The 72089-nt window shown below is 38.1% G+C and overlaps 1 protein-coding gene and 2 pseudogenes across 3 annotated transcripts; 1 reads left to right on the top strand and 2 right to left on the bottom strand.

Moving 5' to 3' along the window:
* Positions 1 to 866: 866 nt before the first annotated feature.
* On the top strand, positions 867 to 38789 carry MINPP1 (multiple inositol-polyphosphate phosphatase 1). Of its 3 annotated transcripts, none has more exons than XM_036026953.1 (5): positions 870 to 1563; positions 4419 to 4616; positions 12524 to 12621; positions 18944 to 19077; positions 29276 to 29615. In XM_036026953.1, exons 1-5 carry the CDS (start codon positions 927 to 929, stop codon positions 29352 to 29354), a joined length of 1146 nt encoding a protein of 381 aa, XP_035882846.1. In that variant the 5' UTR covers positions 870 to 926; the 3' UTR covers positions 29355 to 29615. The 3 variants fall into 3 exon arrangements, with proteins under 3 accessions (XP_035882847.1, XP_035882846.1, XP_028367953.1); XM_028512152.2 differs by lacking the exon at positions 29276 to 29615 and adding an exon at positions 35564 to 38789 and having other exon boundaries at positions 877 to 1563; XM_036026954.1 differs by lacking the exons at positions 12524 to 12621; positions 18944 to 19077; positions 29276 to 29615 and adding an exon at positions 35564 to 35667 and having other exon boundaries at positions 867 to 1563.
* Positions 5270 to 11570, bottom strand: LOC114496201 (annotated as a pseudogene).
* Positions 38790 to 68216: 29427 nt separating the features above from the next.
* On the bottom strand, positions 68217 to 69298 carry LOC114497083 (annotated as a pseudogene).
* Between the last annotated feature and the right edge of the window lie 2791 nt (positions 69299 to 72089).

Raw genomic sequence — 72089 nt, forward strand, 5'->3', positions numbered from 1 at the left:
GCTGAGCAATAACTTATGAAAAACCTAGCTCCTCATCTGAGTATGTTATTATGTAAGCGTCGAGTTTGGACTTGGAGTGGTGGTAAATAGCATGTTCGCTTCACATAGCAGATGAACTGATATTTAAAAACGAAGTAAATCTGTTGGGCCATGACTCAATGCGTCCAAGCTATCAGGATTACTTTGTCTTACTCTGTAAGCCTTTCAGTATCAACTCACACAATACTTGCGAGGTGCAGTCTCACTGAAGTCAGCTTTGCTAGTCTGGATCCAGAGACTACCAAATGCTCAGAAATTAAATTTCTTGAAGAACTGAACCTCTTTCCAGGTTCTTCTCTGCCTTACATACTGTTTATTTTCTAACACCAATGGGCGATACACCTTGGACTTTAGAAAGCGTGCTGGGACGGGGACCAGGGATCTGCATTTTCAACCACCTCACTTGGATTTGATCCAGATGGTTCAGAGACCAAATTTTGGAAAACAAAGTAAAACGTGTAAGGGTGGTGATACAAGGGTTAGCTGTTAAAAGGTGTCCCGTTTTGGCGGCGTTGGAGGGTAAGGCTTAGTCCAGGCTTATTCACACCTTAGAAAATTAAAAAAGCGGAGGAGTCGTTTCGCAGTCCCTGAAGCGCCTACCAGGAGGAAACTCGCCCACGCTCCGGGCCAGCCCGCGCAGGCTCTACCTAAACTACAGGTCTCTAAGGCTTCCCCGGGTTTTCGGCCGGCTTCGTCTAAAACCCAGGTTTACGCGGCGCCTTAGGGCTTCCAGTCTGCACCCACGGCCGTCCGCCAACCGCAGAGCCCTCCCCAGTGCGAATCCCGGGGCAGGGGCCGGAAGCGACCTCCGCGCCCGCCCCCTGCCTGCCGGAGCCGGAAATTGGCGAGTCCAGCCCAAACAACGCCTCCGCCGGCCGCTCGACACCATGCCCTGCGGCGCCTGCAACTCCCTCAGGCTTTCCTCAGCACCTGCGGGGGTCCTGGCTTTGGCTCTGCTCTCGTCACTCTCGCGTTGCTCCCTCCTGGAGCCCAAGGACCCCGCGGTGTCGGTGCTCAGCCCCTACTTTGGCACCAAAAGTCGCTACGAGGATGCCAACCCTGGGCTGCTGCCGGACCCCGAAGCGCCGCGGCGGGACCCGGAGCTGCTGGAGGAGACCTGCACTCCGGTGCAGCTGGTCGCCCTCATCCGCCACGGCACCCGCTACCCGACGGCCAAACAGATCCGCAAGCTCCGGCAGCTACACACGCTGCTGCAGGCCCGCGGGCCCGGGGAGAAAGGGGCCGATGCCACCGGCGGTCGAAATCTCGGCGCCGCGCTGGCCAACTGGCCGCTGTGGTACAAGGACTGGATGGACGGGCAGCTGGTGGAGAAGGGGCGGGAGGACATGCGACAGCTGGCGCTGCGCCTGGCCTCCCTCTTCCCGGCCCTTTTCAGCCGCGAGAACCTAGACCGCCTGCAGCTCGTCACCAGCTCTAAGCACCGCTGCGTGGAGAGCGGCGCCGCCTTCCTGAAGGGGCTGTGGCAGCACTATCACCCCGGGGTGCCGCCACCCGACGTCGCAGGTGACCACCGGCCGGGACCCTGCCTCCATCCTCTTCCCACCCCCATCCAAATCCACCCCCTCCCATCCCGGACTTCCCCTCACCACCTTCTGTCCCCATCCCCGGTCTCTCTAACCGCCATCCAATGGTATGGTCTGGACTTGACTATCTCCTTTCTCCTCATACGTACACTTGTTTGCTTATTCCTCAGGTATGAATTTAGCACCTTAAACGTACGTGACGTTGTAGTAGACGTTGGGATATTCAGTAGGAAAAGAGACACCCAAGGGCCGTTTTGGATTATCCATGCCCAGACTGACTTGCCCCCTCTAAGCAACAAACCCTTCCTGTCTGCCCTCCCTGGTTGCCAGTTCTACGGTGGGGCACACCTTTAGTCTAGGACTTTCTTCCTCAGGCTTTGCGTCTGATAACTATTTGGATTTTTAGTTTTGTAATTTTTTTGCTTCTCAGTTTTCTGATGTTGATTGTAGACTTACCTCCTATTCTAGGAAGCTACTCTCAAATTTTCTTTACTTCTCTGCTTTTTTCTCTGTTTTTTCCTTATGTACGCATATACTGTATGAGTGACCCACATTGTAGTTGTGGTTTATGGTAACACGCAGTACTTCACTCATTTACTCCATTACTTATTCTTTTGCAGAATTTGAGACATCACCTAGTGGGGCCTTTTAATTTAAAGGTGGGGCAGCTGAGGCCACAAATATGCCTTGTTAACTAGAGTAAGACCCAGAGCCTAAAGTCTCCTGTTTCCTGGGAACAGTGTTTTATTTTCCCCTTTAGAAAATGTTCAGTAGACACAGTTAAGACTAATAACAAACACTTAATACCTGCTTTGTGCCAGGCATGCTTTACATTTATTTCACTAAATCCTTACAGCAGCTCTCTGATTGTGTTTTCTCTCTATGTAACAGCTCAGGAGGTTGAGAAACACTAAATAATTTGTATAAATGTATATAGCTAGGTGTATGGACCTAGGAAATCGGATTAGTCTCAACCATTACATTATATAGTTTCTGTTTGTCTGTAACTTAAGGATAAGAATAAAAAAACAACATTTTTGTGCCATAGAGATGATCAAGTGTTAATACTTTCTTGATCAGTTTAAAGATCAGAGTTGAAATGAGACATCATTTAGTTTCAAAGCCCAAGTGAAAAATGAAGTAGACTGGCTTATCATTTCTCCAATAACATCCTTTCTTAAGCAGGTCAGCCATCTCCAAGGGTTCTTCCATGGATTGTGTGCCATGTTATTACTATGTGGGCAATTCAGTTGGCTGGCTTGTGCTTTTTAGTTACAGCTAGGCTTTTTCTGTTAATATGAGTGAAAATTGTCCACAAACCTGTTAAGTAAATGTTGAAAGTAGAATGTACTTTAGCACAGTATATACAGGGTGAGGCAAAAATGGTTTACAGTTGTTTGTATGGAAAATAATACAATTAATAAAAAATAATATAAGAATAAACTGTGTTTTGCATACTCACAACTGTAAACCTCTTTTGTCCAACCCTGTGTAGTATATACCAAAAAGAGGCCATTGGACGTTCTAGGTGGCATTGTGGGTATTGGCATTGGCCTCAAACTACCAAGCCAGGGATCAGAATAGTTCAAAATAAGCCCACCCCTCACCATTTTCATTCTCAGATTAAACCCCTTTGTTTAACTACTTCATTATTTATTATCTACAGATAGTTGTTTTGACTGTTGGCGTATATCTGGGATTTTGAGGGAGGACAAAAAAATTAGATTTTGTATTCTTACAGAAACAGAACAATGCTTTTGTTTCTGTTTAAAGAGCAGCAGTAGTTAGATCATAGCAAGGATGAAATATCCAGATCCACTTGGGAAATTGTATTTTGAGGCTACAAAAAAAATGACAGAGCACTTACTTTCCTAGTTAAGATACTTCCTTAACAACTGTAGTCCAGTCTGCAATTAAAGTGGTGAAATGGATGCTGACAGACATAAATTTCCCTACACACACATCTAAAGCAAAACAATATAACTAGATTAAATTTTCTAATTTTATATACAGAAATAATGTAGTTGGTGTTCTTTTCGTAAGTTATTGGAGAAATGATGATTGAAATCTGTATGTTTTGAATATGACTAGAAAAACTTAAAAGATACCTCAATAGTTCAAGCTTGAATGTGAATGCTCTTTCAATACATATTTGTTGCCAAAGTGGGGAAAATAATACAACTTATTAAATTCTTTGTGAGCTTCAGTTAGAAAACAAACCAAATCAGAAGCACATAGCACAATGAAAACAAAAGCATTTTTGTATTTTGTGCTGTTGTCAGTAGTTTTTGTCCCAAGCAGGATGTTTTGTAAAGTAAACAGGGTTGAGAAAGTTAATTGAGGAAATAAAATACTCTATTTAGATTTTACCTTAGAAGAGAAAAACAGATCCTATCTCTTATCTCTTATCTTGTATTTGTAAATTTTCCTAATTTTTAGTTTTTCAAGTTTTCTGTGCCTAACATAAACAGTATTTACATAACACAGTTTGTACTTTTTATGACTTTTATGTTTAATTATTTTTGCTTTCTTTAAGAAAACATTCATTTCAATTACCTTTAATTTTATTGTGTAATATTGCTGTAACACATTTTTATCTTGGATACTTTGTTTCATTAGTTTTTTCTAGCATATACTCTCATGAATTACTATTACAGATGGGGAATAGTTTTGCCCTATGTCTTTGTTGAATAATGTGTGCTTGAATAATAGGTTTCCCTACATACACATGCTAAAAGGAACATTAGTGCTCCTTTTAGCACTTGAAACAAAATTTTCAATAATTTGAAGTTGTCACTTAAGTTATATATATATGTATATTTTTTCCCTTATCAGACATGGAATGTGGACCTCCAAGAATTAATGATAAACTAATGAGATTCTTTGATCATTGTGAGAAGTTTTTAACTGAAGTAGAAAGGAATGATACAGCTCTTTATCATGTAGAAGCCTTCAAAACTGGACCAGAAATGCAGAACATTTTAAGAAAAGTTGCAGCTATTTTGCAAGTGCCAGTCAGCAATTTAAATGCAGGTAATGTGCCTGTTATCTTTCATTTGAATTCTGAAATAGCTTAAATGGTTTTTGAATTCTGAAAATGAAAAAATATGGAAGCATAAAGTTATTCCTTTTAAAGGCCCACAATTGATTTTACATTAAGAAAATAATATGTTCTAGCTCAAGAAAATTGTGCACCTCATGCTTACTGGTTTTTAGATTCAAATTCTTTGATTTTTATGTAAATTAATGTATAAGATTTTTCCTGTATCATAGAGTTATTTTGAGGACAGAGGTATGTAAAGCTTCAACTCGCAGCATTATTTATAAAACCAAAATTATCTTTTCTGTGTTACCTCTTCAAAGTGACACACATGGAAAGTTAGATAAATTTAGCTTTTGAAGCAGTTCAGAAGTACATGTTAATGTTTTGAAACATTATCTGTTTTGAAACATTAACATGTTTTGAAAGAGATAAGTTTTAAAATGTGAAAGGCAAAGTAGTGTGGGTTTTTTTATTTTCTTTTTTGAAGCTTTAAACCTAGAGATGCTGAGAAAATGAGTGGTTGTGTCTGTCATAAGGTATTACAGTGGAGATGGACTGGTTGCAATTTATTATGCAACCTAGGATACTTTTGAGGGTAAAAGGAACATTATTAATAATTATGCTGAGAAAGCAGGATGTATGGTCACCTAGAAATGGGAAGTTAAGAAAAAATAATAAAATTATTTTCTAGAAATTTAGAATGCATTGAGCAAGTATTGACAAATATGCATAGAAAGATTGTGGACTTCATTATGTTGTGAATAAATTTCCAAAAGACTAGAAGTAGGAGATGTTGTGGGGAAGGAGGTAGAAATGTAGACTGGAATCTATCATTCATAGAGCCTGAATGCTTTAAAGGATCAAAAAAGTGAATATACCTAGACTAGACCAGCATTTAAAATTGAATTTTTTCTTTCTCTAAACTGGTTGTATACTGGGGTTACCTGGCAAGCTTTAAAAATTATTTATTTTGTTGGGAAACAATTCAAGTCTATAAATAATAATAAAAGCTAATACAGTGAATGTATACCAACATATGTCCACAATTTAGTTGTATCAAATTTTAACATTATGCTTCAGTTAGTTGCTTTGAATATATTGAGGTCTTTTGGTCCCCCTGCAGGATCTCATTCATCTCCTTTTCTCCCCAGAGGTAACCATTGTCATGAATTGAGCATTTAAATTATTCTGTGCCAGTTTTTATATTTATACTTAATTTCTGTACATAAATGGGATATAGTTTTGCAGATGGTATCAGTGATACCAGTCTAAGATGTTGTTTGAATTCAAATTTGTGTTGTTTGATATAATGTGTATAATTCTAGTACTATAGTATAAATTTATGTACAGAATTTGATAATTATACCAGTATCTAGTCATTATTCCTTTAGTGGGCATTTAGATTGTTGAAGGGTTTTTTTTTTTAAACTATTTTCAGTCTCTAAATGAATAAGGATTTTCTGTGTTTTAATGATGAACTAATCGAGAGCAACTTCTTTTTGGAGGTAATATAACTCTAGTGATTAAAATGATGGGTTCTGAAATTGGACTATTGGTATTTAAATTTTTACTCTGTAATACTATTGACTAACTCTGTGATCTTTGGCTAATTCCTTAGTATCTCTTTGCCAAAGTTTCTTTGTAAAATGGGTATAAGAATTATAAATGCCTTAAGCATTATTGCAAGGGTTATATAAGATTGATTTTTTAATATATTTTATTGATTATGCTATTATAGTTGTCCCATTTTTTCCCCCTTTGCTCCCCTCCACCCAACACCCCCCATTCTCTCCAGCAATACCACTCCCTTAATTTATGTCCATGGGATGAGCATATAAGTTCTTTGGGTACTCCATTTCTTAGACCGTTCTTAACTTCTCCCTGTCTATTTTGTACCTACCATTTATGCTTATTCCCTGTACCCTTTTCTCCTCCTTCCCTGTCCCTCTGATAACCGTCCAAGTGACCTCTGTATCTATGATTCTCTCTGTTTTACTTGTTTGCTTAGTTTATTTTTTAGGTTCATTTGTTGATAGTTGTGAATTTATAGCCATTTTAATGTTCATAGTTTTGATCTTCTTTTTCTAAAGTGAGTGCCTTTAACATTTCATATACTAATGGCTTGGTGATGACGAACTCCATTAGCTTTACCTTGTCTGGGAAACACTTCATCTGCCCTTCAATTGTAAATGATAGCTTTGCTGGATAGAGTAAACTAGGTTGTTCTTGCTTTTCATCCCTTTGAACACGTCTTGCCAGTCTATTCTTGCCTGCATTTTGCAAATCAGTTGACAGTCTTATGGGAACTGCTTTGTAGGTAACTTTTCTCTTGCTGCTTTTAAGATTCTCTCTTTATCTTTAACCTTTGACATTTTAATTACGATGTGTCTTGGTATGGTCCATCTTTGTGTCCATCTTATTTGGGACTATGTGCTTTCTAGACTTGTACATCTATTTCTTTTACCAAATTAGGGAAGTTTTCTTTCATTGTTTTTCAAATAAGCCTTCAATTTCTTGCTCTTTCTCTTCTCTTTCTGGCATTCCTATGATTTGGATATTGGTACATTTAAAGGTGTTCCAGAGCCTCCTTAGCCTAACCTTATTTTTTTTTAATTCTTTTTTCTTCTTGCTGTTCTGATTGAATGTTTTTTTCTCCTTTATGTACCAAATCATTGATTTGATTCTCAGCTTCATTCACCCTACTGTTGGCTCCCTGTAAATTTTTCTTTATTTCACTTAATGCAACCTTAATTTCTGCCTGGGTCTTTTTTATGCTGTTGAAGTACCCAGTGAGTTCCTTGAGCATCCTAATAACCAGTGTTTTGAACTGTGCATCTGATAGGTTGCTTATTTCCATTTTGTTTAGTTCTTTTTCTGGAGTTCTATTCTGTTCTTTTATTTGGGCCATGTTTCTTTGTCTTCTCATTTTGGTAGCCTCCCTGTGTTTGTTTCTGTGTATTAGGTAGAGCTGCTTTGACTTCCTGTCTCAGTAGCATGGCCTGTTGTAGAAAAGTGCACCTATAAATTAGATGGGATGGAGCTTTAGGTAATTGCCAGAATAGGGCAACCTGTGTCACTACTGTGTGGCTGTGTATGGATGGCTCTTTGTGGTGGAGGGCTCAGAGAGGGGACAGTGCTGCCTCTGGAGTTTTATCTGGGAGGAAGCTGTCTCCTGGCACTTGTCCTGATGCCAGTAACTTCAATTTCTTCCTGTATGCCACTGGTGCCCTTTCAGCTGCTGCCCCAGTGCTGCAGCCCAGAGAGAATGAGTCTGGGTAAGTCCCAAGTCTGTTGCAGGCCCTTTAAGAGGCGACTACTGAAAATCCCATAGTTTCTGTTGCCACCCCAATGCCCAATGGTTTTTATAGCCAGAAGTTATGGGGACTTATCATCCTGGGACTGGGACCCTGGGCTGGGTGGTCTGGCATGGGGCTGGGATCCCTCGCTCCCAAGGTTTTTTATCCACTCTGATTTTTATCCACCACACTTGGGTATGGGACCACCCGTTATGTATCTCCACATCTCTGCCTCTCATCCCCACGTGGATGAATGTGGCTTCTTTAGTTCCTTGATTGTCAGACTTTCATACAGCTCAATTTTCTGATACTTCTGGGTGTTACTTGTTTTGTAGTCTAATTGTAATTTTTTCTGTGGTTGTGTAAGGAAGTGAGCCATGTTTACCTACAACTCCATCTTGACTGGAAGTTGAGATTAATTTTTGCAGAGCATTAGCACAGTACCTGGCACACAGTAACTGCTCAAAAATATTTTAGCTATTTAAATACTTTTTTTACATAGAGAAGTGATGCTGTGTTTTCTGTAAACTTATCAATATATGTTTCATTCTTTTAAATTCTATTTTACTTCATAGGTATATGATTTAGTTTCAAGGTCAATGCTAATTAAAAACTTAAATATGTAACTCATTATCAAATTTTACTGGTGGGAGGGGCAGCAAGTCCAGATTCTTTTTATAGGAAGTCATTTTCCTACTGAGGTTTCCTTAGTTTCTGACTCTCTCAGATGACACTACAGTGAACATTCTTAATAGTCTGCTTTCTGCACTTAAGAGTTTATAAATTAAATAACTATGGGTGGAATTGTTGGGTTAAGGAACATGAATATTTTACATCTTGACATAAACTTCCAAATTGTCCTTTGAATGTGTAGAAGAATTTATATCAATAATAAATGAGAATGTTCGTTTTCCCTTATTTCATTCAATAGTAGATATTAGTTATTTTGACTTTTGCCAATTTGATTAATGACAAATGCTGTCTAGCTTTAATTTGCATTTCTTTGATTACTTGTGAAGGTGAACATCTTTTCATGTTTATTAGCTATTTTCATTCCTTTTGAAAAATGTCTCCTTGTACTTGTCCATTTTCTATTGGATTATTTTTATGATTTTCTTATTGATCATCGGTACCCTTTATGTATTATGGATATATTAATTACAATATATATTCTTTAATTTTGCTTGATGGAGGATAAATCCTTTGCCTATTGTATTTTCTAACATTTTCTCTTAATTTGTTGCTTATCTTTTTTCCAGAAAAAAAGATCTCTTTTTTTAAATTTAAGTAACCATAGATGGGAAATGAGAGGGGGGCCCCAAGCTGGGACAAATAGTGGCTACCTCCTCCCCTGCAGAACAGGGGGAAAATGTGGCCCTACATTCTCAGCTGTCAACACAGGCACTCCTGATCATTTTGCTACTGCATCCTAGGGGCAGGGCCCCACTTTCCCTGGGGCTGGGATCCTTGCCTCCCAGTCTTCTTTGCCCTAGCCCCTTCCCAAGAGCATCTTGGAGGGGAGTGTGGGCAGCACAGAAGGCAGTTAGGATGAACATTTGGCCCTGCTAGCAGCATCAGTGACAGATGTCTAAGAATGAGACATTGAACAAAAAACAACACAACTGTCCAGAGGTAATTTGTGAACATTGGAAAAATGGAACCAGAACCTTGGTGGGTAGAGAGTTGTAATGGGGGAGCATGGCTAGCTCCTTCTTAGTAATGCCTCATGTGAGGCCTGAAATGGAAGCAGACTCACACCCCTCTGCTTTTCTTCCTCTACCACAAGGAGGGCTATCCAACCTAGTGCAGGGACTAGGCAAGGCAGGGAAGAAAGTAAAGTGGGTGTGAGCCGCTCCTGGCAAGACACAGGTTAGTCAGGGCATCTTGAGTCAGAGAGAGCTTGGATCCCTTAAAGTTCAGGGGAGCCCTCCCAGGCCCCCTAAAAGGAAGCCAGAGGTAAAGTGGGAAAGAAAGGTCCCACCCCCAAACCAGGAGCACTGTCAGCAATGTCCCCACCACCAACGGAGAGGGAATGCAGCAGCAGGTACAGGGTACGGCTAAGTGGAAAGTAAGCTTTGACCAAGGAGGGCAAGTGAGTACATGTGGGTGGGTGAAATGGGTTGCTGGGAACCCATACCAAAGGAAAAGTGTTCCCAGCTTGGGCCACTGGGGCTCTGCAGTGGCTGGTGTGCTGTGTAGTGTGATGGTGCTGGCAGGTACGGGGCGAGGGTATGGGTGGGGATGGGGTGGGGATGGCAATGGCAATGGTGATGGTGACTGTGGGCCTGGTGAGCAGGGGCAGTGGGAGCAAAAATGTCCTATCCCAGAAGGAAACTGCTCCTCCATATAGTCACTGCTCTTTTCTGAGGATTTCTTTAAGATGCCCTCTTCCTTCTTCTCCAGTTTTTTGGGTCTGCCCTTTTATTTCCTCCCTGGAGTCGTGGTTTTCCAGGTCTTGGCAGTGCCCTTGTTTTTGCTCCCCTTTGGTCAGTCCCAATGTCTCTTAGGTTTTGGCACTTTGCTGGGCTCCTTCAGAGGCTGCTTGTGAGGCCTGCCTTGGCATCTCTTCTCAGTGCCATCCTTTTTCTGCTTGGAGGCCAAGTGTTGGCTTAACTTGGAGGTTGACTTACTCATCTCTCTAGGGAGCAGATGGAGGAATGATGGCTGGAGTGGGCAAGCTTGTCTGGCCACTGACCTGCAATACGTGCTCAGACTGCTGGGAGCTATAGTGTTGGGCGCTGAGGACCTGCCTGGCTCCACCACAGCTGGTAGCAAATGCAGATACCTTAGTAGAGCTGCGCCAGTATGAGCAATAGTCCAAGAGCCTGGAGTCCCAATTGGAGAAGCACAAGGCCCCACTCAGGGGCCTTGTAAAAAAGCAGTGGCTTATCTTTTATGTCTGTCTGTGGTGCATTTGATTATTCAAAAGTTTATATCTTTTATATAGCCATGTTTGTCTTTTCATTATGGCTTCGAAGTGTTGTATTTTGCCTAGGAATTATCTCTTACCCCAAGATTATTATGTTTTCCTATGTCTTCCTTTACTTATTTTATGTTTTGATGTTTAAATCTCTAATTCATTTGAAATATTTTTGAGGTTCAAAAACTGACCAGATGTCAGAATAGTCGTAATAGATGCATCAGAGCCATAACTCATCATAAAAGATTATTTGTCTAAATTCCCTCTTTGCAGGTGGGAAAATTGAGACCCAGAAAACCTAGAATGACTTATCTGAGGTAATTAGTGGCGGATTCAGGTCTCATAGCCTCAGTTGTCAAGAGTTTTTGGTGAATTTTTTTTTCCAGTCATCTCCCATCCAGTTAAACAGTATACCATGTGCACTAACTTTCATAGTTTCATAACTAGAATTTTGAGTGTGAGAAGCCATGACCTTTGATCATCAAATATACATGGTACTTAAAAGCCACTATATTATATTGGATATTAGGGTTATAAACCCTTTCATTTGTATAAGCAACTTTTTAAATGGCTTTTATGTATATTCCCAATTAATATTCTTTTTGTACTACATACTGCATCAGAGAAGTTCTGTAAACTCAAAACTAGTGCAAACAGCATGCAAGATCAATTTTTTTTGCCCCATTTTTCTTAGAAAGGAAAGGCAGTGGAGTTAAAGAAAAGGTAAAGCACTGGTGTCAAACCCTTGCAGTTGACTTCTTTTTTCTCTATGTAGCATTAACTATCACCCACTTGTCCTTGACTGAAGAGTACTATGTTTATTTGGTGCTAACAGAGGTTACCTTTTGAAGCATAAGTATTCATTGCCTTATCACTTCTCTTCAAAAACTATGTATACCTATAAGTAATGTAATCAGCTGTTGAGCAGTGTAAAAGTCCCGGGTAACTTAGTCTGAAATCCACTGACTGATTGGGCAGCCAAGGTTGAAAAACAGATGTTGTTATCAACCTCTCTCCTTCTTCAGTGTGAGATTTTTTTGTTTGTTTCTCTCCTTGATCCTTTGTTTCACCTTCCTTCTGACCCCTCACTTAATCTGACCCTTCTTCCCTTTCTAACTTCTGCACTCTTCTACGCTTTTATAACCTCTGTACTTCCTTCTTTTTAATAGTTATGATACGAATTACTGTGTCTCCAAAAGAACTGTTCAATAAATGTCATTTGTCATTCCTAATTTTCAAGTTGGGGACTAAAAGCTTTTATAACTTTTATCTCCCCTCCTCCAACCCTCTAAAATAAATGAAATCAAATTATGTTTTATATACAGTAGTAAGTACTTGGGTTAAACTTTTTGTTGGGTTTGGTAGGCGAACATGCTCTTAACAAATACTATTTTTAAAAACAAAAAAATTGCTGTTTCATAGAGAAAATTTTTTAGTATCATTGGGATGAAATTGATATCTCATCATGGTTTCTCCAGAAGGTACTAGTTTCCCCCCTTTGGATTGTACAGAATAAGTCTTAATTCTTTGATAGCCAGGAAGAAACTGAATAATAGTCTCCTCTCCGAACTGAATTTATCCAGTTTCTTCAGCTGCACTGTACATGGCATTTTACAGCTATTTAGCCTTTGGAAAATTGTAGAAATAATAACCCACAAATTTTCCCTTTTTTCCCTCCCAGATTTAATTCAGGTAGCTTTTTTCACTTGTTCATTTGACCTGGCAATTAAAGGTGTTAAATCTCCTTGGTGTGATGTTTTTGACACAGATGATGCAAAGGTAAGTATTAATTTTGCCGTTTCTTTGCCTTTTTTGCATGATTTTTTAATGTTGTCGCTTGAAGTAGCTTCTCAAAAAATAAGCAGAATAGGGAACATTAACTGTCTTTGACTAACTCATAATTTTTTTTACTCAAAGGGAGACTGCTTTTTCATGTAGGGCCCACCTACTTCTAATTAGTTTGGGTTCATAAAATTCTGGAAAAATTTCTTCCATTGTGATTTGCTTTCTAGGTCTACTCAGTTAAAGAGCTGTTTAACCCAACGTCAGACTTTACTACTGGAAAGGATTATACAGCTAATACAATTTAAATTCTCCTTTTTGTAGGATGTGAAGGCTCAGAGAGCATGAATGTTTTTTCAAATACCTTTTTCTTTCATAACCGTTTTCATGATAAATTGAGTTCTGTTCCACCCTGATGATGCCGGTAATTCATCCATACTTTGTCTACCTAATTCATATTTTTTCCCTTCATTCATATGCCTTCTTTGTAGACTTTTAGACTCTAGAAAGAGAAGGGCAGATAGGCCTCTCGTAATTTTGAGAGAGGCAAATTCTGGTCAGTTCTGGGATGTTGGAAGCTAGAAACATGAGATAGGAGAGGGCTAATTTTTAAGTATTGAGAATTGCAGCATTGGATAGAATTCTGGTGGATGAAAGTAGGATATGTTTTGTATGTATGGATCACTCAGGAATATGGACTTTTGAAACCTTAGTCATACCTTGCGCATATATATATATATATATATATATATATATATAACCTTCAGTATGCCATAAGATGTAAATAAACTTCAAAATTTAACTTTTAAAGTTAAGTGGCTCTATCCATGTGCTACCTTACCTCTGAAAACTTGACAAATTCTGTGTCTGATTTTTCAGTCACAATTAGATTGGGGTTTAAATATTTTTTTTAAAATTTTCAATTAAGTTGACATACAATATTATATTAGTTTCAGTTGTACAACCTAGTGATTAGATATTTCTATAACTTACAAAGTGATCACCTTGTTAAATCTAGTCCCCATCTGGCACCATACATAGTTACTACAATATTATTGACTATATCCCTTATGCTATGCTTTATATCCTCATGACTGCTTTGTAGCTACCAATTTGTGCTGCTTAATCCCTTCACTTTTATCAGCCAGCCCAGCAGGGGGCAGGCTCAGCAAAGAAATATGGCTTCTGCCAGTACTTCTATCTGGGAGAGAGCCATCCCTTCAGCCCTCACCCTGAAGCCAGACAATTCACATCCTCCTGTATGTCCCTTGTACCTTTCTAGCTGCTGTTTTATTGCCGGAGTAAGTCTGTGGGACAGTCTTTAAGAAGAACACGTGGAACTTCAGTAGCCCTCTATCTCTCTCAGGCACAATCCCTGCTGGTTTTCACAGCCAGTAGTTATTGTGACCTCTTTTCCTGGCACTGAAATGCTGGGCTAGGGAGCCTGATGTGAGCTTGGGACTCCTTGTTCCTCAGGGGAACTGCTATAGCCTAGATTCCTTTATGATTTTCACCTGTAACATGTGGGCATGGTGTATGTATGAGACAGGCTGATTCCAAGTCTCCACCCTTCTTACCAGTCTCATCGTGGCTTCTTCTGCGTACCTTTAGTTGTAGGACTTCTGTTCATCTAGACTTCAGGCAGTTGTTGTCAGTGACAGTTGTTCTGTAGCTTCATTGTCATTTTGATGGGGTCATGGGAAGATATAAGTACTGCATTTACTTACTTCTCCATCTTGACCAGAAACTGGGGTTTAAACATTTTTGACAAGAATACTATAGCCCTGGTCAGGTAGCTCAGTTAGTTAGAACATCGTCTCACTATACCAAGGTTGAGGGTTCGATTCTCAGTCAGGGCACATACAAGTATCAACCAATGAATGCATAAGTAAGTGGAACAACAAATCAGTGCTTCTCTTCCCCCCCCCCGCCCCCATCTTCCCCCTCCTTCTCTTCCACTCCGTTTCTCCCTCTCTTCCTCTCCCCCTTCCCCTATCTCAAATCAGTAAATAAAATTAAAAAGAAATAAAGGATACTATATAAGTGATGTATCTTCCTCAGTGCATCATACCTCAGTACATCACATCAGAAGGAATGTCAGTTTGTCACATCATTCATGATAATGTTTGATTATTTGATTAGAGTGATGACTGCTAGATTTCTGCAGTGTGGAAGTACCTCTTTTCCTCTGTAAATAAAGAACTTATTTAATTGATCTTGACTTGGAAATTCGAAATACATATATATTAAATTAATTGAATACAAGTTTCCTTTTCTATATAAACAGCAAATAAGTTAGATTCTTCATTTAAAAATATAAGGTTCTTTTTGATTTACATATTGCTGAAGTATTTACAGATGAAATAAAATGATATCTGGGATTTGCTTTCAAATTAATCCAATGGTGGTGGTAGGTATATAACTGAAACAGGATTGGTCAAATGACAATTATTGTTGAAATTGGATGGTGAGTACACAGGGGTTCATTATACTACTGCCCTCTATTTTTTATGTTTGAAGTTCTTTATCAAAATTTTTTTAAGTAAAAGTGAATAGACATGAAATTCTGAGAATTATGGAGATTACTAGCTATCCAAGACCTTATGAAATGCTGGATTATGTGTGCCTTCATTCAGCAAATATTGCTTTAGTGCTTGCTCTATGCTGGATACTTGGTTGAACTGAAGATACTACCGTAAGCTAGACATCATCCTCAAAGAATGCCACAAGGCGTGAAAGACTCAAATGAACCATTGCCAGACAATGGGATGGCTATAATAGAACTATATGTGATATAGTAATATACAAAGGAGGCTGTTGATTTAATGATAGGTAAATACAAAAGAAATGATTCATGAACTACTTTTCTGTAAGATAGTTTTTTTGCAACTTTGTATATATCTCTTACTGTAATGAGTATACCTAGATTTCATGTCTTTTCTGGAGTCAGTTTTGGTATTTAACATTTTCTAATAAAAGTCATTCATGTCATCTACATTTTCAGAAGTATTTGTAGAATTTGGTAAATTTATCTCATGTTTAAAAAAATATTTTCCTTTTGTTTCTGAGATCATTTCCCCATTATTACTTACTTGCATATTTGTGCTTTCACAGTTTCATTAGTTTAATTTTAAACATTATATAATATATAATTTATATTTACAATATACCCAATATGTATTTTTCTGTATCTAGTTTTTGTTCAGCATTATGTTTTTAGGATTTATCTAGGATGCTGTTGTGTGTAACTTCACAGTCATCTGCTTAATAATGGGAATGTATTTCCGAGAAATGTGCCATTAGGTGATTATGGTGTTGTATAAACATCATAGAGTACACTTACACAAACCTAGATGGTATGACCAACTACACCCATAGGCTGTTTGGTGTAAACTGTTGCTCTTGGGCTATAAATCGATATAGCCTATTCTTGAACTTTTAGACAACACCAGATTAAATCAAACATAAGAGAAAATGATGCAGAGACCTTTAAACATGAGATGTACAAGGTTACTGCCAGCATAACACAGCATACTGTTTTACAGCAAACTTTCTTATAAGTGCACTTTAAAATAAAATGTATATTAAATATACAGACCAGTAGAATAGTCATTTATTATTATTGTCAGGTATTATGTGCTGTACATAATTGAATGTGCTATACATTTATATGACTAGCAGCACAGTAAGTTTGTTTACACTAGCATCACCTTAAACACATGAGTAATGCATTGCACTGTGATGTTACAATGACTACAATGTCACTAGGCAATAGAAATTTTTCATTATAACCTTAGGGGACCACTGATGCATATGTAGTCTGTTGTTAAATGTTATGCAATGCATAACTGTAATTCATTTTCATTGCTGTGTAGTATTCTATTGTATGAATTACCCGTTATTAAACTGTTTTCTTGTTTATAGACATGTAGGTCTTAAGTTTAGGGCTATTTTGTTCCCTTTTCTGGTGGTTTATGTGAGGAGGACATGACTGGTATCAGTTATTTCATTATGGCAGATGATATACATCTTTTTAATATACTGCTAAATTTTATTTGCTTATGCTTGATTTCAAATTCATTAAGTCATGTTTGTAGTGAGGTTGGTTTATGGCAGTGGCTATCATTTGTGAGTGATACTACTGACCTGGCCCTATTTTTCTCTCTCTGTGGAGATTAGAAATGTAAGGGGGAATTTTTGTTTGTAACAATGACTAGGAATCACTGTTGGCATTTTGTGGCTGAGAGTATGGGATGCCAGCTGTCCTGCAATGCAGTGATCTGAATTTTCTCCTCTCACCCCTTTTTCTTTGTACTTTCTTTGTCCAGTTTTGATAATAGGATCCTATTAGCCTCCTAAAATGAATTAAGTTCTCCATCTTTTTCTGTGTTCTAGAATAATTTAAATATTAGGAACTAACTTCCTTGAAGGTTTGGTAGAACTCATGGTTAAAACCAACTATGTTTAGCATCTTTGAGGTAGACCTTTGACTCTATTTTGTATAGTCAGTTTGGGTAACTTACATTTTTCTAGAAAAACCACCCATTTCATTTATATACATTTTCAAGTCTTTTTGATACATAAAGTTTAACTGTGTAGATATGTTTTTTAAAAAATCTCATTATAGTTACTTTTCATTTCTGATACCATTTTTATTTCTTAAACATACTTGACAGAACTTTAATTGCTTTTATTTTAAGATTTTATTTATTTTTAGAGGGGAAGAGAAGGGAAGGAGAGAGGGAGAGAAACATCAGTTATGTGGTTGCTTCTCATATGCCCCCTGCTAGAGATCTGGCCTGCAACCCAGACATGTGCCCTGACTGGGAATCGAACCTCAACACTTTGGTCTGCAGGCCCATGCTCAATTCACTGAGCTACACCGGCCAGGGATAATTTTTCTTCCCTTTCCTTTCCTTTCCTTTCCTTCCTTTTCCTTTTCCTTTTCCCTTTCCTTTTCTTTCCTTTCCTTTCCTTTTCTCTTTCTTTCTGACTTTTAAAAATGTTTACTTTGGACTTTTGTGCCAACTTCTTAATTTAATTGCCTCTCTAAGTGTCCTTAAACTTATGGCTTACATTTAGTTTTTCTAAGGGCACTTTTGGGAAGAATGGCTCATAACTACTGCATAGGCTTCTCGGGTACCTTTCTTGGGTTGTAGGTTTTAGTTATCTAGTTTTGGTGTTTATCTGATCAAATGATACTTGAGTAAAAAGTTTAACATTTAGATAAAGGCTGCCTTAATCACCAACTCCATTTCAAGACCACTCTACAGAGATTCACCACTGCTTTCAGTTTGATGTGTAACTTTCGACCTTTTTTTATGTTGCTATTTATAATGCATATCATTCTTAGAAATGTAAACTGTGTAATATCTATGTCAGTACTTATAGATCTACAGTATAATTTTTAATAACTACATGGTATTTCATGGTATGTATATACTGTAGTTTATTTAACCACATACCCATTAATGATATTTAGGTACTTTCAGTAATATTTTTCTTTTACTCCTGTAAGCAGTGCTGCTGTAAGATATTCTTGTACATTCTTTTGTGTTCCTCTGTGAAAATTTTACTTTATTAGAAATGGAATTAAATGGGCCTTAGAGATGTGTGCTTTTATGGGTTTTGCCAGTTTGCTCTTTAAAATATCTATACCAATATACATTATTTTCAGCAGCATCAATTTTCCATGTCCTTGGTGTGCTTTTATTTTTTTTATTTTTGCCAAACTGATACATAAATCAAAGTAACTCATTTTCTATCTGATACCTACCTTCCTAATAAAGTTTTAGAAGAAAGGGGAGGTGAGCATATGTCTTTAATAAGCCATTCTTCTGAACTGTCATGGATGCTGGGTTTTTGGTATTTGTTTGTTTGTTTAGTTTTAAATCCTCACCCAAGGACATGCTTATTAATTTTAGAGAGAGGGGAAGGGAGGGAGAGAGAGAGGGAGAGAAACATTAATCAATCAGTTGGTTGCCTCTTGTATGTGCCCCAAATGGGGACTGATCCTACAACCTAGGCATGTGGTCTGACCGGGAATCGAACCTACAGTCTTTTGGTGTATGGGAAAACACTCCAACTGAGCCACACCAGCCAGGGTGGATGCTGGATATTTGGCTGTAAGTACTAACTTGCTTTTTGCACGCCATCCTCTACATTCCCACAATTGAAATTTGTATATCAACATATATGTCTGTGTGTTATGGATCTTTGGGTCCAATTAGTAAATACTTGAAATGGCAAATGTAAATTAGGAAATCTGTAACATGAATAAAAGTGTAATAGTAATGATTTTTGAAATTTTTAATTTTAGGTATTAGAGTATTTAAATGATCTGAAACAATATTGGAAAAGAGGATATGGATATACTATTAATAGTCGATCCAGCTGCATCCTGTTTCAGGATATTTTTCAGCACTTGGACAAAGCAGTTGAACAGAAAAAAAGGTAAAAACTGAAAACAATTTTTTTAATGTATATTCTGAGTGCCCAGTTAAGTTCCTGGAAAATGTTTATAATATGTAACTTTTTAAAAATAGATTTTGCTTGTATATTTAAAAATATTCTAATAATAACTATACTTAGAAAAATTTAGATGACATATGTAATAAAACGTATAAACCTTCCATTTAACCCAAGAATTAGAACAATATTCATAATTTGCATTTTTATTTATTCCTGTCCCCTGTAAGTACATTTCTTGAGTTAGTGTGTATCATCTCTTTGCCTCTAAAAAGTAGTTTTTCATATGAATGTATGTGTGCCCAAATGGTAAGTCTTCTGGGACTCATTTTCCCCCCCTCAGCATTTTAAGTAATTTTTATTTTAAATAAGAATTTATCATTGAAAAGCCTTTTTTAACATTTATACCTTGCAAGGTTTTTAAAAACTTTTAATAAATTGAACCTTTGATAGAATCTAAACCTCATTTTATTTAACAAATATGCTTCCATAAAAGCTTATACATTTACAGTTGGAAACAAAAGTCATGCTATAAAGATTGAATCAGAGCCCTGGCTGGCGTAGCTCAGTGGATTGAGTGTGGGCTGGGAACCAAAGTGTCCCAGGTTCGATTCCCAGCCAGGGTACATTCCTGGGTTGCAGGCCATAACCCCCAGCAACCGCACATTGATGTCTCTCTTTCTCTGTCTCTGTCTCTCTCTCTCTCTCTCTCCCCCCCTCCCTTCTCTCCCTAAAAATAAATAAATAAAAATCTTAAAAAAAAAAGATTGAATCAGAAAGACTGAAGATAGTATATTTGATTGTGTTTGCAGTGTTAATTTTATATGCATATATATATGTATATATGTGTATGTATATAGAAAGAGGAATTTTTCTTGTGTCAATATGACTAGTTTATGGAATTTTCTTGGGTTCAGTGGGAGGTTGGAAAGAAAACCAGATTTTTTAGTTTTCTGTTACAACCTTTGTGGGGGAAAATAGTCAAGGTAAGTTTTGTTTCTGAGATAGGCATTAACTTCTTTGCTTCTTAGTTTTATGAATGGTTTAAACTCTTAGGCTTTATCAGATAACAGATCTTTACTGTCTGTTCATTGTTCATCCCATTTTGAATGAGATGTGACAAGCTTAGAATTGTGCCAGAAAGACTCTTAATTAACTTTTACAAGGTCTGCAATTACAATTTGATACCAGACTTAAAACTTAAGTAAGAAGTTTGTTACTGGTGTTTTGAAATAAGTATATTTCTCTACACTGAAAACTAGAAAACATCACAGAGAGAAATTAAAGATGACCTAAATAAATGCAGAAATATATTGTCATTATGGATTGGACAACTCAGATTGATCATGTATTGACTGAGTGCAGTCTCTATCACCATCCAATAGGTCTCTGTAGAAATTAGAAGCTTATTCTAAAATTGATACAGAAATGCAAAGGACCTAGAAGACCTAAAGCAATTTGAAAAAAGAACTTACGAATACCTGACTTCAAAATATATTATAAAACTGTAGCTGTAGACAAATAGATCAGTGGACTAGAATAAAGTCAAGAAATAAACTCGCAAGTCAATTGTTGACAAAGATGTCAAGGTGAATGCATTCGAGAAAAGGAGAGTCTTTTCAACAAAGGGTGCTGAAACAATTGGCTATTCATATGTTAGAAAATGACCTATAGGTCCTTACTTCACATAATACACAAAAATGGATCATAGATTTAAATGTAAAGTGCAAAATTGGAAAACTTCTAGAAGAAGATGTAGGACCAATGACACCTAAATATGAGCTAAAATTATGAAGCTCTTAAAAGAAAATATGAGAGTAAATCTTTATGATCTGGATTAGGCAAAGATTTCTTAGGTACTACACCAAAAGCATGGTCTATGAAAAAAAAATTGATAAAGTAGACTTCATCAAAATGTAAAATTTTTGTGCTTCAGAAGGTATTGTGTGAAAAGTGAGAAGACATGCAATAGACTTGGAGAAAATACTTGTATATGTATATATGATTAAGGATACAGACAAGTTACATCTCACTAATAGACATTGCAATTCGAAAAAAAGGGCAAAACATTTGAACAGACAGTTCACTAAAGGTATATGGATGAGCACATGAAAAGATATGCTCAGCATCATTAGCTATTAAAACCACAGTGAAATACAACTAGTATATCTCCTGAACTGGCTGTAAAATAATAGAAAAAATATATATTGATCTTTGCCCTGGATCCCTGACAATAGGCCTCCTAAAACCTTTGTTTCCTAGGTGATAAGAGTGTCTTTCATTCTAATAACACAACTATGGGTTAATTCCTGGATGGCCCCGGGTTGAGGGCTGGTTGCAGGAAGGAACAAGTCATGATTAGAAACTTGGAATTTTTAGCCTCACCCTTACCCCCCTTCTCTTGAGAAGGGAGAAGGGCTAGAAATGAAGTTTATGAGCAATCGTGACTACATAATGAAGCCATCATAAAAATTCAAAAAGTATGGGGTGCTGAAAGACTCTGGTTTGCTGAGAGAATGGTGCGCCTGGAGAGGGCTGGGAGTTCTGTGCCCCTTTCCACATACTTTACTCTATGTATATCTCACATCTGGATGTCCATCTGTACCCTTTATCATATTTCATAATAAGTTACAAAATGTAAATAAGTATTTTTTTGAGTTCTGTGAGCTGCTCTAGCAAATTAATTGATCCCAAGAATGGGGTTGTGGAGCTGTCGATTTGTAGCCAAATTGGACAGAAGTTGTGGGTAACCTGGGGACCTACTTCTAGCAGCTGGCCCTTGGTGTAGGGGGAGTCTCATGGGACTGAGCTCTTAACCTATTGGATTTGACTCTTACCCCCAGTGTCAGGACTAAGTTAAGTTGTAGGTGGTATCACAGAGAATTGCTTGGTGTGAGAAAAAATCCAGAAATGTTGTGAGTGTAGTAGTGTGAAAGGAGAAGCAAGAGGAAAAGACTGGGTGGTTTTTATATAGACTAGCTAAAATTTTTAAGAAGGATTGCCCTAAGTGTTGATGAGATTTGGGGAAACTGGAAACCTTATGTATCTATACAGACTTCTCTGGGAATGTTTACGGCAGTATTAATCATGACAGCTAAAAACTGTGAACAGTTCAAATATCCATCAACTCCTAAATGCATATACACATTGTGGTAGTCTGTGTAATGGAATACTACCCAGTAATAAAAAAGAATTAACTGCTTTTAGGTGCAACAAAATGAATGACTTCAAAAACATTATTCTAACTGACTGACATAAGATTATATATTGGATGATTCTGTTTATTTGAAATTTCTAGAAAAGGTAGGACTTTACATATGAAAGTAGAGCCTGGATCTGGACATGGGAGCAGAAATTGACTGAAAAAGGGTCCAAGGAAGTTTTTTAGGGTGATAAAAGCATTCCCAAGCTGGATTGTGAACATTGCATGCACAGCTGTTAGATTTTCTAAATAATATTAATCTAACTTAACAATTGAAGCAGGTGAATTTTATGGTTGTTACGTTATTCGTGAATAAAACTTTGAAAACAGTATGAGTATTTAATAAAGGGAAAAAGGAAGAAAAGAATGAAATAATGATATGATAAAAGTAGAAATAATTTTTAAGGAATTTACTAATTCAAAAAAATAGAATCTTAAGAGTTTTTTAAAAGATGACCCCAAAATGCTTATGACATATAGTTGTTAAAAATGTTTTTTTAAAAAAATAGGGCTCTTGTAGTCCCATAGAGCCATTACTTTTTTTTAAAAAATAGACTATTTTTTACAGCACTTTTGGGTTCACAGCAAAATTGAGTGGAAAGTAAAGAGATATCTAATATACTCCCTTGCCCCATATATACACATCCTTCCCTGCTATCAAAATCCCATACCAGAATTAATTTTTTAAAAGCATTTTTATTGAGAAATAGACAGCTCACCCATTTAAAGTGTATAATTCAGTGGTTTTTAATATATTCACAGAGTTGTGCAACCATCACCACTATTTAATTTTATAACATTTTCATTACATGAAAAAGAAACCCCATGCCCATTAGCAGTCCCTTTCCATTTATCCTAAGCCCTCTCAGCACTAGGCAATGACTAGTCTACAGTGTTTCTGTACGGATTTGCCTTTTCTAGACATTTCATATAAATGCATTCATATAATGTGTGGTTCTTTGTGACTGCCTTCTTTGCCTTACCATAATGTTTTCAAGGTTCCTCCATCTTGTAGCATATATCAGTATTTCAATTTTTTATGGCTGAATAATGTTCCATTATATAAATATACCATATTTTGCTTATACATTCATTATTTGATGGACATTAGGGTTATATCCACTTTTTGGCTGTTGTGAATAATGCTACTGTGAACATCTGTTTACAGATTTTTGTGGGGACATGTTTTCAGTTTGCTTGGGTACATGTCTAGGAATGGAATTTCTAGGGAGTCATTAATTTTGACTAGGAGGAATTGTTAAAGAATATTAAACAGGCAGGCAGTCCCTGATATACACTGGTTCCTGGATGTGATCTTAATACGAAATACACCAAGTTGAGGTTAACCTGTTTATAGTAATGTAGTAGATTACCTGCTAGGAGAAGTTATTTGTTTCTATGTTTAAAATTAAATTTCAGTTTTTAGCTTATTTTCTTATAATTTGCTTATCTCACCCACAAGTGACGTAGAAGGAAAATGCAACTAATTGAGTACTTCACTGTGTTAGGTAGTAACTGATTCTGTTTTTATATACTTAGAAGTTAATAATAGACTAATTTTCATGCTCGGCTTATGGAATCAGATGCAATGTGATGTAGTTGGCAGATGCTTGGATTTGAGTTTAGTCCTAGTTCTGCTTTATTGATGCTACAGATTCCTCACTTCTAAAAAGGGGACTGTCTCATCTGACTCTCAGGTTGTGATAATGAAGAGAGTGTAAGTCTGCTAAAGCATTTAGTATAAAGTGATACACAAATATGGTATTGTTCTTGTATTGGGTTGGCCAGAAAGTTCTTTTATTTTTCCCATACAATGGCTTTAGTTGTGCTTAGTTGTTTTTAACTCCACACAAAACAATTTTGTTAGATTATATTGTGACAGCTGTCATATCAGCATACATTTTTTTAAAAACATCAAAATTGGTGAATTTTTGTGCAGCCATTTTAATATTGAAGATGGAAGAAGATATGCAACATTTTCAGCATATTATGCTTTATTATTTCAAGAAAGGTGAAAATGTAACTGAAATGAGAAATGATTTGTTCAGTGTATGGAGAAGGTGCTGTGACTGATCAAATGTGTCAAAACTGGTTTGCGAAGTTGCTTGGTACTATTGACATTTTGGCCAAATGATTCTTTGTTGTGGGGCTGGCTGTCTTACGCATTTGGAAGATGTTTAGCAGCACCCTGGCCTCCACCCACTGGAAGCCCATAGAGGAAAATAACAGACATACTTAAAATATCCAAGTTAATAAAGTTATTGGTAAAAATGAAAAATGTGTCTTTTATTTTATGGAAAAAACATATGGACTTTTTGGTCAACTCAATATATGAGTTCTTTGGCTAAAACATGTTTTTAATGTCTCTCAAGACATTCATACACCTCGCCCCATAATTATTCAACTTAATAGAAACAAGTACTATGAGTAAAAACAAGTAATTTGTAGGACATACTCTCTTCAAATTTCCGTGGTCTATGGCTCATCTATTAACCTAATTGCCTTTTTATTGGCAAAATGGAGAAAATCTTTATTCCTTTTGAATGACTAATCCTTTGTTGTGAATTAAAAATAAGATTCCTTCAACAATATTTTAAAAACCTACTATTATACATGTCAGGCAATGTTTTTAGGAGCTGGATACAGTGATGAGTAAGAAAGTGACTCCTACAATCTAGAGAAAATAGAAATACATGTAAAAGCTATGGGTCATGGTTTAACTGTGTAAGATTGCGAAACAATATAAAAAGTTAAAGAACAAAGAGTTTGACCTTTTAAGACCAGAAGTCATTTTGGCCACATCCTCCTTTCCTGAGGGAAGAGAGTTAGCAGTGATTTTGAAAAAAACTAGCAGGTGCTTTTCCGGGACTGGTTATCTCTATACTGTAAGACTGATTAGGGTTTTTAAAAAATGTATTTTGTTGAATCAAATTAAATCTTATTAAATAGGTAAAGGGAAGAAATATATTCAGAGACTTCTACCAGATTTCTCTCCAAAAAAACCAAATTGAAGCCAATTTTATGAGCAGTGCCAAAATTAAGAGTACTTCTGAAGAAAACCAACATATGCTTGGCAAGGAGAGAATACTAAAGTTTTAAAAAAATTAATAGACTTTGTTTTCTAGAGCAGTAGGTTCAGAACAAAATTGGGTGGAAGTTAGAGTTCCAGATACCATTCCCTATTCCACATGCACAGCCCCCTACATTAATATCACACGCCAGTGTGATAGAATAATATTTTAAGAGTATTTTATCTTTGTATTTTGTCAGATCTATTCATCAAAACATTAACCTTTTTTGTCATCACTCTTAAAATCTTTTTTAAATTTGGATTTAGAGTCTGTAAGTATGTTTATACATGTGTATATATCAACAATATTTTGTCATTAATGTTAAGGAAATATTTTTCACTTAATTCTAGAGTTGCCAAGCTACTATTTGCCTTCTTCATCTCTCCACTTTACATTGAGATTATACAAATACACAGGTTGTTATGTGTTTTTTTTTTTTAAGGTTTTATTGAATTTTAGAGAGGGGAGGAAGGAAGAGGAAAAGAGAGGGAGAGAAACGTCAATGTGTGGTTCCTCTGGAGTGCTCCCTACTGAGGACCTAGCCCACAACCCAGGCATGTGCCCTGTCTGGGAATTGAACCAGTGACCCTTTGGTTCACAGTCCAGCACTCAGTCCACTGAGCCACACCAGCCAGGGCTGATATCTTTTTATACCAACATTAAATTGGAGATTATCTTCAGTATTTCTGAATACTTTTCAACATAATTTTAAAGGCATGGTTTACTTCACAGAAAAATCAAAGATTGCAAATGTTAATTTGCAGGTATCAACATTTTGGTTAAATGTAACTGGCCCTCCAGATTTGGGGTCCTTCTCTCTTACTAGGCTCTTGACTTTTATTTTCCTTCTTAAACCCTCATTACAGTGATGGCATTAAGCTTAAAACGAGTACACTTGTATTTAACCAGCTATTGCTACTTAAGCAGCGGTGATTAGAAAAGCAGAATTTAATAGAGAAATGAGATGTATCTGGATTTTACTCTACTTTCTCTTCCTCATTACCTCTGTTAATATATGTTTATCCTGCTTTTTCAAAGTAAGGTTTATATTTCTGGAATATAATTGCTTGCCTCATGAGATCTTCTGTTTTGTGGGAGATACTCTCAGACACCAAAATTAATTGCTATAAATACTTGTTACTGCATTAAATAATTCATTATCTTTTTCTGCCTTTTCATTGGCTGTCAAATCTCTGGTATTTTCAGATTCCACTGAATAAGGGTATGGCTTTTTAAGGTTATGTAGTTCCATATTTTCACGTAAGATGGCAGCATTGAAATAAATGCATAAAATAGCAGTATTTTGGTTAATTAGCGCAATGTAATGAGAGAGCTTTGTCTCTTAAAGTTCTTAGAAACATATGTAGATTCTAAGTCCTCAGAACCTATTTTTACTCATCTTTTTGTTAATTTTCTGAAGTCAATGTTCCACAGAGTTTTAACTTGTACCAGGAGTCTCTTTCAGTGCTAGTTATTGAAAGATAACTGGCAAAATGAGGTAAAAGTTAATATAACTAGTGTTTGTACTCCTAATTCAGATTCAAATGTCCAGCTACCTTCTGGAGAGATACTTTTTGACTCTCAGTAGACTGTAGGTCTGTGAGACCTGGAAATTGGTTTATGTCACTGCTCTCCCTCTCAGTGCCTAAGAACAAGCGTGGGGTGCAGGTGGTGCTCAATATGTACTGAAGGAATATCCACCGTCTTTTTTTCCCTGTAGTCCTTATTTTAGTGAATGCCACCATCATCCTTCCAGGCATCCAAGCCGCAAACCTGTGCATCATTTTTTATTGGCTCCTTCATCTTACACATCTACTTAATCATATTGTGGGGTTTTGTTCAGTTTCCAGTTTTATGTCAATTTCTTCCACTTTTCTTCACCCCCCCACTGCTACCACCTCAATTCACATTAACTAGTATCTTCTCTCTCCTAGATTAGCACCTGCCTAAGTGCTTTCCTGACTTCAGTGTTACTCCCATTCCACTCTTAAGACAACTTATGCAGGCAATAAAGGGTGTACAGAGGTGAATACATTTAATATATTGTCTCAGAGAACACATGCCTAGTTTGGAGGATGTTGGTGAAACAGCACTAAAACAAAAAAGTGCTGAAGGACAATTAATTTGAACTTTGGAGTTTGGTAAAGGCTTTATGGGAGGGAGGAGTCTTTTGAGACTGGCTTAGTGAAGATTTCTTTCAGTAACCTCATCATATCAGCCCTTAATACTTGTTTTGACTTTTTTGAAAATAGCTTTATTGAAGTATAATTGATATAAACAGGACATATATAAAGTATACAATTTAATGAGTTTTTATATATGTGCCCATGCTATTGTCACCACAATGAAAATAATGAAATATCCATCAAATGCAAAAATCTCTTTGTGAGGCTTTGTAATCTACTTCCCACCCCTCATTCCAACCTGGGCAACCACCAATCTGCTTTCTGACATTATAAATTAATCTGTGCTTTCTAGAATTGTATAAAACAGAACAATATAGTATGTGCGGCTTGTTGGTTTGCCTTCTTTCAGTCAGCTTGATGGTTATGACATTGATTCACGTTGTTGTAGGTATCAGTAGTTCATTCCTTTTTAAAGCCGAGCAGTATTTCTTCTCTGGGTACACCACATTTGTTTCTGCACTACCCTTATGATGGACGGTTGGGTGGTTTCCAGTTTGATGCTGTTACAAGTAAAACTGTGAACATGTGTCACCTTTTTATGGACATATGCTTATCATTTCTCTTAAATAATACCTGCAGACATGGATTAGCTGAATCATAAGTAGGTGTATGTTTAACTTTTTAAGAAACTGCCAAAGTGTCTCTTCCCATCAGTGTATGAGAGTTCTAGTTAATTCTCCATCCTAGCCAGCACTTGGTACAGTAGGTCTTTTTTAATTTTAGCCATTATAAGGGATGTTTAGTAGTACTTTGTTTGGTTTTAGTTTGCATTTCCCTAAAAATAGTGATATTGAGCATCTTTTCATGTATCTACTTACCATCTGTATGTTTACTTTGATGTATCTGTTCAAATCTTTTGCCATTTTTTAATTGGGTTATCTTGTTGTAAGAGTTATATATCTGTATTTATAGATATATTTTCTAGTCACAAGTCCTTTGTAAGATTTATGCTCTATAAATATATTCTCCTAGTTTTGTGATTTGCTCTTTTGTTTTTGGAGTGTCTTTTATGGGCTGATTTTGCCCCACTATTGAGGCAATTTTTCCTGAGCATCTATTTGATACTCAACCTATTTTGAGGTTTTCCTAAGTTTGTCTTGTGGGAACACAGACTCTTCCTGGCCCTGTGTTAGCTTTGGGAATTTTTTCAGCTGTTTCTTTTTAATGTTTTTTCCCTGGGTAGACATATTTTTCTCACATGCATGTACTGATTGATCATTACTAGCTGAAAACCTGAGGGAAGTCCCTGGAGATCTGTCTTCTCTAGTACTCTATCCGGAGAATTCCAGCTAAACAAATCCTCAGTCCTATCTCTTCTATTCATGGAAAATTGCCATGCTTTGTTCGGGCTCCCTTCCCTGTGCTGCAGCCTGGAAACTCTAGGTGTAGCAGCCTGGATACTTGTTGGGGTTCACCTCATTTGCCTTCCCTTGCTCTTACTCTGACTGTTGTTAAATGTATGAAAATTGCTGTTTCGTATGTTTTGTCTGGCGTTATAGTAGTTCAAGACAGGAAGGTAAATCTGGTCCCGGTTATTCCATCTTGAATGGAAGCAGAAGTTATTTTTATGTATGTTTGCTTGAGAAAAAAACTTTATGCTTGAGTCACTCTAGTTCTACATTTGTGTCAAGCTGTCAAACATGCTTTTCCAGATGCCTCATTGAAGCGGATATTTCAATCAGATGTATAAGATTAAATTTTTTTCCTGGTAATTTTCTTCCCAGGGTATCTCATATCTGTGGCAGTTTGTGTTACTTATTTGTGTACTTACATAAGTATGGGGATTATATGGATCTTGTTTAAAAACATACTTCGTGTAGCATTAGTTGAGTGTGAACACATGAATTAAGAGCTTAGAAAGGTGAGTACATTTAAGGGAAAAGCATGCAATTATTGGTTGTTTTCTGGTTGAGCTTTATGAAGTACTTTTTGGGGATGTTTTACCTACTTTGAACATACACATAGTCATCAACCCTTATATAACAACATAATTTTAGATTTCAAATTAAATTTCATTTTTAAATAAAGATTTAACAAAATTTCCTTACAAACTTATGTAAGTAAAAGAGGGATGTAATTTAGAGAACTGCATTCTTATCTTGCTAGATGCAATTAGGCAATTCACTTGTCTTTCTTTTTTTTTAAGTCAAATGAAAGGGTTTGCCCTGATCCATGTGGCTCAGATGGTTGGGTGTCATTTCACAGAGCAAAGGTTGTCGGTTTGATTCCCAGTCAGGGCACATGCCTGGGTTGAGGGTTCACAAGAGGCAACCAATCAATGTTACTTTTCCACGTTGATGTTTTTCTCCCACTCTTTTTCCCTCCATTCTCCTCTCTCAGAGAGATAAATAAGATAGATAGGTAGGTAGGTAGGTAGGTAGATAGATAGATAGAAAGAATCTTTAAAAAAATAATAAAACAAAATGAGAGGGTTTGACCAGATCCCAGCCCTAAAACATTCATTCCAACTGTGTATTCCTATATATACATTCATATAGATTATTCACTTGTTTTCTTATATTTGTATTAATACTTAAAATTTTCTAGTTTTTTTGTTTGTTTTTTTAAAAGCTAAACCATGCCTTTTAAAAGTGGTTTTGTCACTTCTCAGACAATGTGACATACCAAGTTATTACAAGGCATTTTTATCAGAGGGAGAGCAGTTAAAGGTGTCCTATTCCTTGCCTTTGTATTTCTCATTCTTTGGGAGATTATTCTGCTAAGAGTTTTACAAAAAGAATAATTATTGCAAGTGGGGGATATCAGTTAATTTGAGAAATGTAACCAGTAGAAGTCGATATTTATTGATAGGTCAGAGTATGGAATCAGAATACAGAAGAAACAGGAAGATTGAGGAAAAATAGGAAAGTTCAAAGCAGATTGCAGAACATCTGATTTATTCTTAATTTGATGTTAACTATGTAAATGTAAAATAAATTTCATTAATCTTTTTAGACATTTTATATATAGGACTCATTAGGATAAAATTATTAGAATTCTCTGAAATACATGTGATGCAGGAGATATCAGCCAATGGTGGGTGACATAATTGTAGGTGTACTATGCCTTAGGATGTCAGATTGTAATATAATACAGAGCACAGGGATTCTTGGGATGTAGAGAGTCTGAATTCCCAAAACTGTATTCAAGTTTTTATGGGTATATATTTCTCTTGGATGAAGTCCCATTCCTTTAGTCATATTTTCAAATGTCTTTATGTCCCCAACATTAAAAACTACAGTTGCTGTTGGTATTGAATATGCTTCATTATTGATTGTCTTGGCAGCTCCTCCTTTAAAATATATTTACATCTTCCTGCCAATAGACTGCATTCCTTTGTTAAAGATAAAAAACTTGGTCCTTTCTATGTGGCATCCTGAACCTCACAACTCTGTTTATTGAATGGTCATGATAAAGCCACAGGTAACCATAGATAGGAGGGAATACAGCAATCTTATACTCCCCAACAATCTTATGACAAAATTTTGTGCAGTGGCCTTATGTTGGGAATCAATAAAGTAACTTTTTACATTCTTTGAGACTAGGTATACTATTCAAGGACAAGCTGGGGGTTAGGTTCTTTCAAATAGCAATTGGGCTTAACACTGACTGTAGGAAATCCGTGCCTGGCAAGTGTATAGTAACTTCAAAGATTCACTCTCTGTTGAGAAATGGAACAAACGCAACAGAAATTACTGATTTACTTTCCAGAAACCTGGCACATGCTTTAATGACCTTTGGTGAAAATTGGACTCTTAATAAATACTCTTACATATTTGCTTTAACATCTTTAGAGTTAACAAAAACAAACAAAAAATCCACAACCTTTTAGCCCCCACTAATTGAAGATATCGAAGTCCACAGTTTTGGTGTTTGGGTATAATTTAGAATAGAAGTTTTTTTTTTCCCATTTAACACTTATGCTGCTTAACTTTGTAAAGGGAAATTGAAATTGTGAGTAAGTCATGTAAAAAGGGCAAACAGGTGCAAACATGAGCAGCTGTTTAAGAGGGATTATTATTAACTCTTTGGAATAAAAATATGCTCTTTTTGGTCACATGTATTCCCATGACAGTGTTGTTGTTGTTGTTTTTAAATTCTTCTTTAGATCAGTTTTAGGTTCTAGCAAAATTGAGCAGAAAGTACAGAGAGGTCCCATAAATTCCTTTCACCGCCCCCCCCCACTGTTGATATTTTACACCACAGTGGTACGTTTGTTATACTTGATAACCCTACATGGAAGCATCATTATCACCAAAGTCTGTAGTTTGCATTAGAGTTCACTCTTGGTGGTGTAGATTCTCTGGGTTTGGACAAATGTATAATGACATGTATCCACCTTTGTAGTATCATGCAAAATAGTTTCACTGCCCTAAAAATCCTCTATTCTTTGTCTATTCAGCCTTCCCTTCCCCCTAAACCCTGGCAACCACTGATCTTTCTACTGTCTTCCTAGTTTTGCCTTTTCAGCATGTCATATAGTTGGAATCATATACTATGTAGCCTTTTCAGATTGGCATTTTTCACATTGTAACATGCATTGGCGTTTCCTCCATATCTTTTTGTGGCTTGATAGCTCATTTCTTTTTAGCACTGAATAATATTTTATTGTCTGAATATTCCACCATTCATTTACCCATTCACCTACTGAAGGACATCTTGGTCGCTTCTGAGTTTTGACAATTATGAAAAACAGCTTCTATAAACATCCATGTTCAGGTTTTTGTGTAGACACAAGTTTTTAATTCCTTTGCGTAAATATCAAGGAGTGCAGTTGCTGATCATGTGATAAGAGTATGTTTGGTTTGTAAGAAACCACCATACTGACTTTCCCAGTGGCTGTATCATTTGGTATTCATACCAGCAGTGAAATCCTGTTAGCGTTTGTGTTGTCAGTGTTCCAGAGTTTGACATGTGGTGCTGTTTGCAATTCCCTAATGAAAGAGGATGTGGAGCACCTTTTCATATAGTTACTTGCTGTCTGGTATATCTTCTTTGGTGAGCTTTCCAGGTCTTTTACTCAGTATTTAATTGGGTTTTTCTTATTGTTGCATTTTAAGAGGGTTTTTTAAGTATTTTTTATTGATTATACTATTACAGTTTTCCCAATTTTCCCCCTTTATACCCCCTCCACCCTGCCCCCACAACCCTCCAGCATCCCCCCCACCTTAGTTCATGTCCATGGGTTGTACATATAAGTTCTCTGAGTCCTCTGTTTCCTATATCATTTTTTATCTCTCCCCAACTATTCTATGCCTACTAATTATGCTTCTTCTTCCCTGTACCTTTTCCCTGCTATTCCTCCCTTCCCCTTCCCCACTGAACTCCCTCTGTGTGATGTCCATTTCTCTGATTCTGTTCCTGTTCTGGTGGTTTGCGTAGTTTTTGTTTTCATTGTTTTTCTTTTCTTTTAGGTTCATTTGTTGATAGTTGTGAGTTTGTTGTCATTTTATTGTTCATATTTTTTATCTTCTTTTTCTTAGATAAGTCCCTTTAACGTTACATATAGTAAGGGCTTGGTGATGATGAACTCCTTTAACTTGACCTTATCTGGAAAGCACTTTATCTACCCTTCCATTCTAAATGAAAGCTTTGCTGGATAGAGCAATCTTGGATGTAGTTCCTTGCCTTTCATAACTTTGAATACTTCTTTCCAGCCCCTTCTTGCCTGTAAGGTTTCTTTTGAGAAATCAGCTGATAGCCTTATGGGAACTCTTTTGTAGGTAACTGTCTGCTTATCTCTTGTACTTTTAGGATTTTCTCTTTGTCTTTAATCTTGGGTAACTTAATGATGATATGCCTTGGTGTGTTCCTCCTTGGGTCCAACTTCTTTGGGACTCTGAGCTTTCTGGACTTCCTGGAAGTCTATTTCCTTTGCCAGATTGGGGAAGTTTTCCTTCATTATTTGTTCAAGTAAGTTTTCAATTTCTTGCTGCTGTTCTTCTCCTTCTGGTGCCCCTATAATTAGGATATTGGAACGTTTCAGGTTGTCCCAGAGAATCCTCAGTCTCTCCATTTTTTTGGATTCTTGTTTCTTTATTCTAATCCAGTTGGATGTTTATTTCTTCCTTTTGTTCCAAATCATTGTTTTGAATCCTGGTTTCTTTCTTGTCATTGTTGGTTCCCTGAATATTTTGCTTTATTTCATTTTAGGTATCATTCATTTGTTCTTTCATTTTTCGGCCAAGATCAGTCAGTCCTGTGAGCATTTTGATTACCAGGACTTTAAATTCTTCATCAGATAAGTTGGCAGTCTCCTCATCACTTAGTTCTCTTTGTGAGGTTTTGCTGTGTCCTTTCACTTGGGCCATATTTCTTTGTCTTGGCACAGCTGATAGGTTGTAAGAGGGCCTTAGGTATTCACGAGAGCAGGGCAACCCTCGTCTGGTTGTTCTGGTTGATTTTTTCTTTAATTCCTTGGTTGTCAGAGTTCCATGCAGTCTGGTGATTTTGGTTGTTTATTGATTTCAGATTGGTGTTATCCTCCTTTTGGTTGTGCAAGGAAGTGAAGGGTTTCTACATATGTCTCCATCTTGGCTGGAGCCCCTTAAGAGTTTTGTTGTTGTTTTTTTTTTTTTTTACATATTTTAGATAATAGTCTTTTGACAATTGTGTCTTTTGCAAATATTTTCTCACATTTTGTGATTTATCTTCTCATTCTTTTGACACTGATGACAGTAGAGCAGAATTGTTAATTTTAATGAAGATTAGCTTACCAATTCTTTTATTGATCATACCTTGTACTAAAACTCATTGCCATACTCAAGGTTGTCTAGGTTTTCTCCTTTGTTACCTTCTAGGAGTTTCATTGCATTGAGTTTCACATTTAGGTCTATGATCCTTTGTGAGTTAATTTTTGTGAAAAGTCTAAGGTCTATGTCTAAATTCTTTTTTTTTTTCTGCATGTCTAGTATTCCAGCATCATTTGTTAAACTCTCTTTGTTCTGTTGCTCCTGTATTGTCATTGCCCCTTTGTCATAATTATGAGTTAGATGTTTCACTCCTACTTTCTTAAGGAGCCTTAAGGAAGATTGCTTTATTATATTTATTCTAGTTGTAACACTTGAACCACTAAGGATTACTAAGTTGAATTTCAGCTTGTAAAATAGAATAGTGAAGAAAAACAATTACGTTTGAGACAAGTGATTTATAGTCAGCTGTTATTTAATGGAAATACTTTTGAGTTAATGCAAAAAATACTTAACATTCTTTTAGATCTTGTAATTTATTTAAAAGAATGCTAAATTCTGCTTCTTACACTTAAAACCCAACCTCGACATTTAGTGAATTCTGAATTTTTTGTGTGTGAAATGAAAAAATTAAGAAGAAGGAATTTTTTCTTAATTATATGAAACATTGATTTTTAGGGTGGTTCCTGGCTTTGGTGTTACTGTCTCATGGCTAGAGGACTTAAACTGCAAACCAATATTTTTTACTAGTTTTTCTTCTCTTGTATCAGTATTAAATTCTATTATATTTACATTGTCGCAGTGGTATTGGCTTTGACTTGCATATACTCAATGTATAAATGGATCATGCAAATAATAAATGACTCATCCTGTGTTGGACAATGTGGAGTGACATATGTCCTGTGTAAGAGGTACATGTCTTCTCTGGAGAGCAACCCTCATTCCTGTTGTGGTGATTATTGCTTTATGGGAATATATGTTGCCAGATCTCTCCGTTTTTCAGGAGGAGCCAAAATCTGGATTTTTAAGAATCTTGAAGTCTGCCAATATTTAAATAATGTAAAATTGAAAAATATTTGTGCAGGTCAAATCAAGTAGAGCTATGGTCTGAATGGTACTGCTGTGTAACGTCAGACCTAAGGAGATGCTTCTTGGAAGTAAATAGAGGTTTTCTACGTACTTTAGATGACCTGATTAATTTATTACCAGTTAAGAAGAGAGGCTTATAGTCACCTGTTGTTTAGAAAGTTGTAAACTGCTTCTAAGTATAGATATTATGTTCTGTGACATGAATACTTTTTTTTTCTTGATTTCTCATTTAAGATCTCAGCCAGTTACCTCTCCAGTCGTCCTTCAGTTTGGCCATGCAGAGACCCTTCTTCCACTGCTTTCTCTCATGGGCTACTTCAAAGACAAGGAACCCCTAACAGCTTACAATTACAAGGAACAAATGCATCGGAAGTTCCGAAGTGGTCACATTGTACCCTATGCCTCAAACCTAATATTTGTGCTTTACCATTGTAAAAATGCCAAGACTCCTAAAGAAGAATTCAAAGTGCAGATATTATTGAATGAAAAGGTGTTACCATTGGCTCACTCTCAAGAAACTGTTTCTTTGTATGATGATCTGAAGAACCACTATAAGGACATCCTTCAGAGTTGTCATGCCAGTGAAGAATGTGAATTACCAAAGGTGAACAACACATCTGATGAGCTATGAGGACTGGAGAACATTTTTAATTCATCAAGAATGTATAGGGAGTGATTACATGCTTGGAATAAATGGGCAGTGCCTGCTTACAGAAAGCTTTTACATTACTTGGGTCTTACTGTCTTTTCATAGAAAAACATTGAGTTTCTTTTTGAGTCTGGACATGGAAGTGTAAAAAACAATTCTTCACTGGAGCATTCTTCTTAAGGGGAAAAATCTATTCAAAGAAATAGCTGGTACTACAAATGTTTACAGAAATTAAATACTTCCTATTTATATGAGAAATCTCACACTGAGAATATGTTTTCAGAATAATACTTCAAAGTGCTGGAGTAACAAAATATATCAGTTGGATGATCCACAACTTGATTGAACTGAGTCTAGGAACTTTACCAGTTGTGTTGCAATTCTCTCTTTTTTCCTCAAGTAGCACATTTCTGGTACTGTCTTTCTTAATCAGAAGTATTGTGATACACAGTATTGGGAGTACCATTTTGGAAGAAAGCTAACATCTCACTGAGAATTCGAAACAATATTGAGAAAGTCTGATTTAAAAGGACATTTTCACTGAAGGAAGACAAAACGTATAATAGAATAAATAGTTTTGTTAAGAGTATTTATAAAGTATTTCAACACCTTTACAGGAATTCCTTTTAACTTTCTACTAAGTTCTGCAAGGCTATTCCTTAATTATTATCATATCTGTTTTACATATATAACAATGGAGGGACAAAGAGGACTGTTAGCAATGTCAGATGGATGGAATCAAAGTTTCTTCAGCCCCTTGCTCAACAATTTTTAACATTCTGTTACTTCTATTTTGCGATTATGTGAAGTATTTTTGGGTTGCTGAATTTCTTTTTAATTCTTCTATTGTTTTTTTTTAAATAAAGATTTTATTCTGACTGGCTTAGTTTCACAAACATGAACCCATTTCAAACAAATAGTTCTGCCTTGACTGATGTGGGTCAGTGGACTGGGCTTGGTCCCTCAAACCGAAAAGTCGCCTGTTGGATTGCCAGTCAGGGAACAGGTCTGGGTTGCTGGCCTGGTCCTAGGTTGGGGTGTGCAAGAGGCAACGGATTAATGTTTCTCTCTCTCTTTCTTCCTCCCTCCCCCTTTCTCCAAAAATGAATAATTAAAATAGTTTTTAAAAATAGTACTGAGTTCTGTCAAATACCATGGAAATCATTGCTATAATAATAAACAGACTTCTTGGTCTTTTCTATTCCTTGTGTTGGTAAATAATCAGTAATTGATAATAAAGGGTTGGAATTTTAAGCAGCTTTGACTAAATCAGGCAGTATAATGTAATTTTCTTCTAATGGAAATATTCTCAAATTTTAACTTCTTAAAAAATGGAGATCCAATTTATTAAAAATCTAGAAAGTATCACAACTATATATTGAAATAAAAGAAGATGCATAGATCATTGATCTTCAAATAAATGTTCATAAAGTTCAACAGGTAAAACCTCTTGATTCATTAATATACTGTTGATTGTTCCTGCAAAAAGGTCTGATGGTTGCCTTTTCAAAGAAGTTTATAAACAGGCAGACAAGAAGAAAATACTATAATGAACATTCATGCCCATTGTCCTGTTTTATCAGAATTAGCATAATAATTTGGTTTAGATCCCAATGAGAACATTTGAGGACTTTTGTATGCTTCCCTGATGCTATTGCCCTCACTCCCTACCTAGAGGTAACCACCAGCATAACATTCAGTAATCACTATTCCATCTCAAGCTTGACTCAAAACGTGTAGTAGTAGTGTGGGAATTTTAAAATATTCTGTAAAAGCACATACCCTGCAAATCATTCTTGAATGAGTGACTTATTTTAGATGCTGTATTTGTTTTTCAGGACCTCTTGATCCTCATCATTTGTCATGAATGAATGCTATTAGTTCATCGATGCCTGTTGAGTACTTTTATGTACAAGCACTAGACTCAGTCTGTGGGCCTATAACAGTGGATGAACGTAGTTCTTTCAAAGGGGTTCTCTTAAAAAAAAACCTTGGAACAAATTTGCTCAATGTCTGATGCATTAAAAATTTTTCATTCATATGCTTTTTTATAGAATATGAAAGTTTTATGGGAGTTATTTAATTACATTGTTAAATAGAACCATATCTTTATAGTCATTGGTAAATAAAATATTTCAGGATGGAGGGTGTGGTTCATTTTTGCTAATGTTACAGAAGTTGTGATATATTCTGGTGCTATTCTCATTTTGGAAATGCCTGAAATAAAAGATTGTCACAATGAAAATTAAAGGTCTTATTTAGGATAGGATATGTAAAAAGTTGAACATCAAAAAATAATCTTTGGCTAAATAGTTCATTCACAGCAGGTGGCCAAATTACCCAATTAAGCCAAAGTTTAAGCACTGTTTGATCTGACACTGTAGTCAATTAGTAAATAGCCTATGGACATTAGCCATTTTTCTGTCTAATCTCCACCTTGATGTGTGCATTGCATTGTACTTACTGGTTTTATACTTACCATTTTTGAAGTTTCTGCTCTCCAACACATAATCATTCACTTGTACTATTTTGTATATAATCTTGATGTTAATTTTAACACTGACAGCAGAACTCAACTTTTATGATACCTTTACTTGAATGTTTTTCTTCTGTAAACAGCAGAACTGATGCAGGCCCTTAAATTTTTGGAAGTTACAAACAGCTAAACCAGAATATATGAATATATAAATATAAATTTTTGGAATATATTTCTCTAAGATGGTTTTTCATGTGGTTCATTAAATATCCGTGGAATTTTGACTGTGTTCTGCCAAATGTAAGCTGAAAATAAATATTTGCATTGCCATATAATTTGCCTCTACCTAGCTCTTCTGAAACACTTCATAGATTGCTTAATTCTCTCCTAATCATTCTTCCTATCTTGAGCATTTTCCTTAAGCAGCTCAATTCACTTTTAAGCACCTTCACACCACTCTATTCAGCTATTTCTAATTGGCGTGTGTGTGTGTATTTTTGAGAAAATTTCACAGCAAGAAAACATGTCATACTCTTCCAGTTAAAGGATTTGTAGTTTGAGCTTCATGCCTGGCAATTTAGGAGGAGGTTAACTTGAAAACTTTGTTTCACTATCATTGCTGAAGTAATACATTTTAAGATAGGACTCTATAATTTTGTTTTTTCTAAAACTGATTCATAATTTAGTATCTCCCCTGTGCTATTTTCAGATTTTAAACCACTGTTTAGATCCAGGCAGTTCACGTTCACACTTTTGTTTGTGACACTGGGAGACCTATTTGTTCATTAAAATGATAGCCTTCCAAATTGAATAGTATTTCTAGTATAATGAGAAAAGTTTTGTTAGAATACTTTACATTATTTCTGAAATGGCTAATACTGAAAATGAAGTTGAGATGACAATGTAGAGATTTGTGTCTGCTCTTTCATTAGAGGTCATTCTGCCAGCCTTGATTCTCATTGTCTTTTGACCAAACATTAACAATTTGGGTGCTTTTGGAAACCTTTTCAATATTCTCATTCTGGAGAGAGGAGCCCAGTTTTGTTGTAAACAAAAATATACTGGTAAAAGTATCTTTGGATACATATAGGTGAGAAAGCATATATAATAAACATTTTTAAAAATGTTTTAAAGATTATTTATTTATTTTTAGAGAGGGAAGGGAGGGGGAAAGAGAGAGAGAAAGAAACATCAATGTGCAGTTGCTGAGGGCCGTGGCCTGCAACCCAGGCATGGGCCCTGACTGGGAATCGAACCTGTGATGCTTTGTTCGCAGCCTGCACTCAATCCACTGAGCTACGCCAGCCAGGATAAGAAACATTCTTAACTGGAGATAGGAAGAACACTAATTTTGCTCCAGCAGTAGTTGCCCACCCTTCGGGAGACCATTAGTTTCTTACACTTTTTTTTTTCCTTTCCTCCCTGAGAAAGTGAGGAGACTAGGCAAAACAAAGTAGTCATCCTTTTTTTCCTTCTGCCTGCAGTGTTGCTCCCTCAAACTTTGTCAACTCTGCAATATGGAGATTAGGATGAGAGCCTGGTTTTCTAATTTGACTTCCAGTTTTGTAGTCCCCTTAAGGAGTGCTATCCATGGTGGGAAGAATGTAATTGAGTTTCACAGCGTTTGCTGTTCTAGTACTAAATGACTGAAAGTCTAAGGAAAGATACTGAGATTTAGGGGGCAGAAGACTGAAGAAATGAGGGAGGAGCAATTCCCTACCTTTTCTTGAGAGAGAAAACAAAATTTCCAGATGTGGACAGGGAATCAAAAATAGCTGGGGCTTTACATGCACTTTAGTTGCGAGCTGCTATATATATATACTATGTTTTCTCCCATATGTATGTACATACCTTTTCACTTACGGGAGGCACATTATGGCTTCTCTTTGGCATATATAAATTGCCAACATTGCTACTATTGTACTTAGAGGTCATTATTCAGTAAAATAAACTTGAACAGAAGCACTGTGATAGTGGCAACAAGCTGATCCAATAACTAAGGTGGGTACTGAATTAGCAGGCAGGGAGCACATACAGTGTGGATGCACTGGACAAAAGGATGAGTCACATCCAGGAGGGCAGAGTAGGGCAGCATGAGATCTCATCAGGATACTCAGAATGGTACCCAATCTAACACTTAATGAATTTTTTGTTTCTGAAACATTTAATAGTTTTAAACCTCAATTAACAGTGGGTGACTGAAACCATAAAAAGTGAAACTAGAAAAGGGCCTGCTGTACTTGCTTTTCAAGCCTAGCTCCTACCACCCTAGCTCTTCAAAAAATAGAAGCCTGACTGGAAGATTCCCCCATCTCATAGGGGGGGAAGAGGCACTGCGAAGAACCGCTTTCTTTGACAAGTCAAAAAACTTGGGTTACCAAATATTATATAAGCACTATTGTAGATATGGGTACATGTAGTAGCATTTGCTCAACAGATGTGTGAAGTCTACTACTGAGAGAAAGATCATCTCATGTTACAGAGCCATAATGTAACAGGTACGTTACAGTTCTCAATATCCAGGAATGTACCTGATGTTAACTAGGCTATCTGTAAGATACTTGTGTATGAAATAATAGTTGCCATTGGGTAAGGGAAATATCTTCACCTGTCAAATATTATAGAAGGTGCTTTACCTGTTATTCTACTTAATTTTTCTTCATTATTAGACTATGAAGTTGATAATATGAAACTCATTTTGCAGATGAGGAAACAGGTTGAGAATGAAAATGCATTTTTTGTACTGTAAGCTGTATTCAGATTTGTTAGGTCAGTGATAAAAGTGGAATTTGGACCTAGGTCATTTGGGCACTTGGGTGTGCAGATTAAGTAATACACACTGTAAACTACTTAGATCTCTTGATTCTGCTCACCACTGCAATTAAAATGCTTTTAATGTTGCTGCCACCCTTTGTCCTCTTTAGCCATTGACTGTAATTGCTGAGCCCAAGAAATTGCACACTCAGCAGGAAATGTAAGGGCAACCAAAGTAAATCATAGTCTCGTATATGACATTTTCCAAGACAAACCAGTTTCTTCTGTCTCCCCACTCAGCTGACTGCACCATGCACCTGTTGCAGAAGGCTTTCTGAGTTAACCAGGACGGTGGGGCAGGTTGGTTGGTTGATGTATTATAAGCCATCTCTTAGAATCATATTTGTAATTCAAAGCAAAGCACAATTTAGACCTTATTGGAGGTTCTAGATTGAGATTCAGAATAGATAGGAAATATATTGTATAATTATTTTCCCTTCCATTGCTTCATTCAGTGAAGCAGCTACTTATGTCAGCCCTCATGCCCTCACTCCCATAACTGGGAGTCAAGGCACTCCCAGTCGCCTGTCAAGTCCATAAAGCCAGGTTCATTGAGCACACAGCAGGCAGCTGCTTCATCATGTATCAATGATGCAGAATTCTAAGGGATGAAAAAGGCGAGATTTGCTGGACGTTGCCTATGGTCCGCCATATCGGTGACCTCTGGCCCGTTCCATCGTGTAAATTGAGCACGCCACTTTGACCCTCATTTCGAAAGCAATATGAGTAACAGCAGGCGCCACACAAATACCCGATAATTTGGCTCTTTTTTGTTTTGGTGGGGTTGTTTTGAAGTAAAACAGGTATGTAACATTATATTAGTTTTAGGTATACAACATCATATCTCAATCTTTGTATACACTATAAAATTACCATAATCTAATTACTATCTGTCACTGTGTAATTGACCCCCTTTACCCATTTCACCCTCCCCCATGCCCTTCCCCTCTGGTAATCACCCATATATTTCTGTATCTAAGAATTTCTTTTTAGATTCCACAATAAGTGGAATCACATGGTATTTATCTTCCTATGTCTGAGCTATTTCATTTAAACATATTACCCTCAAGTCCATCTATGTTGTTGCAAGTGGCAACATTCCCTTCTTTTTATGGCTGCATAGTATTTCACTGTGTATACAAAGGGGGAACCCCTCCAGAATGAAATTATCTTCTGGAGGGTGTGCCCCTTATAGTACAGTCCTCTTATAGTACTAGGTGAGAGTTCTAGGAACCCATCTGTATCAGTGGGCCAACTAGCATTGTTATGAGAGGCTGAGTTTGGCTTCAGTAAATTTTTTTTGAAGACTCGGCCCATTCCGTTTGCCCATTTTTATGATGAGTGATTTACGAACACACCTGCCCATGTCACGCTATGTTCAGCAATTTTTAACCAAAAATGGCATGACCCCAATGCCCCACCCTCCTATTAACCCAATCTTACCCCGAGCAACCTTTTTTTTTGTTTCACTAAGGGGAACAAAGTCCTCAAAAGGAAACATTTTGCTGATAAGGAAGAGGTGAAACAAAAAATGGCAGAAGCACTGAAAGGCATTAAAATCAACGAGTCTGGAAACTATTTTGAGCAATGGAAAAAAATGTCTTGATGGGTGTATTACATTGAATGGAGAGTATTTTGAAGGTGACTGAAGTTTAAACATGTAAGAATAAATACACTATTTTTTATAAGTAAATTCCTGTTTTGGGGGATCCCACATCTCATTTATCCATTCATCTATGATGGACACTTAGGTTGTTACATATTTTGGCTGTTGTAAATAATGCAGCAATGAACATAAGGGTGCACATATCTTTTCCAATTAATGTTTGCATTTTCTTCAGATAAACACCCAGAAGCAGAATAGCTGGCTCATTGGAGTGAGGCAGACACCGGCCCTCAGTGTCTGAGTCATTATGGATGAAATGAGACATTCACACAGACTACTGAGTCCGGTGGAGGAAAAGGGACAGCATGGCTTTTTCTCTCAAGGGGAGCAAAAGCCTTGGCCCTTGCCATGACCGACTTTATTGGGTTTCTCAGCACATTACATGATGGTCCTCATTTACTATGCACAGGATTGCTTTTGGTGGTTACCTTTTACAGAAAACAAAGGAGCTAATGCCATTCATCACATCACAGAAGAGGGGTATTTGCAAATGAAAAGGCAAAAGTGGTTGAACCAGTTACACTCATCCTTGGAAGGTTTAACATGGATTTTAGGAAGTTACTTTGTAGTAAATGTCCTCAATTCAGGGTGAGGGAGTTTTTTAGCAAGAGCAAGACTCAAAGCAGCAGCCTAGGCACATTGCAGGCCTGATTCCCCACGGGAGAACCTATCCATGGGCATGGGTCCTGTGCATCTCTGAGTGGGAGCTGGGCCCATGCCATGCAGAACAGTCTCCTACATTGGAGGTTCTATTTTTAGTTTTTTGAGGAACCTCCATACTGTTTTCCATACTGGCTGCACCAATTTATATTCCCAGCAGCAGAGGGAGTTACCTTTTCTCCACATCCTTGCCAGCATTTGTTTCTTCTTGTCTTTTTGATAATAGCCATTTAACAGATGTGTGGTGATATCTCACTGTGGTTTTTATTTGCATTTCCCTGGTAATTAGTGATGTTGAACACCTTTTTGTGTGCCTCTTGGACATCTGCATGTCTTCTTTGGAAAAATGACCATTTAGGTCCTCTGCCCATTTTAAAATCAGATTATTTTTCTACTATTGGGTTGTTTGAGTTTTCATATATTTGTGTAATAACCCCTGATCAGATATATGATTTGCAAATATTTTCTGCCATTCAGTAGGGTGGCTTTTCATTGGGTTGATGGCTTCCTTTGCTGTGCAGAGCTTTTCAGTTTGATGTAGTCCAAGGTGTTTATTTTTGCTTTAGTTACCTTTGCTTTTGGAGTCGCATCCAAAAATTCAGAGTCAAGACCAATGTCAAGGAGCTTACCTATGTTTCTTCCAGGAGTTTTATGGTTCCAGGTTTTACATTTGGATCTTTAATCCATTTTGAGTTAATTTTTGTGTATGGTGTAAGATAGAAGTCTAGTTTCATACTTTTGCACATGGCAGTTCAGTCCTGCCAGCAACATTTATTGAAGAGACATCCTTTCCCCATTGTATAACCTTGGCTCCTTTGTTATAAAATAATTAACCATATATCTGTGTGTTTACTATGTATCTGTTTTGTGCCAAAACCACCATATTGCTTTGATTGCTATAACTTTGTAGTATATTTTGAAATCTGAGAACACGATAACTCCAACTTTGTTCTTTCTGAAGATGTCTTTTGCTATTTGAGGTTCTTTTGTGGTTCCATACAAATTTTAGAGTTCTTTGTTCTAGTTCTGAGAAAGATGCCATTGGAATTTTGATGGGGATATCATTTGATCTATAGATTACTTTAAGTAGTGTGGACATTTTAACAATAATTATTCTTTCAATCCATGAACACAGAATATCTTCCCATTTATTTTTGTCATTTTCAATTTCATCCATCAATGTCTTATAGTTTTCAGTCTATAAGTCTTTTATCTGTAGTTAAATTTATTCTAGGTTTTATTTTTATTGATGCAACTGAAAATGGGATTGTTTTCTTGATGTGTTTTTCTGATAGTTTGTTATTAGTGGGTAGAAACACAACAGATTTCTGTATATTGATTTTGTATCTTGGAACTTTACAGATTTTCTTAGTCCTAACAGTGCTTTGGTGGGGACTTTAGGGTGTTCTACACATATAATTAAGTCATCTGCAAACAGTGAGAGTTTTACTTCTCCCTTTCTGACTTGGATGATTTCTATTGCTTTTTCTTAACTGGTTGCTATGACTAGGACTTCAACTACTATGTTGAATAAAAGGGGTAAAAGTGGGCATCCTTGTCTTGTTCCTGACCTTAGAAAAAATACTTTCAGCTTTTTACCATTGAGTGTGATAACAGCTGTGGGTTTGCCATATACAACCTTTATTGTGTTGAGATACATTCCTTCTGTATGTACTTTGTTGAGAGTTTTGATCTAAATGGATGTTGAATTTTGTTAAGTACTTTTCTGCATCTATTGAGATGATCATTTAATTTTTAGCCTTCATTTTGTTCATGTGGTATATCATGTTGATTGATTTGTGAATGTTGAATCATTCTTGCATCCTTGGAATAAGTCCCACTTGATCATGGTGTATAATCCTTTTAATGTGTTGTTGAATTCAGTTTGCTAATATGTTATTATGGATTTTTGCATCTATAATTATCAGGGATATTGACCTACAATTTTTCTGTAATGTCCTTTTCCAGTTTTGGTATCAGGGTAATGGTCTCACAAAATGAGTTTGGAAGCATTCCCTCCCTCCCCTTCAGTTTTTTTGTTTTTTGTTTTTTTGAAAGCGAGTAGGATACACATTAAATCTTCTTTGAATGTCTGGTAGAATTCACCAGTGAAAATGTCTCTTTTGTGGAATGTGTAGCCTCTTTTTGAGGCCCTTCATGCTGTTTCTTTATTTTGATCTCTATATTTTATATCTATTTGAACAGAAGTGATATGTGAAAGTGTGGGCTTACTGAGTTGTCTTGACCAGAAATCCAACTATATATTTTTAATATTGGTAGCTACTTCTAAATCTGAGGATAATTATTGAACTACTCTGAACCTCACTTTATGCAACAATAAAACAAAACTATTGGACTAAGGTCCTTAAAGTTTATTGCAATTCTAAATTCTATAGTTTATGTAACCTACAACCTATTTTTGTGTCCATGTTCACCAAGCTAATTTGTAGTGCAGGGGACTTCGAACACATGTTTTATGTTTTCTCACTCAAGAGCTGTCTCTGGGTACCTCATAGCAATCATTGTAAACACAGCAAAGAATCAAGTAATCAAATCCACAGCATTAGTATGCCATGTCCACCAATCCAGTCTTCTTACTAGAATGTTGGGGTTTTCCCCAGTTTTTCTTCCAGGCAGAGCTCGCTCTTATACCACTATCGGCATTCTAAACAAAGATTAGATGAGGTTTCAAAAGCAGAACCTCTCTGACAGACAAGTTAATTCTTAAGCAAAGAGCAAAGGGCAGCAATTGAGGAAGAAGCATTTCAGCATGATTACCACAATCTCAGAAAACTAGGGGGAATAGTCAGTGTAAACAATATGCCTGATGCAAACAGGAAGAAATGACCATTATGGGATGGTTCTCAGATCATGAAAACAATCACATCATCAAGGAAGTACAACTTGCCCCTCCCCTGAAAAAACCTGTTGCTTTTTTTTTAAACCAGAAAATAGTGTTATAATTCAGAGATCTATTTATAGACCAGATTTCCTTGTCCCCTACTTTGTACTGAGGCCAAGCAACATTACAAAAGAAAAAAATTAGGCATTTTTAAATTTTGCTCCTCACCCTTAAATGTGGCCCAATTGCTAAGGAGACACCTGGAGGGATCTCAGGGAATGCTTTTGGTGCTACCTATTTCATCCTTTTTCACCTGGTCAATACAGCTGGTTACCAATTATGGGACCTCCAGTACCAGGATGTGAGGCTTGGGATGGAGTGTCAATTCAGTTATTGTTTAGAGTTCTCTATATCTTCATCCAGATTAAATGTATGACCTCAAGAATTGGGTTGCCACCCAAATGTTGGTGAAGGACTGACAAATCCATGCACCCATTTTCGAATGTTTCTTTCCATGGTTTTTTAAGATGACACCTTCCATCTTGGCTTTGACGAGGTATGTTTTGATGAAGAATTTACTCCACTGCTGACAGGTAGGTTTCCCCTACATCAGTTAATATAAACAACAGGACAGATGAATTAGAGAGTAAAGAAGAGAAGATAACCCCAGGCTCCATCTGGGTTGCCAAACTGTTACTGGATGGGGGCCAGGCCAGAGCAGGTCTGCCCGGGGCCAGCTGTAGTATGTGGGTTCTTGACGTTATGCAGGAAGATTTCACAACACTAGTTTAGGTGACCTTGAGAGTACATTTATTAAAACTGGGGACATTGAAACAAGGAAGGGCTGAAGTTAGAAGAAGAAACTTGCTTAAGTTAGAAGAAGAAACAGGAGAGAGCCTAGGTGGAGCTGCTTTGGCTCTCTAAAAATGCTATAGGAAAGAAATGAGCCAGGGCAGGGCTGCTATTGGCTCATTGAAAAGTCACAGAAAAGGTGCCTTGGAGACAGGTTCGGGGGTTTTCCTGCCCTCTGTTCCCCTGGTTCCATGGGGGTCCCCAGAGTTACAAAACAAATTATGTTCCTGATAGAAGGGCACAGGCACACTGCAAGGAGGGTGCATCCCTGTTGCTTTTTTTAAAAAAGATTTTTTAAATTTATTTTTAGAGAGAGGGGAAGGGAGGGAGAAAGAGAGGGAGAGAAACATCAATGTATGGTTGCCTCTCACATGGCTGCCACTGGGGACCTGGCCTGCAACCCAGGCATGTGCCCTAACTGGGAATCGAACTAGCGACCCTTTGGTTCACAGCCCATGCTCAATCCACTGAACCACACCAGTCAGGGCTCCCTATTGCTTTTCCTTTACTAACTAAACCAATCAAAGAGATGGTTTTTATAAGTCACAAAACCTGAAACTTTCAGAAAACTAATAACAAGCTTTCAGTCAATTAAAGAAATCCAAGCCACTGTTCTGACATGCTAACATCTTAGACTAGATCAAGACACCAATCTGTGGGCCATGGGAAGGCTGTACTGTGTTTGCCAACTGACAACAAACATACCTGGGATCTATTGTGACATCTGCAACTAATTAGCCTTTGGCTTGAGGAAGGTGACTTACCTTCTTTGCATCTCACCTTTTTATTTTCATCTGGAAAATGAGGAGAGTTCCATAGAGAGTATGTTTTTGATAGAACAAGCAAGAAAACACTTGTATCATGAAGTCTGGAGTGGTTTTTTTGTTTTCGTTTTTTTTCCTCTTTGAATTTATATCCTTTGTTTTTAAATACAAAGGGTCCTGATTGATTGAATTAGTTCAGTTTCAAAACCCCAAAGTAAAAATATAAGCAGGTTAACATAAATTAATTTTTAAAGATCACGGGGATAGGTTAGCTCAAAAAATCAAGTCCTACCATGATTTACAAGAGCCTCTCTCTTCACTGTCCCTCCAGTTTCTTTTGAGGACCTGTGTTGGCATCACCAATGATCTGGATTGGCCTGGACAGGAAACATCTGATGGAGCATCTCTCTAGCTGCTGGCCTCATCTCAGCTCATGACACTTGAGTGGCTTGTTATTGGTCTCAGCTAAATCCTATGCTAAAATCTTCTACTTATGATATAAGGCAGGAAAACATTTCCCAAAGCAAACAAATACAGGCTATCTACCTGCATCTCTTCAGTCTTCTGCAAGCCAGTTTTTCCCAAATCCAGATCAAATGCTAATTCTTTATTTGGGGCCAATGACAGACCAGTGACAGAAATACAAGGTTCATAATGACTTGGAACTGAAGGAGATTGTTCCTTGAGTTAAAATCTAAAGAGGCTTGGTGAAAACAGTCCCCGCCTGGGTCAGTGGGACCTCTGCTTTCTGACCCCAGTGCTGACATAAGTGAAGCCAGGGCAAACAGCCAAATCCATCTCCTGTCTTAACACTCTCTGTTATTTGCTAGCTCTGGAAGTGGAAATCTCCCATCTGCTCCTTCTCTTCCCCTCTGTCACACCCTGCCCTCACAATGGGTCAGAATAAAGGGCAAAGCCATGAATATGAAACAAAGGAATTAAGCTCTGAGAGAGTAGAGGGCAGGTTTGAGGTGCCCAGGTCAAGGGCTTGAATCCTCTTTATGGTTGTGACTAATTGACTTCTAAACTGATGTGAGTGGGGTTTTAGTATCTGGGACAAGGTCCGAGCACAAAACAGAGGCTCAACAAAATAAATGTTGAATGAATTGAGTTACAGTTCTGAGCCAGGTATGGTGGCTGATTTCGACTCTGTCTTCTGCCTTTTCCTGTCCCCCTGATGGGCCAACAATCTTAGGGCTCACATGCACCTCCTGAGAAAGGCTGGAGTGAACACTAGGTGAGGAACACATGTTTTCTTATGTACATTGCTTCTTTGATGACTTGCTAGTTCTTTCTGGTCTTCCTCTTCTGTGCTGTTATGATGGTCAGAGCTAGAGCAACCTGAGTATAGGCTTTGGAAGGAAAGGGCTGCAGGAGCTCCTTTGCTCCTAAGCCCTAGGCTTGCCTCTACCATGTAGAAGGGATCTTCCACAAAGGCCAGCCCAGCTGCTACAGTTGTGGTGGGGGGCTGGGGGGGCAGGGGGCAAGGTCTCATAATAAGCATTTGCTTGGCCTTGTCTCTTGTGCTTTTGTTTTTGTTTCCCATAAGAACTCAAGATGGAAAGGGGGCCAAGAGGATGGAAGGGGAAAAGATGCATTTGAAATCCTGAGTCCCTGCCATCTCCCCCTCTCTATGTAAATCTCTGCTCCTTCTTAATAGGATACACATCATTCTATCTGGAGAAAGATAGCTGGAGCTATGATCAGAAGCTGAAACATTGTCCATCTGCGTGCCAACTTACTGTTCTGTTGATTTCAGACGCGCTGACAGGCAAGAAAGAAAAAGCAAGAGCAACTAACAGATTGTGGGCATGCTGTGCTAGGCCCTGGACTAGATCCACCTATAGTCTCACTGATCCTCGCAGTAACCCATGAGGTGATACTATTACTATTTCCATTTTACTGATGAGGAAAATCAGGCTCAGAGAGAAGTCCCTTGTCCGGGGTCAAGAAAGGGTAGATCTAGGAGACAAATCCAGCAATCTGACTGGGAGCCAGTGTTCTCAGCCATATGATGCGTGTGCTCCGCCCCCCCCCCCCCCCCCGCCCCGCTCTTGCCTTCCATACTGAAGAAGAGTCAGCAGTGTGCTTACAGCTGCCCAGCCTAGTTGACTCACAAGAAGAGTTTGCTTCTAAAGGGAAAGTTCCTCTGCCTCCCAGGACCCCGCCCACACTGCATGGTTGAAGTTTGGGATTCTGCCATTCCACAGACTTCCTTTTGACTTAAAGCTTTATCCAGTTCACTCAGTGACACGTCAGATTGCATCAGTCATTTTCTCAGCATGAAAGAACGAATTAGACGTTTTCCTGAGTGGATTGTTATATCTCTGTGCTTCCACCAAGGAAGAGTTACCATTTGGATCTAATAATTATTTATTAGAAATTATTTAAATCTGAGCTTGTCAGGCATTCCTAGAACATTTATTGACTAATATAAATAGATGTATGTGGAATTTACTTTTTAATTGTTTTTACATTTACATGTTATTTTGGAAAGGGCATTGACCCATAATTATTCTTACCTGGGATATTTCAAGAAAAAATTTGCTGAAGAACCTGGATATGATAGGACGATTCAAAACCAGAGGGAATGGATGTATTTCTATTCTCAGTGAAGTAGTACTTTGTTGACACTAAAAATGAGTTTCAGTTCAGGATGACAAGCAAGTCAGCCAAGGGACAAGAATACCATATTTATTTTCACTAATCTAATGGGATGCCCTTGGAAATCACTCGGTCTATCCAATGAAAGAGGAAAAACATGGAGAAACCCTGTACTCACCAGAATTATAATTTACTTTTAGATGATGAAAAAGTCTCTGGAATACATTCAAGGAAATCCTTTAAGGAATAACATTCTTATATACTAAGTACATGTATCTTTGGCATATAAAAGGATGTCTTTTTTCATACAAAACAGGCATAATTAAATGACTAGTTTGAACTTTGCTGAACTAGGAAGGTAAGGCTGAAAGTTTCTCCACTCTCTTCTTCCCCTGCAGCTATTTATGAATATTAACTAGAGATGATTCATTCTAGATGCTCCATTTAAGATAATTGTGCAATAACACAAGTTACTACTATGTCAAAGGTCACAGCAAAACAAAATAATAAAAAATAACAATTGATAGAGTTGTTCCCAAGTTAAATTGTAAAGGGTTATGGTTTTCTTTTCATCTCTAGATAGAGGTTAGTTTCTAGTATCCCTTCTTTGATGACATTTTTCGAAGAGAGCCAGGAGACCCATTGTCTCCTAGTTGGTAATCCCATACATGTTTTAGCAGAATTCATGTGAATATGATGCCCAGAATTTCAGCTTCAACCTTCAAGCACCTACTAAGCATTTACTAAGGGCTGCACTCTGATGCCACTGGAAAAATGACATAATCCCTGTCTCAGGAAACTCATGTGCTTCTGAAGAAGACAGACCCTTAAGATCATTGCAATACACTGTGCAAGTGCTGAAATAAGGCACAGAATGTCCATCTCTTCCTGGGATGGTCAGAGAAGCTTCCTCAACAAGGTGAACTCCGAGCTGAGCCATGAAGGCCAAGTAGCACTCATGTGGTAAGAAGGGGCAGATGGCTCCAGCTCACAGCTTGGTGTAGGGCTGTGTTCAGGGAACTTCAAGAACATGTCCAGTCATCTCACAATTTTAAAATGTCAATATTCTTGATATAGCCCTGAACATAACAATTGTGGCAGTTATTGGTTTTCTTTTTTTTTTTTAATTCTGTACATAAACCTGATGCTCAGCTGAAGATGAGAGCTACCGTGAGGGTTGTCACTGTAGAGGAAACTGTGTGAATTCATGTTAAAATCTGGTGGATAAATTCAATTCCCAGTCAGGGCACATACAAGAATCAATCAATGAATGCATAAATAAGTGGAACAACAAAGTAATGTTTTTCTCTCTCCTTCTTCTTCCTCTCTCTCTCTAAAATCATATTGTTTAAGTCCCAGAATTAAAATCTCATGGATAAAATTTTCGCCATGCCATTTTTCAAATAAAGCTTTGTAGAACTTTATCTACCCTAAGAAACATATCGGCCATAACCTTTACCTCCGTGTAAACTTGTTTCATACTTAATCATACCCTTCCTGTTCTCAGCCACCAGCTAACTCATTCCCTGGCCCTTAGTAGACACTCAATAACTATTTATTGAGCAAGTACATTTTTCTTCAGTCTTGTCTGCACAGAATCATCTCCTGAGCTTAAAACAGTTTGCTTTAAAAAGAAAAATACCAGCATAAGCAACAGATATGTTTGAATAAAATATATTTTCTATGATCCTTAAACATATGAAGAAATGCTCAACTTCATTCAAAATAAGAGACATGGAAATTATAACTGTACTGATATCACTTCTCACTTATCAGGTGGCAAAAATGCAAAGGTTTGACAGCGTATTACATCGGCAGGTCTACAGGGAGACGGCACTCATATATTGCTGATATAACACAAAACAACGCAGCAGAGGGAAGTTGGCCAGCACCGCCGGCATTCATACATGCATAGCCATTGCACCAGCGGTCCCACCCTAGGCCTCTACCCCAAAGCTACACCGACAAACTATAATGGCATACACTAGGATTTTTCACTGCAGCATTACTTTTAATAACAAAAGAGAATAAGTAACACAAATGTATGTCAATAAAGGATTGGTTGAATAAACTATGGTGCATTCATGTGACAGTCTAGGTAGCTGTAAAATAAAAAAAAAGGAAGCCATCTATGTACTGGTATGGAATAATCTCCAGGGTTTTTTTAAGTAAAAAAAAATTACAGTGCAGTACAGTTTTTATAGTATAATATTTTTGATGTAAAAGGGAGAGAAATATGAGTATCTGTAAGCATTTCATGTTTTCTAAAATAATGAAAGGATAAATCAAAAGTTAATAAAAAATAATTATCTACAAGGAAGGGAAACTAGACATCTATGAATGTACCTCATTTAAAACTTTTATTTGTGCCCTGGCTGGTGTGGCTCAGTGGATCAAGTGCTGGCCTGAAAACCAAAGGGTCACTGATTTTGATTCCCAGTCAGGGCACATGCCTGAGTTGTGGGCCAGGTCCCCAGTAGGGGGCACGTGAGAGGCAACCACACATTGAAAGTTTCCCCCTTCCTTCTTCCCTTCCCCTCTGTCTAAAAATAAATAAATAAATACAGTTTTTTAAAAAATAAATAAATAAATAGCAATTTTATTTGTGACTAGGAAAATGTTATAATTATAAAACAAAACTAAGTCAAAAAGAAAATATGTGATCCCTAAATTTCAAAAATAAATGTAAACAAAAAAACCCCATTGACTATCAAGCTGCTGATGTAATTACACTGAGAAGACTTATTTCTCATTTATTTAAAACACAGTATTTTAGGAAGTAGTCTAGGGGCAACAAGAACTTTAAAGAAAGTTAAGTTATATTTAGTAGTCTTACTTTTAGTGGTATATTGGTTTTTAAATTTTGATACTTTATTTATTTATGTATATAATTTATTATCTTATTATGCATTGAATTTTTTAGCCTGCGAGCTGTATATATAAAATATAAAATCAAAGATATTAAGTAAAATCTTTGAAATCTTAAATTTGAATTTAATTATTAATATGACTTATAATTTACTTTTCCCTCTGTTAAAAACAAAACAAAATAGCTCTGTTCACTGAGGCCTAAGAACAACAACCCTGAGAAACACATTGGCCATGACCTTTGCCTCCACATGAATTTGTTTCATACCTGATTGTGTCCTCCAAACACCCTCTCCAATGAGAAGGAACGAGGGCACCTTGGAAAAATGGCTGCTTCCTGCTCTGGGGCAGGAATTTACAGGATGACCCTGGTGTAGCTTTTGTGCCCAAAGCAAGGAAATACTCAAGGAAGGACCCACGGGGTCAGGTAATGAGGACTGGACCCTGCCTGCAGGGGCTTCTATCTGGCCAGAGATGAGACCATTTGATCATCAAAAAGAATAATTTCAATTGATCAAAACACCTTGAATATAGAAAAACCTGAGTTTTTAATGATACTATTTTTTAAAATCCAAAAAATAAAGCAAACCATTAACCATTAAAAAGGCAGCTACCACACTAACACCATACTTTGAAAAGTGCTCATTAAAAGGAAAAATTTAAACGTTTGCCTTGCCTGCACAAACTGTAGTCGCTTGCAGAGTTGCCACACAAGCCTGGAGCTGCCCATTGTTTGAATTCTTTTACATGTAAGAGAACTCCTTTGTGTTTCATTTCCTTTATTGAGGTTTCTGTTAGGTACAACCAAACTTAACTGTAGCAGATACAGCATGTATAAATGAAATTACATTTTCTTGACTAATGAATGAAATGGCTTTCTTCCTAAAAAGCTTTGCTCACTCCTTCAATCTTTGCTCACTGTACAGTTCCTTCTGTCAGTCCCTTCCCTGAAATAATAATTACAAATCAGGGATGTACAATTTCAGTGTAAGAGAGCAACAAGACAGACTCTTGGGTCACAATGATAAAACAAATACAATATCCGAAACAGCCTTTTTATGCTGAAGGTGTGCAGAGGAGAAATAAAAAATATTTTAAGGATGATGCAGAATAGAAGGGAAATATGGCAGTGGGAATTTTGTGAAATAGTGACACTTGTGCAGAAGTAGATGAAAGACCACAGTCTCGTAGCCATGCTGGGAAAGTACCTGAGAGGTCAACTTCAGATTCTGCTACTAGTTAATCCTTTGTGCCCTGGGTCAAGCCTTGGGGTAGAGGGTTTCATATACCTTATTCCATTCAATCACCATTGATTAAATATCAGGTTTCCATCTTAGCCAGGTGTTTCCCCTTTCTTTATCAAACTTTTATCAATCAATGCATGTCAACAGTTTACCTTTTTTTATCACCACTCTTCTCTGGAAGTGCTAATGAAAAGTTCAGGTAGTCTGAAGCAAATCCAGAGAAGCCTGGTTGTGGTAGGCAGAATAATGGAACTCCAAAGATAGCTGTATTCTCACCCTGAAAGCTCTTAGTTTACTTGGCAAAGGGGAATTAAAGTAGCAGATAGAATTCAGGTTGCTAATCAACTGACTTTAAGAGAGGTAGATTAGCCTCTCCAGGTGGGCCCAGTATAATCACAAATCCTTAAATGTGGAAGAGTGATACAATGAGGTAAGAACTAAGCCAGATGCTGTTAGCTTTGAAGATGGAATGGGACCGTGTTCTAAGGGATGTGGGTGGCCTCTAGAAGCTGGAAAGAGCAGGAAAACAGGCTTTGCTCTGCATCCCCTAGAAGGGAGTGCAGCCCTTGCAACATCTTGACCCACTTCAGATTTCTGGCCTCCAGAACTGTAAGATAATAAATGTGAGTTGTTTGAAGCCACCAAGTTTGCACTAAAATATTATAGCAATGATAGTAATACATCTGTTTATAGCCACAAATTGAAAAAATCACTCTACAGATGATCCTGCCAGTGGGGTGCCTCAAAAATGTGATGACAGTGGAGTTCAGAGCAGTCAACCTGATGGCAGCCTGGTTGTCACTGAACCTACAATGTTTTGAAGATGTAATGGTTCGCTAGCTGACAACAGCATTGGCAGGGGGCCATTCATTGCATAGACTCACCACATGACCCAGCAATTCCACTCCTGGGTGTACACCTGAGAGGATTGGAAACATATGTCTCCATAAATGTTTGTAGCATTATTCATAATAGCCAACAGGTGGAAACAACCCAACTATCTATCAACGGATGAATGGACAAACAAAATGTGGTAAATTCATACAATGGACTATTATTCAGCCTTAAAAGAAATGAAGTACTTAACCATGCTACAATGTTTATTAATCTTGAAATCATTATACTAAGTGAAATAGGATGGTCACAAAAAATGACATATTGTATGATTCCACTTATATGAAATATTCAGCAGACACACCCACAGAGAAAAATTCAGAAAAATTAATGGTTGCCAGAGTCTTGGAAGGAAAGGAGAAAGGAGAGGGAATATTAATGGGTATAGGTTTCTTTTAGGGTAGAAGATATTCTAATGTTGCATGGTGGTAATGGCTTCATAACTATATGAATATACTAAAAATTTGAATTGTACACTTTAAAGGGGTGAATTAGGTGAATTATATCTCAATAAACCTGTTATTAAAAGCAATTAAGCATACGTGCTTCACAATAATTTTGTCCTTGTTTTTGAGATGTCAGTATTTCATTGAACTATCCTACTTAATAGAAAACTGATAATTAGCAAGAATCAGCAAATTAGTGTAATATCCAGCAGCAACAACATTTACCTCATAGTGGAGAATGTGGTAGATGAAAGGCTGAGAGTGTAAAAGGGAACTTTACAAAACAAAACAAAGCGACTTTAAAAGGTGTGGGGGGTTGTCAGACAGTCTCCACCGGGTGTGGCCTGGCTCAGGAAGGAGGCTCTGCATCAGGGCCCGCTCCGGCGGCTTTGCATGGATTTCACTGCCCAGGGACACCAGGGTGCTGCCACGGTGAATAAGGGCCAAGATTAACCTGTTCTCCGTCCCCAAAGCCATGTGCCTTGGTGCACCTTGGGGGTGCATCTGCCCTGAAACAGCACTTTTTCTAATCTGCACTAACGTGGCACATAGCCTAGTGATAGCCCTTATCATAAAATAAATCATAATAATAAAGCAAGAATTAAGTAGTGACAAATATCAAAGAAATATTGTCACTAAGGGGTGGAGCCGTTAAGTCTTCCTGAAAAAAAAAATTAAAACGGGAATTGGGCCTTGAAGAAAGGGTTCAATCAGGACACATAAGTAGGTACAGGGGGCGTGAGGAGGACATTTGAGGTACTGAGAGAGGTCATGGCGCAGGAGTGCATGGGGGTGTATTTAGGGGACAGCAGGCGGCCCAGTTCTTCCATTTAGCAAGTGTTCATCCTGAGCAACTACTGGGGGCCAGGCCCTGAGCTAAGCACTGGGCCTAAACCTTCACCATGATACAGACTCTGGCCAAATGGGCCAAAAATCGAACAGGAGAAAGAAACCAGTGGTCACACCACAGGGAGATAAATGCTGGTGGTGGAGTGTTGAAATGCCTCTAGGTTCTCTCTAAACAGAGAAAGGGGCAGTATTTCTCACTCTCCAGATGGTTAGAAGGTAATCCTGGCTGGTGAGCACAGCAGGAAAAAAAATGTGACTGGCAGTATTTTCCTATATAAATAAAACAGATTTGGGGATTCTGTGCTGGGGAAACTTTGGGCATTAGACCTGGAAAATTCTCTGAGGCTGATTTATTTTATGGCTACTTGTCTCCAAGCTATTGTCTCAAACCAATCTGAATATGAAAACACTATACATGGCATATCTTGTGCTTTACTTTTGCTTCAATTTTGTGTCCTCAAAGTAAAATACCAAGGAATTCCTTCTCATTATTTCAATGAAAGACTAGAGAGGCAACTGATTTCACAATTACTTGGTACAGAGCAGCTGAACAGGACTCAAATGCTCTCTTGGAGACTCATAGTTATTTAGAGATGAGGAGAAATTCATGGAACTTTCATACAATTTAACTGTGGAGATATGTGGAGAAGTGACTGCTCAGACACCAATATAATCGAAGCATCAAGTGCATTGCCAACCTGGATCAACGCTAAATATTTTTTGGGGGAAAAAAGTAGCTTTATAACATCAGGTAACATTAATCTAATGGCTCCAGGAAACAAATCAACCTGATAATTGTGGGATCCAGTCCAAACTCATGAATCCCGCCTGCACTAAATGATCAGATGACATATATTTGAGGTCAAAGTTTAATCTCTAAACCAACTTCATCCAACTCTAGGTTGTATCTTACATCTCAAATCCAGCTTGAAATGCCAACTTCATATTATTATAAGGGAGTTAATATCACAGGGTAGTGTAAACAAAAAAAAAGGCTCTCTGATAAAGCTGACAAGTTCAATGATGGTATGTAACCTTACAGGGTGATCTGATCATAAATTCCTCACTGGGCAGGTCATATCACAATGGGTAGTGACATCACAGGCCTATAAAAAGCTTATCTTTGCTTTAAGCAAGCTCTATCGATCGTTCTTGTGCATCTAGGCTAACACACCTTTTTTCCAGACCTTTCAGAGGGGCTCCCACATAATCTTAACTATCCTGTAATCCAGGCATAGGGACTTCCCTGCCTTGCTTTATCCAACCCTCCTGTAGACTTCCTTAGTTTCAAATGTGTAAAAAGAACTGCAAACCTCTCATTCCCAGAGCATTGGAGGTCTTGCTTCCTGGCAAGTCAGTTTGGCCCGAATATACTCTTACGAAAATCCTCTACATGTTTAGATGCTTCTGACGACAATAGAGGCCTTTCTAGGTGGCATTTCTACTAGTTTGTAGAATTCTGGAATCTCTAGTGTTACCTGGTTCTCACCTTATGAGAGGCTGAAATGAAAGGACCTGAAATTGCCAGAACCATGTAGTGATTACAAGAAGACCTCAGTGCACTGAAGCAGGAGGGCTTGCCCTAATGCTGCCTCACTCCTCAGCCCCACTAAAACCAGAGTGTTTGCCCTGGACCCCTGACATCCCCATGGCCCAGACAAAGCCATGGGCGTTTTCAGGCCACAGGGAATGCCCGTTGAGGGCCTGGCTTGTTGGGGTTGGGGAGGGGGTATGGAATATGTTGCTGGACCTAATGGGACTGAAAAAATGAGAGACAGCTCTTGGTAGGCTACCACCCCTAGGGCATGCTTCAGACAGCAGGCTGAAACATACCCCTGGTCTTCCTGGGGAAAAAAGGCCTATTTACTTGTCAGGGAACATCAGCCTGAGGGGCAGGTCTCAGGTTTACCCCACATCTTGAGGCCACAGAGGAACCCTCGGGGAATGTAAGTAGGGGGACACCATCTCTGCGCCCTCCCCTGGCCTCACTACAGCTTGTGGGCTCCTCCCAGGAGGAAGCGTAAACACTCACCTGGAGCCCCGATTTTCGTTTGTTTGCTAGCTAATGGACTTTATTTTTATTTTATTTTATTATTTTATGTTAATTGTCGTTCAAGTAAAGAGCCCTGATTTTTCAAACATTCACCAAGGGGACATTGCCATGTCGCCAGGTTAGGAGGCCAGCACGGGCCACAGCTGTGGTCCCACAGGGCTGTATATACAGGGTGTGGCACAAATAGTGCCCCTTTTTATTACAAAATGTTTTATTACAAAATTGTAAGCATGTAATTGGGTAACAGATTATACTCAAGCACACCATATGCCATTGTAGGGGAAATGTTTAAATTAAAACTACAAACTATTACACCCATGTTATTACCTACCAGCCGCACTTGAGTGGGCCTTTCTTCTGCTGGACCCCGTATTTGCACAGTTGAAGAGCAGCTGCCCGCAGGTCTGGCTTCCTGTCAGCCTAAACGAGGTATTGACTGAGAGTCCACCCTTTGGAACACCGACAAGGCTTGGCACAACCTCAACCACTGGGACCTATCAGAATTAGTAGCAGTCACAAAGGTTCCAGGAACAACAAAGGACTAAGGCAAGGTTGAATAAGGCCACTCCTTCAAGACTGGGAGAGGTAGCTGTTTGGCCTAATATAAAAAAATAAACACAGAGAGACAAGCAAGATGAAGAAATAGAGGAATATGTTCCAAAGGAAAGAACAAGATAAAATCCCAGGAAAAGAATTTTAATGAAATAGAGACGAGTAACTTACCCGACAAAGAGTTCAATGTAATGGTCATCAGCATACTCACCAAGCCCGGGAAAAGAATGGAGGAACACAGTGAGTCTCCATTCGTTCCATCTGACCTGCAAGTCTGCAGCTGATCCGCCTGCAGGACAGTTCCCTCAGCCTTCCCTTCCCTCCTGGTTGTTGATCTCACTCACCTCGGCAGGTTGGAACTTCAGTCCTTAACTTTAAAGCACCCACGTGTATATTCATATTCTGGTGCCCCTGTATGTTCTGGTCATTATTTTCAGGGGGACATGGGTTTTAGGGAAGAGTCTGTTTGCTGGCTTTTTTTTTTTCTGTTAACATGCTCGCAGATGTGTTTAGGTTCATCTGGCCTGTTAGGCAGCCCCTCAGATGGCACCAGCTCCCTCAATCACTCTTCAGTAATGCAGAGGCTTGTTGGAGTGCTCCCCGGGTAACTCCTGGTCTCCAGGCCTTTGAGTAATCATCTCCCCTTAAGTGTGCACCTACACCTAGTGACTTGCCTCTCAAAAGAAGATGGCAGGAATAATGAGAAGTTCCTTCTGAGATTATGTTATAAAAAGACTGTGTCCTCAGTGTCTCTCTCTTCTTGTCTCTTTTCTCCTCCTCTCTCTGTCTCTGTCTCTGTCTCTGTCTCTCTCTCTCTCACGCTCTCTTTCCCTCTGTGTCTCAGATTTCCCAGTCTGGGGGAAGCCAGCTGCTGTATTTTGTGCAGCCCTGTGGAGAGGCCCACATGGCAAGAACTAGTATCTCCAGCCAGCAGCCAATAAGAACCTGAGGCTCGCCATCAAGCACATGAGCGAGCTTAGAAATAGAACTTCCCCCAGCTGAGCATTAAGACAACAGCAGCTACAGCAGACACCTGTGAGAGAACCTAAGCCAAAAGCATTCAGATTCCTGACACATAGAAGTTATGAGAAAATAAAACATCTTCAAGTTACTAAGGTTTGGAATCAAGTGTAATGCAGAGTAGATAATTAACACACCTAGCAAAAAGGTGAATGGATCCATAAGAAGTCCTGACAGGTCAAAGAGATTGTAGTATACTGAGGGTTCTGCATTAATTTGGGGGCCAAGAACCACATCATTCTATAGATATAAATCTAAGGTTCACAGATGTTAAACAGGCTGTGAAACCAAAGCTCACAGATGTTAAGCCACTAGACTTCTCACATCGATACCATGTGTGACTCTAGTAGGAAACAGTATCAAAAAAGGTCAAATTGCATGAATTTCTATTGGAAGTAATAGATCTATTTTGTGATTTGTTTTTCCCAGTATCTGGTGGCTCAGACACTGAGGTGAAAAACAAATGGCATCTCTATGCAGCACTAGGGAATGCTAAAGTTAGGATGTTGAAAAGTCAGGGGAGTGATGGATCTAGCAAGGCAGTGAATGGTTGTTTTTTTGTTGTCATTATTTATATCCTGGAAGTTTTCAAAAATAGATTTTAACATATTATGTAAATGTGTGAGCATTTAATTCATCATGGAAATGAAGAGAAGTGATGTAAAAATATGGGAGATGAATAGGAAAGCTGAATTGGATGCATGTGGTAAAAACCCATCAAATCTAACTTTAGCCAAAAGGGGGATTTATTGCCTCAAGTAGACAGAAGTCCAGAAGTGCATCTAGGTCCAGGCAAGGCTGAATACAGGGGCTCAGAAGACATCACTATGGCTATGTCTCTTCTTCTCTTGGCTCTTTCCCAGCCTTTCTTCTTATCTCATCCTGCCTTGTAGTATATCGACTACATTTTCTCTTTTTCTGAATTTTCCTCCTCTACTGTTTTATGAATGTGTGTATAAGTGGTTAATTTTGAAGGCTTAAACACATAATTATATTTAGACTTTGTTGAAAGTCTAAATTTAATCAGTCTCTGTGTTTTCCAAATACAAAGGTAAGACACTTTAGCTTACTACTTCAACTTCTCTCTGCCCTCTTCCTTCCAACTCCCATGTAATTACTCTCTGAAATTTTGGTTCCAGTTTATTTTTAAACTTACTCATTTTGATTTACTACTATATTTTTAAATGTTTTATTGATTAAGCTATTACAGTTGTCACAATTTCCCCCCTTTGCCCCCTTCCACTGGAAGCCCCATTCCCTCCAGCAATCTCCTCCCTTAGTTCATGTCCATGGGTCATGCATATAAGTTCTTTGGCTTCCATTTCCTATACTGTTCTTAACATCCCCATGTCTATTTTGTACTTACAAATTTGTGCTTCTTAATCCCTGAACATTTTCCCTCATTCTCCCTCTTCCCCCTCCCTCTGATAACCTTCCAAATGATCTCCATATCTGTGATTCTGTTCCTGTTCTGGTTGTTTGCTTAGTTTGTTTTTCAGATTCAGTTGTTGATAATTGTGCATTTGTTACTATTTTAATGTTCATAGTTTTGATCTTCTTTTTCTTATGTAGTTCCCTTTAACATTTCATATAACAATGGTTTGGTGATGAACTCCTTTAGCTTCACCTGGTCTAAAAAGCACTTTATCTGCCCTTCATTTCTAAATTATAGCTTTGCTGGATAGAGTAATCTAGGTTGTAGTTCCTTGCTTTTCATCACTTTGAATATGTCTTGCCAGTCCCTTACAGCCTACAAAATTTCTTTTGAGAAATCACCTGACAGTCTTATAGGAACTTCTTTGTAGCAACTCTCTGCTTTTTTTCTTACTGCTTTTAAGATTCTCTCTTTATCTTTAACCTTTGACATTTTAATTATGATGTGTCTTGGTGTGGTCCCCTTTTTGTCCACCTTGTTTGGGACTTTCTGTGCTTCCTAGACTTGCATGTTTATTTCCTTCACCAAATTAGGTAAGTTTTCTTTCATTATTTTTTCAGATAAGTTTTCAATTTCTTGCTCTTCCTCTTTTCCTTCTGGCATCTTTGTGATTTGGATGTTGGTATATTTGGAGATGTCCCAGAGGCTTTTTATTCTATTCTCATTTTTTTAAAACTCTTTTTTCTTCTTGCTGTCCTGATTGAATGCTTTTTTTCTTCCTTATGTTCCAAATCATTGACTTGAATCTCAGTGTCATCCCCTCCATTGCTAGTTCTCTGTGATGTTTTCTTTATTTCACTTAATGCAACCTTCATTTCTGCCTGGGTTTTTTTATGCTGCTGCAGTACCCTGTGAGTTCCTCATTCATCCTGATAACCAGTGTTTTGAACTGTGCATCTGATAGGTTGCTTTTCTCCATTTCACTTAGTTCTTTTCCTGGAGTTTTGTTCTGTTCTTTCATTTGAGTCACATTTCTTTATCTCCTCGATTTGGCAGCCTACCTGTGTTTGTTCTGTGAATTAGGTAGAGCTGCTTTGACTCCCTGTTTTAGTAGTGTGACCTATTGTAGAAAAGGCACCCATCTGGATGAATGTGGCTTCTTTAAATCCTTGGTTTTTGGACTAATCTGGGTATTATTTGTTTTATAGTCTAGTTGTAATTTTTGCTGTAGTTGTGCACAGAGGCGAAGTGTGTTTATCTATGCTTCCATCTAGGCCAAAAGGCATTACTACCATATTTTTAATAATTTATTTTCTCATTGTGACTTTTTGTACCCTTCCTTTAGATTCACTTTTTTTTTTCTACTAGAGTATATCTTAGTGTAGTTCTTTCAGAGTATCTGGATAGTAAATTTTCAAAGTATTTGTATGCTTGAAAATGTCTTTATTTTACCTTTATACTTGGGTGATAATTTGGCTAGATATAGAATTCTGAGTCCAAACGTACTTTCCTTTATTTGTTTATTTATTTATCAAAATTACTTTCCTCTAGCACATTGACTCAGACCTTTAGTAATCTGCTCATAATTCATTATTATTCCTTGTAGATATTATGTTTTTTTCCCTCTGATAGCTTTTAGAATGTTCACTTCTTCTCTGATGCTCTGCGGTTTTACATGATCTATCTAAGATTGTGTTCTCAATTTATTCTGCTATAGATTTATGCAACTTTCTATTTGAAGACTCATTTTTCCCCTTCAGTGTTGGGACAATCTTGCTCGTACTGCTTCAATATCACATCTCCACTATTCCTTCTGTCCCCTGCCCCTGACACTCTTGTAAAAATATATTCAAGGATCTGGATGAGTCCTCCTTAAACTTTACCTTAATACTTCCATTCTCTTCATCTATATAAGCTGAATTCTGGTACATAAACTTTGTTGTGTTTATGTACCAAGTTTATGTACACATATTCCAAGTGACTCATTCACTCTTCAGCAGTAAAAGAGTTGCTATGAAGCTCATTGATTAGATTTCTTAAAAAGTTAACTATGTTTTTTATTTTAACATTTCTAGTAGGTTCTAGTTTTAACACCTTCTTGTTTTAAACTTTATCCTGTTTTGTGGCTTTTATTCCTACCTAAATTTATTTCTTTGAGGATTTTGAGAATATTGTCATTGGGGAAGCTCACCTGCCACCCCAGTACTCACAGGTGCTGAACAATAAAAGTTTGTTTATAAATGGATTAAATTGAAATCAATGTCCCCAAAACTAGAAGATTGTAAGGGAAGAAGAATCAAGAATACCCTCCTCCTTTCTGTCTCTGGAAGGATAACACAGGAGGTTGAAATAGGAAGGTTTCTAAACATTTGACCCACTTAGAAGTAGTTGCAAGAAATTTTATTCCTCTGGAGAAGAACTAGGTAGTTATTTTTTTTCCTTTTTCTCCCCATCAAACCTTGATACAAAGCCCAAAGACAAATAAAACAAGGACTGCTTGTTATGATGAAATAGATGGAATATTATGACAAGGCAAACTAAGACAACAAACATACAAATCACAAGAGCCAGGACTCTTGACATCCACAAATTTATGGTCTAAAGCTTAAACAGCTGTGCAAAACCAGTTATAAGAAATGAGAGTAAACTGTCTCTTTAACATTTGAAATCTGAGACTGATAATCAGGTAAAGTTGTAATTTGGATTTGGAAGAGATTTCATTTTTTCCCCCTTAATAATTCTGCTTTGAAACCTGAGCTCTGCTGGAAGGCTAAGAAATTTGAGTTTCTTAAGGCTACTTTGAGAAGCCTCTAGTTTTGCTTATTGTTGCTCAACATGGAACAAAAAACATGAACCAACTGGTTTTGATTAGGAGTAGTGCACATTTAGCCCTGCTAATATGGAAGCATCCTATTACAGGGCAACTTCACAAGAGTAAAATGAACTGTTGCTTTGATAATTTCATCATTGCTAATTATATTTCCCTTTTTTCCCTTATGCTCCCAAATGGTATTTTACTCTATAAAGTTTACTTTTCTTATGGTTCAATTTGTTCCCTCTGTCAGAGATAGGACATTTTGAAATAATCATTGACAAATTAGAACTTTGTCTGACAAATTGGAAATACCATGGAGCAAGATGGAAAACCATCGAACTGTTTATTTTCCTATGAGTGTCTCAGATTATATACTGTTGGAATGACTTATCTCCTGTATCACTCTAAGAAAGAGTAATATATTTTGCTAACAATAAATTGGCATTGTTACATTTTGCTAACAACAAATTGGCAGTTTAAGTAGTTTTGGTTTTCCTATGTGTCTTTCAGAAGAATGGTTCTATCAATACATCATAACAGAAAAAATAAATTTGTTAGGAATCCTGGAGCTTGCTTTGCATTATAACCAGAGCCACTATCAAAATATGTTTGTTCACTGGAAAACCTGTTTTACAAGTGGATTTTCATCGTATTTTAGGGAAACCTTTTGTGCCAAGTGAATCAGCAAAAACATCTTCTAGATTCTGTTGGAAACAAAAATTAAAGTTACTAAAGATATTTCAGAATTACTTTTGTTAAAGAAATTTTGTGCAGTAAATATGATGGATATGTATTTTAAAATGTTATGCTTTTTATCTATTTAAGGGAACCACTGTGCTATACAAACCCCTGGCCTTATGCACCAGGTTAAAATACAGCTTTTCAAAAATTTATTTTGAAGTCTGAGAAAATTAAACATACCTATTACCCAACTCTCTCCTTCCAGTCTATGAAATGAATTGCTTCATTGAAACCCAGTTGCTTGTAACACATTTCCTTTGCTATACATTGGCTCTAAATGGTTAGACTGTTTCAGAATTTTCCAAAAGTGACCATAGAACTGACTCAAGCTTTTTGAGCACATTGGGTTGGGGTGTTTTGTGGTTTGGCTCACAAACATGAGGTTACTCCAGTTTTGACTAGAACCACCAGGTTTGCCCTGCAGATTTAAATATTCAGTTGGAATATTCAGACATGTACCAGGCCCTGTGCTAGAGGGAAAAGGGGGATAGAAGTCATGAGAATAGTCCCTGCTCAGAGTCTACAATAGCTTGTCATAACACCTTGCTTAAAAAAGTGTCCTTGTGATGTTGACGATGTGGTGGGCCAGGCTAATGCCAGTAAAAAGCAAACATTCTGGTACAAAGTAAAATTTGCAATTACCATTTAGACAGTACAGTCATGTGAAGCTTTGCCTAAAATATGAAGGTAGAGAGGGGCCACAGTTTTAAAACAAATAAACAAATAGATAAACAACCTGTGGGATTACCATGAGAATCTCAATAAGCAATCATGTATGAGCGCTGTGGGAGGCATTCATTAAGCACATAACAATAATTTGTTGAAAACTAACCAAGTACCTTATGCTTTATAGCACAGGTGGCAAACACAAGGCCTGAGGGCCAAATCTGGCCCTCCACTTTGTTTCACCTGGCCCAGCACCTTGTTTCTGCCTGGCAGCAGCACCGAGCTCTCACTTAACTGTTAAGGACAAGTTACATTTATATAGTCCTAAAATTACATTTGGCCGTTTGAAGGCAACCGTGAGGCTGATGTGGCCCCTGGTGAAAATGAGTTTGACACCCCTGCTTTATAGGCTATGTCCATTAACTATGGCTGGACAAGAAGGATCCAAAAACTGAGTGGGTTAAAACAATGACCATTAATTATTGTTCAGGAATCTGTTAATCATCTGAATGGTTCTTCTGGTTGTGGCTGGACTCAGTCATATATTTGTAGCCAGCTGTGGTACCTTTGTAGGCAGCTCTTCTGAGTGTGGCCTGGGCTCCCTCATAGGACTGGGGATCAGCAGTGTGCTGGCCTAGGATGGTACTGGCTAGGTTGAATTCAGCTCTGCTTCATGTGATCCATCCTTCAGCAGGTTAGCCTGGGCTTGTTCACATGGAAGTCACAGGGTTCCAGGAGATAGACTAGAAGGAGGCAGACCTCTTGAGGCCTAGGATTTGAAAAGATGTATCAGTACTTTTGTCACTTTCTGTTGTCCAGAGCAAATCATAAGGCCAGCCCATATTTAAGGGAATCAGCAGGGAGATAAACTTCAACTCTTGTTGTGAGGAGCTACAATGTAAAGTTACATTGCAAAGGGCATGGATAGGTGGAAGAAAGGATAATTGAGACCAGTTTTGCAACCGGGCTGCTACATAGGCCCTCAGTTAGTGGGAGAGAACACGTGAAGTAAAGGATTTCGTTTATAAGCAGCTAAATAATGATGTGTGTTTTGGGGGTGTCCATTTCCTTTCAATTTTAGGTTTGAAGTATGGGTTCATTGATTCATGCAGTAGAAATAGTGGTTTATAGGCTCTGTGTGTGTGTGTGTACACACAAAAGTTCTGTCCAGGAAGTATCCAGCCACATATATGAAAAATAGAGGCATATATTGAAGAAGATACAACATACAAAAATCATTGTACATAGAACAATTATGCCTCAGTCTCTTTCAAAGTAAGTATCATGGGACCCCACACATTTCTCCCAATTGCCATCAGCTACCCCATCATATTTTCCTGAATCTCATTGATGGTCTGAAATCTTTTCCCTTTCAAAGGTGATTTTAGTTTTGGGAAAAGCCAGATGTTGCAGGGCACCAAATATGGTCTGTGGGGGGTTGGGGTGCTGAGTCACCTGGGTGATTTGATGTTTTGCAAAAAAACCCTACATGAGACGTGATGTGTGAGTGGGTGTGTTGTCATGATAAAGCTGCCATCACCAGTTACCTGTAGCTGCAGCCTTCTGAATCATCCAAATAATTTCCTTGAAGACATGTTCAAGCTTAATGCAAATTTGATACAGATTTTTTGCTCTACTCACTCAGTCATTTTGAATGCCACAGCCACACAGCACACACACTCACTCAGTGGTGTCTACTGCCCCCACTGACTAGTACAGTGAAGTTGTCATTGTTCACGCATGTGCATTCCAGTCCACTCTCCTTGGCTGCCAGGTTACACCAATGTCAGACGAACTTTTCTCATTATAATAACAATGGCTGGACTTTTTCTGGACAGACCATATATACTTGCTTTAGTGCTCTTCTCTTGCTGTCTTCTCTTGAAATTCTTAACAACTTCTTTAAAACAGAGAACCCTACCTTTTTATTTTTCACTAGGTCCTGAAAATCATCTAGCTGGTCCTGGCTGTGGTAGGCAGTTTCACATAGATCTTTTTTTTTTAAGGCTTAATTCACTTTATTTTTCTTCTATAAAATTATATGGTGGCCATAGCTGGAGCCTGGGTCGTCTGCACAGAAATCCTGGCAGGGGTGCGGGTGGGGATCTTTACAAGATGATCCGTGAACCTCTGACAGAGAGACTTGGTGCTCACAATCTCTTTCCAGAGGTGGGGGTGAGACAGCTGTAGGTCTCAGAGATAGCATCAAACTTGGCCTTGGTGAGGTTGCCAGGGTGGCAGGGCAGCCCTGAGCCTAGGTGTAGCAGTCGTTGATACCAGCCATTATCAGCAGCTTCTTGGGCACAGGGGCAGGGATGAGATGCATCAGCACAGAATCACAGTGCCCAGTCACCTTGCAAGGGACAATGTGGGGTTTGCTGATCTTGTTCTTCCAGTACCTTTGCCACACGGGGACAATAGAGAGCTTAGCCAGCATATGGCCCCACGGATAGCAGTGACTACTTCATTTGAGCATTTAACACCCAGACCAGCCTGTCCTTTGTAGTTCCCAATGGCGACAAATGCTTTGAGCCGTGTCCTCTGGCCAGTGCTTGTCTGCTTTTGCACTGGCATAATCTTCAAAACCTCGTCCTTCAGGGAAGCCACCAGGAAAAAGTCAATGATTTCAGATTCCCTGATGGGCTGGGAGAAAGACAGATCTCCTTCAGGGCCTTGGTCTTCATGTCCTTTACCAGGCAGCCCAGCTTGGTGACAGGTATTCACTCCTTGTCCTGGGCCTTGCCTCCGTGAGCTCCACGATCCTGGCTGTGACTTTGGCCAGGGATGCCACTGCCAAATCCACCACAGAAGCCTCCACGGCCTCCTATTCCATGGGCCCCGGGCCACCGAAGCTTCTAGGCCCTCTCACAGCACTGCAGTCATCCACCACTTGGCGTTTCCCCAGGAAGTTCATATAGACCTTGACTCAGTTCTTCCTGAGAGCCTCTTGCTTCAAGTACACAACCTTGCTTTCTCTCCTGGGCTGCTCCAAAACAGCAGGTAATGGTGGTGTGTTCAGTTAGCTGGCGGACTTGGATAGCTTGAAAACGTAGCGGGTTAACGCCCCCTATCTTTAACGAGTGCAGGACGGAGCTTGATCTCTGACCTTTGTTGATCATGTCCCATCAATGGTGAGGAAATAGTCTTGCATCTTTTCCTTTGAGGGGCATTCTGCATGCTTCTCAGAAGGTCCTGGTGGAATCAACTCCACTGTTCACAGCAGTAACCTTTCAGTGGGATATTTTTCCTTCTCTGCCCTACTTCCCAAGACCCTCATGACTGATGCCTGGGAAGACCTTGTCTCAGGCTCTGTTTTCAGGAGAAGCCAAACTCAAACATCATCCAAATAAAATCAGGGTTTCCTACCAAGAGGAAGGGTGTATGGCTGTTTGTGGGGTAAGCAATACCAACAGTGTCAGCCACAGTACTTGTGGGATCATAAAGAGGAGCCATCCCAGATCCTGTACCCCCGACTCAAAGAAAGAAATCTAACAGTCGCTGAGTACCTGTTTTTAGATATTTTCTCTTATTCAGCCTCACAGTAGCCATGTGCAACACTTATTATCTCCATTTTGCAGAAGAGAACACCGAGGATCAGACAAGTCGAGAGTCCCCCAAGGCCAGCAAGTGGGAGGCCAGGAAATCAATCACAGTAATCAGGGTGTCACCCAACTGTAAGGACGGATGTTTGATCAATAGGCCCACCAGCTGGCACTCTGGGGAGGTGGCTGCACCCTTGGAGCTTTGTGACCACTTGTAAAGTATAAAGCACTTCCTGAAGAACAGCTAGTGGGCGGGTATGCCAGCCAAGGGGTTGGCTGTTCTCTCAGTTTTTGCTTCATTTATAGGAGTGTTCACAGCAGGGTTTCAGGAACAGGGGGTTGTGGCCAGCACATTGCTCATGTGTTTTCATTAAACCAATAGTAACCTGGCAACTGCATAATCCTGGCCTGGCTAGACAGAGCATTCAATGTTGCTTTGTCACTTTTAAGGGAGTCTCCTGCTCCTTCACAAACTCGGTGCTGTAAAGGAGTGTTTGTAGAGTATTCTGGATAATGAGGTCAGGCAAGCATTTGAAGAGATGGATCACAGACTACAGGGACACCACTGTCTTTTTCCAGGGCAAGCTGGGAAAAGAAATTGGATGCTGGACCAGACAACATCTGTGGTACTGGCTACATTGGTACAGTGTGCCAACGCCAGACCAGCAGTCAAAGACGTGACTGAAGAAAGAACTGTAATGTTACTGTTTTCAAAGAATGTATTTTTAGTGCAATGTGTATAAAGTAGGACCCTCTTCTGTGGAGCAACACAGAATAAAAATTTGCTTAGCCCCAAACTGCTACCATATCATGAAGACTTTCAGTTAGTTAAAATTAATAAATTATGTATATAACTTCAGAGAATATTCCAGTAGAGACCCTCAGATCTGAGGTAATCATACATACAAATTACCTCAGTATTCTTAATATAAACTAAAAATTCCTATGTCAGTACCTCTTGCTGATTTTCTTATATTAATTTTCCTGAGTTTTTTTTCCTAACTGTCCTCTAACAAGACACCAAAGCAACACTCTCTAACTTAGGTTGATTGTGTGCCATCAATGAAAACTCTTGTGCATTAATCCCCAATATATGTATAGGAGGTCTGTCTGGAAAAAGTCCAACCATTGTTAATATAATGAGAATGGTTTGCTCAACATCGATGTAACCTGGCAGCCAAGGAACGTGGATTGGAATGTGCATGGGTGAACAATGATGACTTCACTGTACTAGTCAGTGGGGTGGTAGATGCCATTGAGTGAGCATGTGTATTCTGTGGCCATAGCATTCAAAATGATTAAGCAAGTAAAGAAATGAATCTGCATCAAATTTTGTGTTAAGCTTAAACATTCCTCCAAAGAAACTATTCGGATAATTCAGAAGGCAGCAGCTATGGGTGACTGGTGATTGGCAGCTTCATAACTACAATGCACCCACTCACACATCATATCTAGTGCAGAGTTTTTTGGCAAAACATCAAATCACCCAGATGGCCCAACCCCTTTATAGCCCAGATTTGGTGCCCTGCAAATTCTGGCTTTTCCCAAAACTAAAATCACCTTTGAAAGGGAACAGATTTCAGATCATTGATAAGATTCAGGAAGCTCTCATGGGGCAGCAATGGCATTTTCAGAAAAGGATTTTTGCAGTGTTTTGAACAGTGGAAGAGATGCTGGGAGAACTATGTGAAGTCCCAAGGTGCCTACTTTGGAGGGGACTGAGGCACCATTGTCCTATGAACAGTGTTTCTTATTTATTGTATCTTCTTCAATAAATGTCTCTATTTTTCCCATTACATGCCTGGGTACATTCTAGACAGACCTGTCCTGTTTATGCAGCTAGAAAAAAAATATAGACTAATTTAAACTTAGTTTGCATTCTACATAAGGGGACCTTAAGTTCTATTATGTTTGTTAAAATACATTTGTCATATATTGTAATCACTTCTTCTATATTAAAGAGTAATTATTTTTTAGTTTTTTAGGCATTTAGAAGGTACTGATCAAATACTCAATGCCTGACTACATATTCAGTGTGAAACATTATTGCTAACACATTTGATTCTTAAATATGCACAAAAGCAATGGCGTAAGATTTCACTCTCACACAGTGCTGCCTAAAGAGAGTTAGGTGCATATCCCGCCATGTGGGTAGAAAAACTCCCAAGGAGAACTTCTGTCATGTCAGTGTCTGACATTAAGCTTTTCATTGCCAGCACATTCATTTCAAAGACATCTATCTCGAAAACCCCCATTGCCAGTGTTATGACACAGTTACTACTAAAACAGCTAGGTAAGGAACCAGGTCACCCCACTGAGGCATGAAGCTCCCCTTTTAGAAAGTTCTGGGTAATCTGGATAACTGATG

Source organism: Phyllostomus discolor, chromosome 5, assembly GCF_004126475.2.
Source record: "Phyllostomus discolor isolate MPI-MPIP mPhyDis1 chromosome 5, mPhyDis1.pri.v3, whole genome shotgun sequence".
Classification (NCBI taxonomy): domain Eukaryota; kingdom Metazoa; phylum Chordata; class Mammalia; order Chiroptera; family Phyllostomidae; genus Phyllostomus; species Phyllostomus discolor.

Bases quoted from the DNA above. Each gene is read 5' to 3' on its own strand.
- MINPP1 (XM_028512152.2), top strand. From the start codon at position 927: ATGCCCTGCGGCGCCTGCAACTCCCTCAGGCTTTCCTCAGCACCTGCG. The intron at 1,564-4,418 runs GTGACCACCGGC...TTCCCTTATCAG, and splicing joins GCCGCCACCCGACGTCGCAG to ACATGGAATGTGGACCTCCA. The intron at 4,617-12,523 runs GTAATGTGCCTG...TTTCCCTCCCAG, and splicing joins AGTCAGCAATTTAAATGCAG to ATTTAATTCAGGTAGCTTTT.